Source organism: Apium graveolens, chromosome 6 (genome assembly GCF_009905375.1).
Source record: "Apium graveolens cultivar Ventura chromosome 6, ASM990537v1, whole genome shotgun sequence".
Lineage (NCBI taxonomy): Eukaryota > Viridiplantae > Streptophyta > Magnoliopsida > Apiales > Apiaceae > Apium > Apium graveolens.
In genome coordinates this window covers 5,623,320-5,695,408 of record NC_133652.1, presented here as the reverse complement: position 1 = coordinate 5,695,408, position 72,089 = coordinate 5,623,320, and the positions used below count along the sequence as shown (strand labels likewise).

At 34.7% G+C, this 72,089-nt stretch overlaps 6 protein-coding genes across 6 annotated transcripts in view; 4 read left to right on the top strand and 2 right to left on the bottom strand.

Moving 5' to 3' along the window:
- Positions 1 to 4,264, bottom strand: part of LOC141664479 (uncharacterized) — a 20,571-nt gene extending 16,307 nt beyond the window's left edge. Inside the window, exons 1-5 of the mRNA XM_074470431.1 lie at positions 4,072 to 4,264; positions 3,808 to 3,981; positions 3,411 to 3,504; positions 3,200 to 3,288; positions 2,992 to 3,114 (exon numbers count right to left, since the gene is read on the bottom strand). Coding sequence (XP_074326532.1) covers positions 2,992 to 3,114; positions 3,200 to 3,288; positions 3,411 to 3,504; positions 3,808 to 3,981; positions 4,072 to 4,167 — 576 coding nt within the window. The 5' untranslated portion in view covers positions 4,168 to 4,264. The remainder of the gene's footprint in view (positions 1 to 2,991; positions 3,115 to 3,199; positions 3,289 to 3,410; positions 3,505 to 3,807; positions 3,982 to 4,071) is intronic.
- Positions 4,265 to 19,347: 15,083 nt separating this feature from the next.
- Positions 19,348 to 20,985, top strand: LOC141664001 (SKP1-like protein 20). Its single transcript, XM_074469859.1, has 2 exons — positions 19,348 to 19,729; positions 20,689 to 20,985. Exons 1-2 carry the CDS (start codon positions 19,427 to 19,429, stop codon positions 20,815 to 20,817), a joined length of 432 nt encoding a protein of 143 aa, XP_074325960.1. The 5' UTR covers positions 19,348 to 19,426; the 3' UTR covers positions 20,818 to 20,985.
- A 16,700-nt stretch (positions 20,986 to 37,685) lies between these two features.
- On the top strand, positions 37,686 to 38,501 carry LOC141664478 (putative mitochondrial protein AtMg00310). The gene has a single exon (XM_074470430.1). It carries the CDS (start codon positions 37,686 to 37,688, stop codon positions 38,499 to 38,501), a length of 816 nt encoding a protein of 271 aa, XP_074326531.1.
- A 1,422-nt stretch (positions 38,502 to 39,923) lies between these two features.
- On the top strand, positions 39,924 to 42,872 carry LOC141667631 (uncharacterized). The gene is made up of 10 exons (XM_074474189.1): positions 39,924 to 40,060; positions 40,151 to 40,327; positions 40,612 to 40,705; positions 40,831 to 40,919; positions 41,012 to 41,134; positions 41,220 to 41,408; positions 41,498 to 41,655; positions 41,742 to 41,817; positions 42,235 to 42,366; positions 42,520 to 42,872. The coding sequence occupies exons 1-10, from the start codon at positions 40,022 to 40,024 to the stop codon at positions 42,673 to 42,675; spliced, it is 1,233 nt and encodes a 410-aa protein (XP_074330290.1). The 5' UTR covers positions 39,924 to 40,021; the 3' UTR covers positions 42,676 to 42,872.
- Positions 42,873 to 52,811: 9,939 nt separating this feature from the next.
- On the bottom strand, positions 52,812 to 54,471 carry LOC141664477 (uncharacterized). Its single transcript, XM_074470429.1, has 7 exons — positions 54,391 to 54,471; positions 54,016 to 54,296; positions 53,756 to 53,929; positions 53,363 to 53,470; positions 53,178 to 53,250; positions 53,005 to 53,103; positions 52,812 to 52,907 (listed from the first exon to the last, which is right to left on the bottom strand). Exons 1-7 carry the CDS (start codon positions 54,469 to 54,471, stop codon positions 52,812 to 52,814), a joined length of 912 nt encoding a protein of 303 aa, XP_074326530.1.
- An 8,179-nt stretch (positions 54,472 to 62,650) lies between these two features.
- LOC141664476 (uncharacterized) lies at positions 62,651 to 66,166 on the top strand. Its single transcript, XM_074470428.1, has 8 exons — positions 62,651 to 63,164; positions 63,468 to 63,956; positions 64,044 to 64,154; positions 64,303 to 64,505; positions 64,650 to 65,110; positions 65,197 to 65,302; positions 65,547 to 65,745; positions 65,841 to 66,166. The coding sequence occupies exons 1-8, from the start codon at positions 62,651 to 62,653 to the stop codon at positions 66,164 to 66,166; spliced, it is 2,409 nt and encodes an 802-aa protein (XP_074326529.1).
- The last annotated feature ends 5,923 nt before the right edge of the window (positions 66,167 to 72,089 follow it).

Genomic DNA, 72,089 nt, shown 5'->3' with positions numbered 1-72,089 from the left:
GTGCTTGTGAATTTTCAGGAGATTGTTTAGTTGCATGGCATAGTAAAAAGCAAACTTCAGTAGCTCTTTCTACCGCTGAAGGAGAGTACATTGCAGCTGGAAGTTGCTGTGCTCAAATTTTGTGGATGCAACAAACATTGCAGGATTTTGGTATTTCTTACTCAAATATTCCTATTTATTGTGATAATACTTCTGCAATTAATATCTCTAAAAATCCTGTTATGCATTCTCGTACTAAGCATATTGATGTTCGTCACCATTTTCTACGAGATAATGTTTCTAAAGGTAATATTGAGCTTATTTATATTTCTACTGAGAAACAGCGTGCGGATATCTTCACTAAGCCTTTAGCTGAAGATAGATTTTGTAAAATGCGTCGTGAATTATGTATGTGTTCTCTGTAATTTATTACATGATTTATGTGATTAAATGTGAATTATGTCATAATACTTAAATATTTGTTGAGCATTTATTGTTTGTTTTTTAAATTAGGTTTCGTGTTAATTATATCTTGTACTCATGTTTATGAATTTCTGTTTCATTTATTTTTATTTTTATTTTTATTTTATTTATCCGTGTGTTTATGCGTGTATATAGCATTAGATTTTGTAAATCTTTTGATTAGACTTTTCATATACTTGAAACTCGTGCATGTATTACTCTTTCAGTACATAACTTCTGTCATGCATCTCTTCGACTTCTTTTCAATCTCTATCTCTTCAATTCTCATTTTTTATTTAACCTAATCTTCTTAACCCTTTCAGTTTCCTATTCACTTTCTCTCTCTTTATCACAATCAAAAACCTTTTCTCCATTTCTTTTCTACTTTCTCACCTCTATCCATGGCACGCAAATCTACCCCTTTCACCCGTTCTCGATCTACCGCTCAACATACCCCAACTGATGCAGCTTCAGGTTCCAAGCGTCAACGGGTCGGTAATTTTGAACCGGAAGTATCAAGCGGAACGACTGATAGCTCTTTTGAGCGACATGCAAAGGAGACTACTTCGACGAAAGTGATGTCAAAGTTGATTCTGAAGGAACGCCTGTGTGATCTGGATCTTCTGAAGAAAATCGGTATTGTGGGTTTGTTTGATTCAGTTGGTTGTTCGTCATTGTTGTCGCCCCCGGAGATTATTTATCCCGAGTTAGTGAAAGAATTCTACGCCAAGCTACGTATTTTGGATGGAAATATTGTGTTTTCGGAAGTCCAAGGGAATCCTGTTTGTTTTAAGGCCGATCTTCTGGCACGGCTTACTGGTGTTTCTGACAAGGGAGTTTGTCCGTCGACAACTCATCAAGCATTTCAAAACATTCCTGGTCTCCAGTACGAGGAACAGCTCAAGGTCATTCTTGGAGACAATTTTGTTTCGGTGTCAGTCAAACCTTCGGTAAATGATTTAACCCCAGTTTCTCTTCTTTTGTTTCGTTTATTTCATACGAATGTTATGCCTCGTAAATCTGGTCGTGATAGAGTCACTTTCCAAGATTGTTTTCTTATGTCTGTTTTTGTTAAAAAGATTCAGTGCAATGTTGCTTCCTTGATAATATCCAATATGGGTCACTGTGCCAAGAATGGTTCTATGCATTTACCATACCCTGGCCTTTTATCTCAAGTATTTGAATATTTTTGTGCCTTGAATCCTGCTTCTGTGTCTGATAAGATTTCTGTAGTTTTTGACTTGTCAGTATTAACCTTAAATGGTTTAATTGTCTCTGAGTCCAATGAGTTAGTTTTTGATGATGTTTCTAAGAATGTTGGTGGTATTCCTAAGTCTCCTAATTATGCCTCAGACCCCTTTGATCAGCCTACCAATACTCTTCTTAATTCTCTGTTGATCAAATTAAATGAAAATTCTGCTGCTTTGGCTAATCTTAATCAGCATTTTGCTTCAGTAAAATCCCTTGGGTCACTAACTTCTGAAGTTAGTATTTTAAATGCTTCTTTTGAGTTGTTTAGGAAGTATGTCTGTTCATCTTTGGATGATATCAATACCAAACTCTCTGTATTGCATACTTCTGATGTCAAGTTGTCTAAGACCATAGATTTTGAGTTTGGGACTCTGCAGGAAGGGATGGTTTCCTCTGCTAAGGCATGGGAAAAGGAGTTTGTAAAGTTGTTTTTTAAGCTTGGGTCAGAGACTAAGTTTTTATCTCAGCAGTTGTCAGCCATGCAAGACAAGAGCAAGATGTATTGGCACAAGAAACGAGACTGGATTGGAGATTGTACTTTAGAAGAAATCACTGCTCCTCTGCCACTCCCTGCCATTCCTCCACCTTCAGTTTTTGGTATGACCAGAGAAGAATACAAGGCTAAGATATTTGACTGGCTTCGTGAAAGGGACGGAAAGGCACCAGCTAAAGATGCTTTTGACAAGCTCTTTTCAGAGTATGGCTCAGCTCCGGTGTTTCCTTCATCCCAGAACAGAGCTTCTGGTTCAGGCAAGGGCAAAGCTCCAGTTAACGTTGATGACGATTCCGATTAAGGACCATTTAATGATGAAGGGGGAGAAATTATGATGTTTTTAAGACGTTTGTTTCTTTTTTGGTTTTTAAGACTATGTGTTGGTTGTGTTGGTTTTTGAATTTTGATTGTTGGTTGTGTTGGTTTTTGAATTTTGATTGTTGGTTGTGTTGGTTTTTGAATTTTGATTGATTGGTTGTGTTGGTTTTGAACTTTGATTCTGGATGTGCTTTATGTGTTTAATCGTTATTCTGGATTCTGTTTAGATAACAACTGGACATCCTGGTTTAGGGATGGGTTGTTATGTTTTAAGTATTTAATGATTGAGACTGTCTCTTTTATGCATATTGATCTAGTGTCTCATTCAGTCTTTAGTTGTCTCATTCTCATATTGATTGCATGTATCATAAACTGCAATATATTCTGTTGATTCTAACTTTGTTTTACAGGCCTTTAGTGTTTTTGATAGGGGGAGCATTCATGCTTTCTTTGTCATCATCATAAAAGGGGGAGAGAGTGAAGATTACAGGAATGGATATTATGTCATGGTCATCAGACATTAGCTTCACAAGAACTTTAATTGCCTTTTCTTTTAATCCAACATCGCATTCATCAAATTTTACAAATCCCAAAATGCAAGCAGCCGATCCCTGAAATAAAAGTCCAAAACAGTTACAGACTTAAAAATTAAAAAGACTCTTATACACAATGCATTCATCAAGACATCATACGTACCTTGGTTAATTCATTGACTTTATCGTCGACCAGGATTTCAACAAGGCGCTCAAAAACCAAAGGTGTTAGAGCAGCAACTAATTTTGAGTCTGTTTGTCAGATATTAATCAACATATAATTATCATTCACACAAATTATCAAAGTAAATAGTAGGAACAAGTAACTGTAAAAAAAAACTAAATAGTAGGAAAGAAAACTAGTAGTCTTTTACCTCCAATAATCATTTCTTTAATCTTTTCTGTAGCATCATCTGATAAGTTGGGGGACTCCACCAATTTTTTAACATATGAATCGAGAATTTTTGTCTGGAATTAATACAGGAACAAACATATAAGAAATCATACCAAACAATATAAATATTCTTTCACTAAATAAAATTACATATAACGTGAGAAAATAAGGAAAAGACTACCTTTTATATAAATAAAAAGTGAAAAGAGAAGGTTTAATGCAAACAAAATCCAAAGATAAAGAACAATCATGAATCCAAATGCAATCAAAATTGAAAACTGCAACGGATCGACTAGTACAACAACAAGCATGAATGTTATTGATATGTACCAGTTTAAAAACATAGACCTTGATAATTTGGTCATGAACTTACATACCTTTCTTTCAAGATTGACACGGATAATTTGGGCATCCCACAAAGTTAGCTTATTTTCTTTATATTTTATTACCAGCTTCAGTTCTTCTTCGTCTTGTTCGCAATCAAAAAGGCTTTCGCTTTGATGATGATGATGGCGAAGTGACATAGCTTCCCACTCCCCAACACCAACACACTAAACAACAATACCAACAACAAAGTATAATTAAAATAGCGATTTCAATATCAATCAATATGTAAACAGAAAAAGAATTACTCTACTCACATTAGTAATATTAAGCTCGACAGTATTTTCATCAGACATGAAGCTACGGCGGGGGATTGTTTTGACCGAAACAATCCCCCGAAAATTCTGTACCATGTTTAGGCAGATTATATCGCCCGAAAATTATTGATGATGGATCGGAGGAACAGATACAGGGAGATGTGAGATACAATTGAAACTGGAGGCTGCGTTATATATTTATATGTTTATATATTGTCATTGTCTACATAGGGTGTAATGTATGATCATGGATGGTAAGCTTTTTCGATTTGTGATGAATGATGTGTTGCATTTCATTAAAAGAACTTGGTTTGGTATGGTTGGTTTTCAAATTATTTGGTTGAGGTTTATGATTTTAATGGTTGATGCTTTTAAATTTTAGTTAATGGTTTGATTTGGTATAGCGGCATGTGATGGTAGTTTGGTATGTCAGCAGGTTGTCGTAGTAATGCATACCATACTATTATTTTCGTAAAGTGTGCCGAGAAAACTGACCATTTGCTAGTCATGATCGGCCTGGTTGAAAATCAACTCAAAAATTCGATCATGTTCATTGAGCACTGGTCAATTATAAGTGGTCATATCAATGGTGGTCGGTTATAAGTTCGTCCATTAGCGATTATTATTTACCGACAAATGGGGGTCTATTATAAAGTGATGTGGCAATAAACGCGTGGTTGTCAAATCATATATGGGGTTAACTAATAGACAAGTGAAATGTAATAACCGATCATTATTGTGGGTCGGATAACAGTTAGTAATGACTGTTATAACCGACAATGAGTTGGATTAAGACATTTTTCAATATAGCAACGGATTTTCTTTTTTATAATCTAAAGAAGCTGCTTTCTCTTTCTTTATATAGTGGAGCAACAATTGTTGTAATTGAAATTTTGAGAGAAAAATATAGGATTTAAAATCACATGAGGATGCTGGGATGAGTGGAGTTTACAGGCTTTGAGAGATTTGTTTTGTAGTTAGTTTCATACTTTATACTATATGTATATATTCATTAGAATTAAATAAGTAAAAATATCTGGAGTAAAAATATATGTTAGTTAGAAATATGCAGCAAGTCATCAACTATTCGTCTATTTCCTGTTTCCTCATCAACCTCAATATTTTATTTTCTTTTTGTCGGAGACATATGCAATCTCGAAGTATAGATTGTACCGAGACACAAAATAATAAAAAAGGAGTTTCCTTCATATAATAAAGTTTATCATCTAACCGAAGATCATGCATGATGGACCCGGAAACTTAGACAATAACGTCTTAAGGTATGAAGAGAGAAACACCAAAATAACTAAATAAAAGCAAGATTACTTATTTGGAATAAATGCTCGAGCAAACTACTTATTGAAGATCCAAATCTTTGATTTTCGTGACCAGTTCATCTACCATTCAGTACAAAAGCCAAACTTGAAAATATAACCAACGGATTCAGTCATTTAACTATTATCGACACGTAAATTCAATTTATTCAGGTTTTAAAATTAATAACATAATTAAAATAGTTAGTGAAATTAAAATAATATAAAATCTAACCAAAGGAAAATCTTTGGTTAGATGATAAACTATGTTGTCAATAGATTGATTTTTAATTAATCTCAATTATTTAAAACTTAAAAAGTTGGTTGTGATTTATTGTTAAATGCCAGTAACTTCTGCATAACTTTGGAACGATTACAAAACTTCCAAATAGACAACACATTCAATAAAATTGTCCTATTATTATATCCAGTACAATAAAACTCGATTTATAAATATCCATAAATTTTTAAGTTCAATGAGTTGGTATTTTTTGTAAAAATAGGGCACAGTGTAGTAGTACTAAATTAGTTATCATGAAATTTTCCGATGCTTAGCTGAAAGTGGCTAGCACTTCCAACGAAACAAATACATATGATCCTGCCAAAATTCTAACTAAATTTAAAATTAGCCTGATTTTGAATTTCCTATGTTGTCCATTTTGATTTTGAATTTCCTATGTTGTCCATTTGTCTAATGATACAAATGAAATACAAACTTAAGGAGGATTCTGAAGTGGAATAAAAGATATTGATTATTATCAATAATATGCATCTGAGAACCTTACACTTAGAGCAGTACCATTTCTAATTGTCTGGAAACACCTGACTTGGGTACATTACATGATACAAAAGTGGCATTAACATTGTCATCATTGAACATGTTGCTAACTTTGTCGTCACCGTGTTGAGTGACATGAATGGAACCATACTTATCACCGTGGATATCTTTGTAACCATTCCTCCAGTAATTGTAGCTCTCCTTGTACTCATTTGTCATGTCCTTGAGGTAGTTTTAGGTAGTTGTAAAGTACAATGGCGGATTTGTAGGCCAATACTCAGCCCTCTTCCCTGCTCTCCTCACTGCTTTCAGCACCTTGTTCCGATACACGTATCTGAGTACTGTGACCTTTTCCATCTCTAGTTCAACTTGCACTGAATCCACTCCTGTTTTGTGCCACATTGATATAAGTTCACTAATTATAAAAAGAAATACTTGAAACTATTCGATTCCTTAAGGTTGATAAAATCATTTCTATCCAGCAATTTTGAGTATATTTTGAGCTGTCCGAATTTTTGCCAGTCCAACCCTTTCAAGTAATTGGACAGTGTAGAACCTGACCATATAAGTAAAAAAATGGCATCAAATATTATATAAAAGAGGAAGTATATAGGCCAAGATTGACTTAAGTAGATAAAAGTTATTCCATGCAATACATAATATAACAGATGCAAAAGCTCGCACCTTACAACAACATATGTTAAGCTAAAACGCCAATGCCGCAACTATTAGTAAACACCTTTAAAGGGAAATGTAGCAAACCAAGAGAGGAACTTAAAGGGAAATGTAGCAAACCAAGAGAGGAAACTAAGTCCAATAATATATATATGTGGCAATTAGCTTCTAAATTATGTAAATGGTAATTTCTAGCGCAAATAATAGGCATGTACCTATACCCAAGTTATAATTAGTCTCCTCCTTCAACTCATTTTACCTAATTTCCTTAGATGAAGTAGGTGAAAACCTAAGCACTTGCAATTGACATATATACTAGTAGAGAATATACAATTTGCAGTTATAAAACCTCAACCAGTTACAGCCTCGTGTACAACTTAAAGACAGTAAAATTAGTAAGACATAAATTAGAAACCAAACCTCTAGCCCTGATGAAAATTTTCCAGTACGCTCCACACTTTTGTCGCTTCCTCTAGTGTTAACCTGTATTCTAGTCAATCTCATAATCTCCAAGTTTAAAATTCGCCTTGAAATAATATTAACTTTTATTTTACAACTATTACTCATTCATCATCTACTAAAATATTGAATAAGTCATTGGACTATTTTATGACTTAATGTCATAAAAATCATTCATTCTTATTATATTTGTCTACTAGGAATTACCTTTAAAAGAAACTAATTCTGATTTTCAGTATGTTAAGCCAAATCATCCACCCATGAGACTTCAGCATATAGCTTCAGTGCTTGTTTAGCGAGATTATGGGCTACCACAATACAACTGTGATTGACATGGGAGACCGATGCCTCCGGGAATTCAGTCAATAGTATTTTAATGTCTGAAAGTAAGATACCCAGTTCGTTATGATAAACGTTTGTATTATTCAGCGCTTGAACCAGAGATAAATAATCTAAAAAGAAGAACTTAACAGGAAGTCCTATCATTTGTACCCAACGTAGCCCGACCATTCCAGTGGTTTTGACAGAGATGCCTGGATCTTTTTATTTGCTTTAAAGATAACAGCTCCCAATCCAACCATTCCCGAAGACGTGGATATCGAAATGTCCACAAAAAGTGTTAGGTCTTGGAGATCTGCTTCTACTTCCTCTTCTTGTGTCAAATCCTCTTTCAACAACATATTTCTTTCTGGGACATTTATATTTCTAATCTCCTTATAATACATGGTTAACCATATTTTAATTTGTTGTGCTGATCTTTGTTGCTGACCATGAGTTTTCTTATTTCGTTCGGTCCATATCCCCATGCAATGATTAACATCCTCTCAAACATTTCTTTTTCTAAAAGATCAGAAGCATAGAATAACACTTCCTTAAAACAGATGTCGTCTTTACCGGATATTCAAAGGATTCCCAAACTTCTTGTGCAAAAGGACAACAAAAATTGCATGTGCATTTGAATCCTCCCCAAATTCACAAACCGGGCAGTTGCTATGATTAGTTATATGCCGGCGTAATGGTCATTTGGTTGTCGGCAAAATTTCTTGAAATCTTCTCCACCCAAAAATTAGGATTTTTCTCGGAATTCTGATTTCCCAAAACATTCTCCATCATGATGAAAGTGCATCAGAAGAAGAAGGACTAGTTGTATCATCATTTAATGCTAAATTGTATCCAATTCTTACTGAATAATTCTCGTTGTTGCTGTAATACCACATCCACGAATCTGTATGATTGAGTGGGCTTAGGGGAATTGTTGAAATAAGTCGAGCATCTGGACTCAAATAAATTTGTTGAATTAGGCCATTGTTCCACATACCAGGCTGTTGGATCAGTTGAGAGACTTTCAAATTATCATTGACACATTTAGTTATCGGTAAGAATGATGGTGGTCTTGACAACCAAGGATCATTAAACGCGTTCGTATCTTGTCCGTTACCTATGCACTTTCTTAAACCCTTTTTAAGTAACTCTTTCCCCCAACAAATACCTCTCCATGTCAAAAAAGGACAACTTCCCTCTTTAGAATACAAAAAACCCGAATTTGTAAAGTACTTTGCTTGTAAAACCTGTGAGATGAGAGAGTTTGGATTCCGTAATATTCTCCATGCTTTTTTAGCTAGTAGCGCTTGATTATATTGAGAGCATTTTCTGAAGCCTAATCCACCTTCACTCTATGGAACACTGATATCTTTCCACGCTTTCTAGTGGATCTTTTGTTTGGATTCTACTGACCCCCACCAATAGCGAGCCATTAACTTTTCAAAATCTTGACATTGCCCTTCTGGAGTTCTAAAACAACCCATAAAATATGTTGGCATTGCTTGAATAACACCTTTTAAAAGTATTTCCTTGCCTTGTGATAAAAGATTAGGTCTCCAAGAGTGCAAACGTCCCCATATTCTATCCTTTATGGATCTAAAAAGCACTTTTTTGTTTTTACCCCCCATCATAGGGAGCCCAAGATGTGTTTCAATCACTTCAGTTATTTGCATATTTAAATCCTCTACAAAGATAGAGCGAATATCTTATGTGATGTTCAGGGAGAAGAACAATATTGATTTGTTAAAGTTTATCATCTGTAGACAATAGGAACAGTCAGATATTTGTCTTTCTGAAAGTGAACCTTATAACTTAAATCAAAGACATTTATAAAGATACTAACACTTCTCTAGTTATCATTTTAGTTTTACCCGCACCAAACTAAATTCAAGGTACTCTAAATATACCAAGACTGGCTCAACGTGTTAGATTAAATTATACTTGTCCTGAACAATGGGAGTAAAGAGAAAAGATTAGTTGGATAGACTATAGAGATTTTTTTTGAAGCCTTAAGAAAAAACAAGCTATCATCTGCGAAGAATAAGTGACTTATGAAAGGTGCACTTCTTGCTACTTTTAGTCCCAGAATATCACGTCTACTTTCTGCTTATTGTAATAAGGTTGAGAATCCTTCGGCACAAATTAGAAATAAGTATGGTGAGAGGGGATCTCCTTGACGCAATCCTCTAGATGGAAAAACTTCACCCTGTTCTTATCCAATTATTTGGAACGAATACCTCACTGATGTCACACAACTCATAATCTTCTTCACCCATTGCCTTGACAAACCAATCTTTAGCATCATCTTTCCTATAAAAACCCATTCCACCCTATCATATGCTTTACTCATGTCCATCTTCATCGCTGCATAACATCTTTTCCTATCTTTCATTAATCTCAAGTGATGCAGGCATTCGTAAGTTGTTAATGCATTATCCGTTATTTGTCGCCCGGGAACAAAAGCATTTGTGTTCCACTAACCTCCAAACTGTGGAACAGATGGGCAGAAGTGCGCGAAAAAATGAGAGTAAGCTTAATTTTAAGTTCTTAAGTGTGTGTGTTTAATTGTGTATGTTTATGCATCTTAATTTTAACTTTAACTGTTTAAGTGTGTGTGACTTGTCAAATGTATTTCCTAATTTATACTGTATATTTAAAAAAATGATTTTTATGCAGATGATGGAGTGGATTTTGGATTATAGGCACTATGCAAATATTGGAAAATGCAGATGATGGAGTCGTTTGTGCTTACTTTCTCTATTTTTAGGATTTTACTTTTGAAATCTTGTAAAAAAAAGTCTTGGAGATATTATGTTGTTTATTAGGATTCAAACTTTTTAATTATTTTAATTCATTTTGTATTTCGTTGTATTATATTTTGTTGGTGTTTATTCGTATTTGTTGGTTGTATCATTTTTTTTCTATTTGAGGATCATTTATAGTTTAAGTATTATTAGAAATTTAATTTGAACAAAATAGGGTATTATAGAACTGTTAAAAAGGAACAGTTCAATGCAACTGAAGCAAAACGGCAGATGAACAGACATTTTGCAAAAATGCTTCTTCATATTCCTTTTACTTGTTTTATAAAAAAAAATCCAAAACGATATTTCATCATCCGTATTTAGGGTTTTAAAAAAATAAAACATAACGCAATCGTGTCCCGTTTTACATATTTAAAAAAATATAAGCATAACGCTCCTTCATCTCTCGTTTTTGTTTTAAATTAAAAGAATATAAAAACTTATACCCTAACGGGCTTTCGTGTGCCGTTTTACATTTTTTTAAAACAATAAGCCATTTAACGTTCCTTCATGCCACGTTTTGGTTTTATAATAAAAAAAAATATAAAATGGCAAAAACGGAGGACGAAGTAACGTTTTACCTTCTTATTTGTAACTCCCAGCAGACTCACAAAACTCAGTCTCCTGCTTCCCACTTTACAAACCTAAAAATCCAAATATCAAGATAAAATTTTTTACATAAATATTTATTAAAATTCTTACAGATTTATTAATGGCTTCGGGTTCGGGATCTGGAGCACAATCGGTTACGGTGATTGCATGGATTTATACTGATGGAAATATACGACAAACTCAATTAAAGGGTTACGTATATGATAAACAGGTTTCTAAGCAAGTACGACTCGATTCTAGTATGAATTTTAATAATTTGCGTGATGTATTATTTTTGAAATTGAAAATTGATAGGAGTTTAGCTAAATTCGATCGCACCCCTTATTTTCGACTAGCCTTTGTTCGACCAACAACTGGTTGGTCGAAAATATCTATTTTTCGACCAAAATCGGTCTAATTTAGCTAAATTCGCCCAAAAAAATTCGGTCGAATTTAGCCGAATTTCTTGTCATGACCGTTGTTGTAAAGATCAAATCTAATGATTCACAAAACACAGTATTTTAAAAGGGTTATGTGATTGAACTTGAAAGACAATAATTTTAAGATCGTTGTAGTGACTTTTGTGAGATAACATGTTAATTTGGGATGTAAAATAATTGTTGTGTGAAAGAATTAGACAACACTTTTTTCTTCTAGCGTCGTTTAGTGGGTGTCATCTGAAGCCCTATTTCTTGTAGTGGCACGAGTAAGCCCTCCCCTATTTAAGCTCATAATAAATAGGTAGGTTACAATTGAATTTGGACATGATATTTGAAAAAATATCAATGTTATTTTTAGAGGAAAAAATTAATTTTCAGAGTAAAAAGTTACCGAAAAGACCAAAATACCTTCATTAATTTTTATTTACTTTTTATTATCGTGCTAACATGTGGGGAAGTTTTTTCTTCTCAATAAATTTTGCTCTGAAACTAAAAATATTGCTCTGGATATAAAATCTTCCAAAAATTAATCCCCCAAATCAGATTTATCATTAACACATCAACAAAAATATCTCCAAGTTTTATTATTATTAATTTTCAAATATTCACAATAATTAATATGCAACACAACCGGTCATGATGATGTTGTGATTTGTACTTCGAAATCGAATTCATGGAGAAGAAATATGAATTTTTCGTAAAAAAATTATTATAATGCTTATATATAGTCCAAGTTCCTAATGGTAGGTAGGGGCAGTTGTAAAGATCTTGGACACCATACTCGAATTGGTAAGGTTTATCCATGCTGTATAGTGAGGGCATGTCACACTCTTTCTTATATTGCAGTTGAGCTATGGACAAATGAAGGAAATATCATAAACAATATAATGTGATTGACTTTAGCTCTGTTTGGGATTGCTGTTAAAAATTATTGTCCTATTAGAAAAGTGCTGCTGAAAAAAGTGTTGTTGTAAAAATCAGATGACTGTTTGGTAATTTTTTTGATACGTATATATTTTGATGCAAAAAATTAAAAATAATAATGATTTTGGTAAGGTTTGATGGTGAAATCAGCATCTGCTTTCCGCAATAGCTGAAAAATAGCTTTTTCTAAAAGCATGGGGATGGGGGACTTACTTTCTCTGACCGCAATTTTTAGGCCAAAAACACTTTTCCAAAAATCAGTTTTTAAATTTTACCAAACAGGTTTTTAACTGCGAAAAGCTGCTGTTGCTGTCTGTAAAAGCAATACCAAACACACCATTTATCCTGTAAGTGGATTTGGTCTTTTCTTTTGCGAAAGTCTCTTTCTTGCAATATTTAGTTGATACATGATATTTGTGATTTTCAGGAATTATAATAGTATGTGAAGATTGATTGACATAAAGCAAGTAAATGCAAATACAAATCTATTTTTAGGCAAAGATAGCAGAGCTTTTGTATTTCATTCTTATCCCAAAAACATAGAGCCCTTACAGCTATATAGCAGGACATGAGTCTGCTTCCAACGGAAGAATCCAAAATAAGATAAACTAACAATAATGAAAAAAAACAATAACAAATATGCAGGTGGTCCATGCAGCAGGTGGCAGATAGAGGGAAGGTGGTCCAAGTAGAATGGCACAAAGGCAGGATGATGTGGACAAAAGAGATGGCATGAATCAGTTGGACAAGCTAGCGTTATTACTCCCCTGCAAGCTGAGCAGAGGATGGAGTCACTGCTCCAAGCTTGTGTAACAGGTAGTGATGTTGTTTGACCGAGAGAGGCTTTGTGAGTAGATCAGCAATTTGTTCAGTTGACGGAACATGAGATGTAGTCATGACACCAGTCTTGAGCTTTTCTCGGATGAAATGGCAATCGACCTCCACATGTTTGGTCCTTTCATGTAGGACGGGATTCGCTGCAATTGATATGGCAGCTAAGTTATCACAGTTGAGAATTGTAGGAGGCAAATTGTTCAATCCCATGTCCTTGAGCAAAGCATGGAGCCAAGATACTTCACACACAGTCAAGGCCATTGCACGGTATTCAGCTTCAGCCGTGGATCGAGCAACAACACTCTATTTTTTAGCTTTCCAGCTTATTGGAGAATTACCAAGCAAGATGCAGAATCCAGATGTCGATCTCCTTGTAACTGGGCAGTTGGCCCAGTCACTATCACTATATGCTTGAAGAGATGCAGCAGAAGTAGTGGCAAGAAGTATACCTTGACGTGGGTTGGCAACTAGATACCTCAACAGGCGTTTGGCTGCCTGCATATGGATAGAGGTGGGTTGATGCATGAACTGGCTCAACACGTGAACAGGAAAAGCGATATCCGGACGAGTCACCGTGAGGTAGATGAGTTTACCAATCAATCTCTGATAAGGATGTGGGTTTATTAGGACAGTGCCTTGAGTGGGTGTGAGCTTCACATGAGAGTCCATTGGCACCTTCAAAGGTTTTGCATCAGTAAGACCATATTCTGCAATAAGATCTACTACATATTTTTGTTGAGACACAAAGAAGCCATTCGAGGACCTTGAAATTTCGAGTCCCAAGAAGTAATTGACTTGCCCCAAGTCCTTCATGTGAAACGTTGTGGAAAGCATTGTCTTCAGATTCTGAATTTCTAAAGCAGAGTTGCCACATATGAGAATGTCGTCAACATAGACAAGAATCAGAGTTATTGTTGTTGCCGTATTCTTGACAAATAGACTGTGATCCGTCTGGGACTGAGTGAATTGCAACTGAAGAAGTGTAGAGGGGAGTTTGTTAAACCACTGTCGTGGTGCTTGTTTAAGCCCATATAGTGATTTCAGAAGCTTGCAAACGAACTCTGTTACGTGTTGAATAGACGTCTCAGTAGAAATCCTGGAACCATAACCAGTATATCCAGGGGGAAATTTCATGTACACATCTTCTTCCAGATCCCCATTCAAGAATGCGTTACTTACATCCATCTGCACTGTCAGCCATCCTTGAATTGCAGTCACTGCTAAGAGAGCCCGAAGAGTTGTTAATTTGGCAACTGGTGCAAACGTTTCCATGTAGTCAACACCATATTTTTGCCTGCATCCAAGAATGACCAAGCGAGACTTGAATCTTTCAATCTTGCCATCTGGACCATATTTCGTTTTATACAGCCATTTACAACCTATAGATTTCTTGCCAGGAGGTAAGGAAGTAATAGTCCAAGTTTTGTTATCTTCGAGAGCTTGTAATTCCTGGTTCATGGCATTGATCCAGTGGGTATGTTGCACAGCTTGATTAAAGGTTAAAGGGTCTGCAGTTTTATTAAGAGTAGCAAGGAAACAGTGAAAAACTGGAGACACATTATGCTCGATCACTTGGGTGATGTTGGCAGCAGGAGTTTGTGGTTGTGTAGTGATATAATCAGAAAGCCAATCAGGTTGTTTATGTTGTCTGGTAGATTTTCGAGCAGGTGGTGGAGGAGATGGTGAGGGTGATGGCGTTTCTCTATGGGTAGTAGGTGCAGAAAAAAGAGGAGTGTGTAATGGGGACTGTTGTTCTTCAGGTAAGGCCACAGGCAGATCATCATAATCAAGAACATTGTGTGGTTGGTGTGGTAGTTGAATTGGTGTAGGATGCATATATTTGGTAGGGCTGGAGGGGTTGAAAGGGAATACATTTTCAGTAAAAGTGACATCACGGGAGACAAATAGTGTTTGAGTTGTCAAATCCAGTAGCTTATATCCCTTTTGAAAAGCTGGATAACCAAGGAACAAGCAAGGTACACCTCGAGCTTTAAATTTGTCAATAGTATTTTTAGGGTTTGCAGCAAAGGCAAGACAACCAAATGTTTTTACCAAGTCGTAATCAGGGAGTTTATGATAAAGAGTTTCAAAAGGGGACTTGTTACCTAGTATAGGAGTAGGCAATCTGTTTAACAGATAGACAGATGTCATGATGCAGTCACCCCAGAAGCTCAAAGGCAATGAAGCTTGAAATCTTAGACACCTGGCCATCTCCAGAATTGTTCGATGTCGTCTTTCAGCACGAGCATTCTGCTGTGGGCGTCCCACACATGATGTTTGATGCAGCGTGCCCTCAGTAGCATAGAATAGTCTACAGGCTTGATCAGAAAATTCCGGAGCATTATCCGTTCTCAAGTTCAAGACAGACTTGTGAAAGTGTGTTTTGACATACTGAAAAAATTGCTTTATCGTTGCCAGATAATCTGATTTTTGCTGCATAAGAAATGTCCAAGTGAACCTGGTGTAGTCATCCACCACAGTTAGAAAATACCTATATTTTCCTCGAGTTTGAACTTTATACGACCCCCACGTGTCAAGATGCACTAACTCAAAAGGCATATCAGATTGACTGGAGCTCAGATCATAAGGAAGTTTTGTAAACTTTCCCATAGGACAGGTGATACAGATCTGTGAAGTAGGTTGTAACTGTGATTTTAAACATGGTATGTGTTTGAGTCTGGACAAAGGAGCATGCCCCAGTCTATTATGTCATAAGGTGTATAGGTCTGTTATGGCCCTGCTTGTATTGGCAAACATAAGAGTCAGAGGTTTATCTTCCAAGTAATAGAGGCCATTTTGCAATTGTCCAATTGCTTTAACACCTCTTGTGACAGGATCTACAATTTCACACACATTGGGTTTAAAGTTGACAATACAGTTATCATCTTTTGAGAGTTTGTGAATGGAGAGCAAGTTGTGCCTGAATTGGGGGACATATAACACCTTTTGCAAGATCAGTCCGTTCTTGAGATGCACATCACCAATGTGGGTAATTGCAGCAGTGTCACCAGTAGGAAGCTTGATGAGAAGATTTGATTTGACTGGTTGCACATTTATCAAGTGATCGAAATGTGAAGTCATGTGATCACTTGCACCGGAGTCTATGATCCATATATTTTTGTCAGCAGGTGAAAAATTGCAAGTGACCATGCCAGAAAAGCAATTATCAAGCTCATCTTCAGTATCATACCCTTTTGGCTTTGCAATATTACAATTTGGAATCAACTTTAGCAATTGTTGTAGTTGTTACTGGGACAGTACCACCTCAGCATTGTCACTACTACCACTAGCTTGAACATTGTTAGCTCTGTGATATTCAGTTTTGGAGTTTGACCATCTTGGATTTGGTGATCCTTTTTGGCATTGACTTCTTATTCTTATGGTGCCACTTAGGGTATCCTACCTTGGTCCAACACTTTTCAGTAGCATGGCCTTTTACCCCACACGCAGTGCAAGAGCTAATTTTATATTCCACCTGAGTTTTACTGAACATAGCAGCTAACTCTAACTCAGCCTGACTTAAGATATCACTTTGTGATTCTTCTTGCTGTATAGAAGCATAGGCAACCTCAACCGTGGGAAGAGGCTGCATCATTAACAGCTGGCTTCTTAAAGCAGAATAACAGTCATCTAAGCCATTCAAGAACTGAAAAAGTCTGGACTCAGCTTTTTGAGACTCAAGAGATTTTATAAAAGCCTTAACATCATCTGCGACAGTTGTAACAGGTGGGTGTGTGTTCATAGAATCTATTTCTTCCCAGAGACTACTAAGTGTAGTATAATAGTCATTAATTTTCGATCTGTTTTGCTTGAGTGCAAACAGATCTCTATTGAGTTTATATTTATGAGACCCATTACTTAGCATAAACCGCTTCTGTAGATGAGTCCACACATCATTAGCATAGTTTATAAACAAAATAGACTGTTTGATATTATCAGATACATTGTTGTGAAGCCAGGATATTATCAGGTCATTGCAGGTGTCCCATTGCGTGGCTTGTGTCTCATCATCGGTGCTACGCTTGACAGTTCCTTGTACAAAACCCAATTTCCTTTTCGATGAAAGCTGTATTTCAAGAGAACGCTTCCATGACATGTAGTCACCAGCTCCCTGTAGCTTTGACACACTAATAGATAGTGGTCCATCAGAAGGATGAATAAAGATGGGATTTTGCATATTAGTAAAGGTAAAACGACCTGGAGTTGTCATAGTCAAGAACAGTTTTCAAGAAATAGAACTCTAGACTCTCAGATCTGAAATCAATAAAGGAAGCTGTTTGCTGAATGAAAAAGATGCGCCAATCTTTGGTTGATACGAGGAAGACTATATTTGCATTACTAGCTCTGATACCATGAAGATTGATTGACATAAAGCAAGTAAATGCAAATACAGATCTATTTTTAGGCAAAGATAGCAGAGCTTTTGTATTTCATTCTTATCCCAAAAACATAGAGCCCTTACAGCTATATAGCAGGACATGAGTCTGCTTCCAACGGAAGAATCCAAAATAAGATAAACTAACAATAATGAAAAAAACAATAACAAATATGCAGGTGGTCCATGCAGCAGGTGGCAGATAGAGGGAAGGTGGTCCAAGTAGAATGGCACAAAGGCAGGATGATGTGGACAAAAGAGATGGCATGAATCAGTTGGACAAACTAGCGTTATTAGTATGGACTCTTCTTCTGCACTTAAAGTAGCTGCAAATATTGTGAAATCGAAAAATTCTCGCGAGGTATGCTGAGTTGACATTATATGTAAGAATGGTGTCTTAAAGTGCATAGTCGTAAATATGTTAACCTTAGCTGTATTTCAGTAGCCGCTCCTAACCTACCATTGTAACTTAAATTAAGAGGATTTGCACAAATATGGCCTAATGAATGCTCTCTTTGAACTCCTCGGAATGGATGCATGACTTTGATATTAGGATGGAGGCAACATGTACTATTGATAATATCTTCAGGTGTTATAGGTATAATTTAATTGGAAAAAGATGTTACAGTAACTTAGACTAAAGCCTCTGTTTGGGATTACTGTTAAAAATTGCTGTTGAAGAAAGTGCTGTTGTAAAAATCAAATGACTGTTTATAAATTTTTTTGATACGTATATGTTTTGATGCAAAAAAATAAAAATAATGATGCTTTTGGTAAGGTTTGATGGTGAAATCAGCATCTGCTTCCCGCAACAGCTGAAAAACAGATTTTTCTAAAAGTATGGGGGACTTACTTTCTCTAACAGCAACTTTTAGGCCAAAAACACTTTTCGGAAAAACAACTTTTAAATTTTACCAAACAGTTTTTAACTGTTTGCAAACTCTAGCTAAGAAAGAATTGGCTTGGGAAAAGATGTAATGTATAAAATCTCCGGTTTTATATAATTTCATTGACACAGGAAGGCAACTGTAAAATCTCCCAAATGCATTTGTGCAAATACTTAGAAAGTTTGTTTCATATTTATTAATTTATTTTTTGAACGATTTAACTGTTACGTTTTGTTAATCACTTGATTTTGTACTTTTATAATTTATATAAAATCAGGTATGCAATAGCGGTGATAACAATTCAATTTAACTTAAATAATAGTTAAATTTATGTCCAATTAAAATAATAATAAAATTAATTCTGATGAGACAAATCGTAAAAACAGAAAAATATGCCGTACAACCAAAACTCTCGTGCACATAAATTTTTGTTGAGCAACATTCGAATTACTAATTTAATTTGATTCTTTTTTTTTTGAAACAACTTCAATTTGATTCTTGTAATTCAGATACAAAGTCAATAATTTGATTTTGAACTACAATAAAATTAAGATTAGTTCAATATATCAATTGCGTAAATATACTAATTCTAAATTAATAAAAGACCTGAGGTTGACCTCAGATATCCTAAAATTATAACACTTTTCTATACGATAATATTTTTGTAATAATTGAATCTCACTCATATATTTACAAAAATAACCCCATTTATATTGTATTTGTTTTAATTTAAGGGTTGTTAGTCCAACAATTTGATTGCGAAACTTGTTTTAAGAACTCATGAACGGTCTTAAAAAGACGATCTCGTAAACTGAATTTTAAAAGTCGATTCTAATTAGAAACCGCGAACATATTTTAATAAGAAAAAACAATAATACTGTTTTGAAGGTCCAGTATATAAGTATGCTTATAAAACCCTAGGTTAGGGCTAAATTTGGTTAGGCAAAGGAAGCCATGGAGAGTACACGCATACGCCTCGTGAGTGGTGACGGACAGGTTTTTGAGGTAAAGAGAATTGCAGTTTCCAGATCTTCGACCATTATGGAAGCGCTTCGATTAAGGGTTAAAAGTAATGACGATTCCCCTCTTGTTCTCAATGGGATTGACGGCGAGACCTTGGAAAAGGTTATTGAATACTGCGATCGTCATTATGTACCCTTTTCTGATCTTGCCGACGAGGCTGTTTTCAATTCTCTCAAGGCTTTTGATGCTGACTTCGTGAATGTTGATGAGACTACTTTCTTTAATCTCATTGATGTTTGTCTCTCTCCCTCTCTCCCTCTCTCCCTCTCTCTCTCTCTAATTTCTCTCTCTCTCTCTCTCTCTCTCTCTCTCTCTCTCTCTCTATATATATATATATATATAATTTTTGTCTCATATATATAGCTGTTGGGTTGTTGGTTTTAAGATTTTAGTTTTAGTGAATATTGAAGAAAAGATGTAGTTAGAAGAGATAATGATGATTTTGAGGTTTTAGTGACTAGGTCTTTTCTAGAATAAATTGGCTCCTTGTTATTTTTAATTGTTGCATTCTATATTAGTTGTATCAATGGTGCAGCTGAACTGATTAGATATATACCAGTATAGCTGTTTACTGTATTCACCAGCACTAGGTAATGTTCCAAGTTCTCAGTAAGGTTCTGATAGTGTTTAATGTTATTGTTTGTCTCGGTCAAGTAAATCAGAAACTGTTGTAAAAGAGCACAATTGTTTTTTTAAAGATCCGTAATGACAGAGTAAGGTGAATCATACAAACAGGGATGAGGTTTTAAATATACATAATGCTATATATACATTGTCTTATCTCAAACTTGCTGCTAAACCAAAGAATCCGTAATATTTAGTTCGGATTTTCTAGTGTGTGCCCAAGTGCATACATTAATAAGTTAGGTGACAAAATTTGATTGACTCATTCTCATTAATAATGATGGACTCCCCTGTATATACAAAATCCCCACAAATCACAATGAGTCACATCATCAAAAGTACATGAAATTTAGTGTATAGAGTGTGCCTATGGGCACATACTAGACAAACCCTATTTAGTTATGTATTTTCCTTAGACATAATCAAAGGTTTTTGATTGACAATGGCTAGTGCAATATACTATGAACATATCCAGTTCAGATATACTATGAATGTTTTTTAGATTCTCCATGTGTGTAACCATGTGTTAGTAACAGATTATTATTGAAGTTTATCTTTTGTGATTTCAGGCAGCAGCCTACCTCAAAATTAAGTCATTAATGGATCTGACATGTGCAACATTGTCAAAGAAATTCAAGGGGAAGAACTATAAGGAGATCGGGGAGGTTATAGAAAACTGGAAACAATATGCTGACTAAAATATTTCATATTGGGAACCTCGTTGTATTTTGGACATCATCTATTTTTCGATAGCCTTGTATCTGTGATAACCCCAAGACTTTATTTGACAAGAAAATGTAAATTAGACTCGACTTGTTATTGAGATGCTACTCTGTGCTAACATTTAAACAAAAGTTTGTCTGAATATTCCCAAAACTTTACATTCTATGCTTCGTTTATATATTTTGCATTGCTGTAATTAAATGTCTGCATTTTATGGCGATTATATTTCACGAGGCCTAAAGTCATGATGCTGCATTTGAAGTGCTATAATAACTTTACTTTATCTGCTATGTAAATCAGCACCAATAAAAAACCTCTAACAGAGGAAGGATCTGCAATTTTAAGACAGTGAATTACACACGGCCACCCCCACTAGGATGGCGACTGCCACTCCTAAAGCCACAACTGACGGCAACTCCAAGGAGAAGCCTATATTTCCCTTTCATATTGTTGTGATGCTTCCATCCATAGTTGCACTATTATAAGTTGCGGCAGGATGAAAGTTTCCCTACATGAAGGCATGATTGTTGTCAACTTCCTTCATGCAAGCCCGGCCTGTATACAGAAGCTCACACATCTAAAGAACACGAAACAAACAAAATATGTCAGTTATCATGGGAACGAGGACTTGTAATTGGAAATGAATGTTTAAAGCCGTATAGCAATAAAAATCATGATTTTTTTTTAATTTTAATTTTTAGGAGAACGGATGATGGAAGTTTAAAAAAAAGATTGGATTGGGCAATGGTTAACGAAGAGTGGGCACTACGCCATAGATGGGCAAATAAGACACTTTTCTAATGTAATGCCTGTTTTGCGTTACATTAGACAGACTTTTTTGACCTATTGTAACACTAACGAAATAGCGTTACTTTACATGTAAAGTTACTGTTACGTTAGAGGGCTTGTGTTGCAGAAGAAAGCTAGTGTTACAATAGTGCTGCCATGACGTAACGCTTTGCTTTATCATTATAATAATATTTAATTTATTTAATATTTTTTTGGGCCCCACTAGTGTACACGTCAGCAAAAGTGGGTCCCACCTGTGGGCCCCACTAAAACTTGTTCAAGAAAGTGGGTCCCACACTAATAGGTGGACCCCACATGTGGGCCCACACTGCCACGTGGCACTGCCACGTCAGCAAAGCGTTACGTTAACTTTTCTGTTACAACGCTACTGTTACATTTGCTCAACCCTGCCACGTGTGCACCGCCACGTCATTAAATAATTAAATATTTAATTATTTAATAAATAATTAATTAAAATATTAAATAAATAATAATTAAATAAATAAATAATAGAGTAGTGGGCCACACATGTGGGCTCCCCTTGTGGGCCCCACATGTGGGCTCCCCTTGTGGGCCCCACATGTGGGCCCCATATTAAACAATTATTTAATTATTTAATAAATAATTATTTAAATAATTAAATTAATCATAATTAAATAAATAAATAATAAAGATGTGGGCTCCACTTGTGGGCCCCACATGTAGGCCCCACATTATCCAATTATTTGATTATTTAATAAATAATTATTTAAATAAATAAATAATAATTAAATAAATAAATAATGGAGAAGTGGGCCCCCACATGTGGGCTCCCCTTGTGGGCCCCACATGTGGGCTCCCCTTGTGGGCCCCACATGTGGGCTCCCCTTGTGGGCCCCACATGTGGGCCCCATATTAAACAATTATTTAATTATTTAATAAATAATTATTTAAATAATTAAATTAATCATAATTAAATAAATAAATAATAAAGATGTGGGCTCCACTTGTGGGCCCCACATGTAGGCCCCACATTATCCAATTATTTGATTATTTAATAAATAATTATTTAAATAAATAAATAATAATTAAATAAATAAATAATGGAGAAGTGTGCCCCACATGTGGGCTCCCCTTGTGGGCCCCACATGTGGGCTCCACTTGTGGGCCCTACATGTGGGCCCCATATTAAACAATTATTTAATTATTTAATAAATAATTATTTAAACAATTAAATAAATAATAATTAAATAAAGAAATAATAAAGAAGTGGGCTCCACTTGTGGGCCCCACATGTAGGCCCCACATTATCCAATTATTTAATTATTTAATAAATAATTATTTAAATAATTAAATAAATAATAATTAAATAAATAAATAATGGAGAAGTGGGCCCCACTTGTGGGCTCCACATGTGGGCCCCATATGTGGGCCCCACATTATCCAATTATTTAATTATTTAATAAATAATTATTTAAATAATTAAATAAATAAATAATGGAGAAGTGGGCCCAACATGTGGGCTCAACTTGTGGGCCTTACATGTGGGCCCCACGTTATCCAATTATTTAATTATTTAATAAATAATTATTTAAATAATTAAATAAATAAATAAATGAGAAGTGGGCCCCACATGTGGGCCCCACATTATCCAATTATTTAATTATTTTATAAATAATTATTTAAATAATTAAATAAATAAATAATGGAGAAGTGGGCCCACATGGGGGCTCCACATGTGGGCCCCACATGTGGGCTCCACTTGTGGGCCCCACATGTGGGCCCCACATTATCCAATTATTTAATTATTTAATAAATAATTATTTAAATAAATAAATAAATAATAATTAAATAAATAAATAATGGAGAAGTGGGCCCCACTTGTGGGCTCCACATGTGGGCCCCATATGTGGGCCCCACATTATCCAATTATTTTATTATTTAATAAATAATTATTTAAATAATTAAATAAATAAATAATGGAGAAGTGGGCCCAACATGTGGGCTCAACTTGTGGGCCTTACATGTGGGCCCCACGTTATCCAATTATTTAATTATTTAATAAATAATTATTTAAATAATTAAATAAATAAATAAATGAGAAGTGGGCCCCACATGTGGGCCCCACATTATCCAATTATTTAATTATTTTATAAATAATTATTTAAATAATTAAATAAATAAATAATGGAGAAGTGGGCCCACATGGGGGCTCCACATGTGGGCCCCACTTGTGGGCTCCCCTTGTGGGCCCCACATGTGGGCCCCACATTATCCAATTATTTAATAAATAATTATTTAAATAATTCAATAAATAATGGAGAAGTGGGCCGACATGTGGGCTCCACTTGTGGGCCCCACATTTGGGGCTCCACTTGTGGGCCCCACATTATCCAATTATTTAATTATTTAACAAATAATGGAAAAGTGGGCCCCACATGTGGGCTGTACTTCTGGGCCCCACATGTGTGCCCCACATTATCAAATTATTTAAATATTTAATAAATAATGAATTAAATAATTAATTAAATAAATAATTAATTAATAAATCAAAAAAAATAATGTCTGGATCATGGTCGGATCGTAATAGGGTTCATATGTAAGGATAGGATTCATTTAACGGTTCGACCCACATATCCGTCGTTCAATTTTTTTAATCGGTTTTCTCGACGATCCAACCGTACGGATGTTATTAAACTATCTTCCTAACATTGGGAAAAAATAATCAAAAAATATAATGCCCGGATCATGGTCGGATCGTAATAGGGTTCATATGTCAGGATAGGATTCATTTAACGGTTCGACCCACATATTCGTCGTTCGATTTTTTTAATCGGTTTTCTCGACGATCCAACCGTACGGATGTTATTAAACCGCCTTCCTAACATTGGGAAAAAATAATCAAAAAATATAACGCCCGGATCATGGTTGGAACGTAATAGGGTTCATATGTCAGGATATGATTCATTTAACGGTTCGACCCACATATCCGTCGTTCGATTTTTTTAATCGGTTTTCTCGACGATCCAACCGTACAGATGTTATTAAACTGCCTTCCTAACATTGGGAAAAAATAATCAAAAAATATAATGCCCGGATCATGGTCGGATCGTAATAGGGTTCAGATTAGGATTCATTTAACGGTTCGATCCACATATCCATCGTTCGATTTTTTTAATCGGTTTTCTCGACGATCCAACCGTACGGATGTTATTAAACCGCCTTCCTAACATTGGGAAAAAATAATCAAAAAATATAATGCCCGGATAATGGTCGGATCGTAATAGGGTTAATATGTCAGGATATGATTCATTTAACGGTTAGACCCACATATCCGTCGTTCGATTTTTTTAATCGGTTTTCTCGACGATCCAACCGTACAGATGTTATTAAACTGCCTTCCTAACATTGGAAAAAAATAATCAAAAAATATAATGCCCAGATCATGGTTGGATCGGGACATTAAAATATCGATTTTTCTAAAATTTAAGAGAAAATGAAAAAAATTAAAAAATGAAATAAAATGAAAACGTACAAAAGGTGCAGTGAAAATATGGGCGGCTAAATTTCCCCCCAAAAACATCACTCTCTTTCAGAAACATCACTCTCTCTCAGAAACATCACTCTCTCTCGACCTCGCTCACTCACCTCAGCCTCCCACCTCGCTCACTCACTCACCTCTCACCAACACTCCCTAACTCTCACCCATCTCACTCTCCCTAACTCTCACCCATCTCACTCTCCCTAACTCTTACCTCAGCCGCACCTCACCTCAGCCGCACGCTCACCTCAGCCTCACCTCAGTCGCTCTCATTTCGGTGGATTCAACAGCAATTAGGTGGTTCTCAGCAACATTTCGGTGGTTCGGGTTCTCTGCAACGGAGTTAGGGCATGCAATTAGGGTTTCGGAATTTTAGGGTTTCGGTTGGAGCTAGCAATTAGGGTTCAGAGCTGGTTTGTGGTTTCGATTTTGGACCAAGGTAACCTCTAATTGAACTTTATTTTTGATTTTATGTATTTATCCCTGCTTATTTAATATGTTTAATATGTGTTTGTGTTTAATATGTGTAATATGTGTAATACGTTTAGAGTTTGTGTTTAATATGAATGTAATATGTGTTTGTGGTCATCTCCCCCCTCTCTCTGTCTCTCTCTCTGTCTCTCTCTCTCTCTCTCCGTCTCTCTCTCTCTCTCTTTGAGTTTTATTGTTTTAGATTCTTGTAATTATGGTTATTGCATTTCTTGATGTGATTACGTGCCGAGATGAATTGATGAAATTATGTTGCTTATTCGCTGTTTTTTGTTTTTTAATGTCCAAATGCAAGGCTTAACTCTGTTTGCCATTTGGTTACTGTGTCTTGTTTTTATCGTCTCTTAGCAGTACTAGGCCTTCCTTAGTTCCTTGTACAATTAAATAAATATATATTATTCGAATATTTAAGACATTAATCTAATCTCAAACTGATTTTATGTGCTATACAAGTCTTTGACTATTGATCTTTTACATTCTAACATTTATTCCCTGTGTGCTATTCAAAAGTTACAGTTGTAAATTGAAGTAAAATTTTTAATAAAAATCAAAGCATGGATAAAAATGGGGAATGAGATGTAGGAAATTATTAGTTTATCTAGTATCACTGTAGTATAGTGCACATAGAGGATTACACGGGCTTTTTTAGGTACACTTATAATCTTTTAACTTCGTAGGCTATATTATACAGTGTACTTATGGAAGATGATTATAGTAGCTGGATAGGATTTCCAAAATCTAGTAAAGAATATGTACGAGGGATAAAGGCATTTATGGAAAATTCATTTCCAATTCATGCTAAAGGAGAAGAAATGAAGTGCCCCTGCAAAGTATGTGTCAACCGTTATTGGCACACTCAAACAGTTATCTATGATCATCTCATATGTAGTGGCCCTTCTCCATTACATATGAAATGGATTTGCGAGGTATCACATACCAAAATAGACGGTAGTACTGACTTGATGGATTCGGGGACGGGGATTGATTTCGAAGATAATTTAGGTGAAATGTTCAATTGTACGGGTAAAAAGTTTCGAGATTTAGAAAATGACTATGAAAGTCTAACAAATGCAGAGGCTAGAAAGTTTTATGGCCATGTTAGGGAGGGTAAACAACCACTATACCCCGGATCAACTAAATTCTCTCGGTTAAGTTTCCTGATCAAACTTTATCATTTAAAGTGTGCTCATGGAATTTCCGAGTCTGCCTTTGGGGAATTGCTGGAGTTAATAAGAGACACCTTTCCTGATGCCCAAATACCTTTGTCTTTGAATGCTGCAAAAAATATGATCAAGGATTTAGGCTTACATTATGAAAAAATACATGCATGCCGAAATAATTGCATGTTGTACTGGGGCGAAAATAAAGACAAAGAAAAATGCGACAATTGTGGTGTTTCTAGGTGGGTGTTACCGGAAAAAAAAGGCAATGATGCTAGTGATCCGGGGCAGGTTGTACACAAAGTGCCAGCTAATGTGATGAGGTACTTCCCTCTAAAGCCGAGATTGCAGAGGCTATATATGTGCAAGGAATATTCGAAACTAATGAAATGGCACGATATGGGACGTCAACAGGATGGAAAAGTAAGACATCCGGCTGATACAGAGGCTTGGAAGACGATAGATGCTGACTATCCTGATTTTTCATTAGAAAATCGGAATGTTAGTTTAGGAGTAGCCTCAGATGGATTCAACCCCTATCGTTCAATGAACCTAAGTCACAGTACCTGGCCAATTGTATTGGTCAATTACAACCTCCCACCTTGGCTATGCATGAAACAAGAAAATCTAATTCTTTCGACACTAATATCTGGTCCAGATTCACCAAAGAATAGTATTGATGTGTTCATGCAACCTTTAATTGCCGAGTTAAAAGAATTATGGGAGGTCGGCGTTAATACTTATGATGCCTTGGCTGATGAAGATTTTAATTTACGTGCTAGAGTGCTATGGACTATTAGCGATTTCCCGGGATATGCTATGTTGTCCGGCTGGAGCACAAAAGGCAAACTAGGGTGTCCTGTCTGCCATTATGAAACTTCATCACTTTATTTGAAGCATAGCAAGAAAATGTGCTATATGAACCACCGAAAGTTTCTTCCTTCTGCACACAAGTGGAGAATGGATACTAAAAGGTTTAATGGCGTAATTGAGATGGGGCAGTGTCCTTCAGTTTTAACGGGAACTGACATTGAGGAGTTGTTGTCTGGGTATATAAACCAATTCGGCCTGCAGAATAAAAAGGCAAAGAGTAAAACTGAGGGCCCTTTTAAAAAGAAGTCAATTTTTTTTGATTTACCTTATTGGAAGCATAATCCACTTCGACATAACCTTGACGCCATGCACATAGAAAAAAATGTTTGCGATAACATATTGGGCACTTTACTCAATATAAGTGGCAAGACAAAAGATCATGTTGCCGCTCGTAAAGATTTACAAGAAATGGGAATTAGAAAACCCCTCCATCCTGTTCTATCAGAAGATGGAGCACACCATGAAATACGAGCAGCAATCTTTGACTTGTCGAACAAAGAGAAGGAGATCTTTTGTTCAGTGTTGGAAAACACTAAACTGCCGTACGGTTGTGCCTCCAATATAGGGCGATATGTGCACACAAAGGAGAGGAAAGTAGTGGGGTATAAGAGCCATGATGCTCATTTCATACTGCACTACTTGTTGCAGTTTGCCATCAAAAAAACTACAAAGGCTGAGGTTGCTGTACCTTTGATGAAATTGAGTGCCTGCCTTAGAGCTCTATGGAGCAAGGTTATCGATTTGGAGGAGCTTGAGAAGTTGGAAACTGAAATCGTCGAGGTACTTTGCCAATTTGAGATGATTTTTCCATCAGCTTTCTTCGACATAATGGTGCACTTGCTTGTTCATCTAACTAGAGAAGTTAGACTTGGGGGACCTCAGCACCTTCGAAACATGTTCCCAATAGAGCGTTATCTTGCAAAATTGAAATCATACGTTCGTAATAGAAGTAAGCCGGAAGGTTCTATTGCAGAAGGTTACATAGCTGAAGAATGTGTAACATTTTGTTCAAGATTTTTGGCTGCTGATGAAACAACAAAAAACAACATGTGCTCAACAGTTTTCGAAAGAGGGCCAACACAAGCTGAATATCATATCGGAACGAGAAGGAATAAAGATGGAACTATTATTCATTTGGAAGATGTTGATTGGAAGGCAAGTCATCGCTATGTTTTGTTCAATACTGGTAACAAAGAAGTAGAGAGGCTCCTCGAGTAAGTTTAATAAGCTCTAACGTAAATAATTTTAATTCATAATTCAAGAACTTTTTCTTTTCTGCACTGTTTTAACTTAGTATAATTTTAGGGAACATCAAGCCTTGGTGGACAGCCATGAAAATACGAACAGATACAAGAGGGCACGAAGACACACGGCAGAATTCTGGGACTGGTTACGAGAAGAGGTTGGGAAAATGGTGGAGGTTTCATCTGACTTGGGGGTGTTTGCGTTGGGGCCTAATCGAACAGCTAGAAGGTTTACTGGTTATGTTGTTAATGGCTATCGATTCCACACAAGTGATAGAGATTCTCGATGCACAACACAAAACAGTGGTGTATATTTGACTGCACAAACAACTAGTTTCTCTAGTTCTAGAGACGAGAACCCTATAGTTGGGGATGTCAGCTACTACGGATCGATAGAAGATATCATAGAACTTGATTACTGGGGATTATTTACAGTTGTCCTATTTAAGTGTCGTTGGTACCAACAACAAAAAGATCCACACGGTCACATTCGAGTAAATTTCAATAGGTTATGCCATAAATCTGATCCTCATGTCCTGGCCAAACAAGTGCAACAAGTTTTTTATGTGGAAGACCCAATCGAAAAGAATGTACATTACGTAATTAAGAAACTACCGAGGGAGTGGTGTGATAATGGAAACGTGGATGCACATGAAGATGTCAACGATACTGATCTCCGTGAGACTGAATTTGTTTGTGGACTTCAAACTCATGTTGATGAAATGAGTTGGTGCAGAGATGATATCCCTACAACAAGAGTTCCCATTCCCGATAAATGAAGCAACCAAACTGCTAAACATTTATAAGTTTAAAATTAATCACAGCAGTGAACTTTATTTTGTATTTTCTCTGTGTTTGGACTATTTAGATGTAATTGAATATCTTAATTTATTTCTTCCATGAATTCTTCAATGAAATCCATCTTTGTAGTTTAAATTTTTTGTCGTCATTGTCTGCTTTGTAGTTTATATTTATTGTCTTGGTAAGTTCAGCATGCCCTTGTTATATTTCGTAGTGTTGGGATTAAATCTCCTTACTGTAATTTAGTTGATTCAGTAGATGCATATGATAACTATTTTTCTTATTTTTATAATTTTGTATGTTAGCTGCAAATATCCTACACGTGTAATAAAAACAAATATAGGATATGAAGTAGATGCTTAATAACTTTTTGTGATCGAAATTGTGTTTGTTGCATTTGTGTCGAGTGCCAATTCATGAATATTTTGTTGTTTATTATTTGATCTAATATGTGTTTACCAATTAGTTCGAGATATGTGTTTATGGCATACTAGGATTTGGAAAAGATACATTTGAAATATTTTTGTTTAATGGTCAGCCATTGACATCTCTTTGAACTCTGTGCAGGATGGCAGAAAAACACGTTAATATTGGATTGTACCACGGTGGGGAGTTTCAGAGGACAAGTTACTCTGGTGGAGATTGCTTGACTATTTATAATGTAGATGCTGATATGTGGGCTTATAATGATCTGATGGAGGAGGTGAAGGATCTCCTCAAACTCAATGAAATCGGAGGAGTCTATGCAAAAGAAGGAAAACATGGTGGTTGGAAGCTGCTGAGGACTGACCTGGACATCATTCAAGAGATAGAAAAGTGCAACGATGGCGAAGAGGTCAAGCTTTATGTAGACACAGTTTTTGACCCTGTAATTGAGCCGTTGTGTCAGATGCAGCCACACGTGATTGTCAGGCCGAGGAAAAGCCTGTTTGAAGGTATGCCTATTGCTGATAAATAATTAGGTCCCCATTAAGTACACATCTCTATCTATTTCTGTATCTCTTTATATATACATAATGGGACTTGGATGTCCATATTAGTTGAAGATAATTCTTTGACTTGGATTTTTTTCTTGCATAAATACAGTTTCACCGAAGAAAATACAAAAGCGGAAATATATTACCACACATGAACTCCAGCAGAAGCAGAACCCAAGGAAGATTATTAAGAAGACACCTGAGCCCAGTCGGAGGTATGCGTTACGATCATCGCCAGCTCTGTTGCCTACTCAGCAAGATGCAACTGCTGGGCAAGGAAACGATAAAGGGTCTGCTAGAAGGAAACTGCAGTTACAAGATGATATTATTCTGGATAAAGAGGTATTTTTTTAATTTTCCTTCTTAAAAACATAAGTTATAATGATTATTGTTGTGTTATGTCAATTTAATCACTGACCTTGTCTTCATAAATTATTGTAGTTGCCCCCACCACCATTGACCGAAATCAAAAGAAAAAGACCCCGTACTTTGCAAAATAATGAGAAAATGAAAGATCAGCTACAAGGTGATGCACGCCAAGTAAGATGTCCCCTTGAACTTGCTATACCTGACATCGAGGTATCCTTGTCAGTGTTCCTCTTTTTTTTCTTCTAACCAGGACTGTAACACTTGTAATATTCACTTAAACACTCCTTCCAAATTTTTAGAAAGAAAGTACAATGCATAGTTGAGCTACACTAATAACAGTGCTGATTTATAATTATTGCAGGTGCCCCCCCCACCGCTACCAGCATGTGAGCAAGAAAGACTTAATCGAATGAAGGAAAATGATAGAAGGTTGGAAGAACTTGGGATCAAAAAATTAGTGATTGATTTGAGAGCTCGATCAGCAACAGTTATTGAGAAATCCAAAGAAAAAGACAAAGCCTCTCCGGATGATGATGATTATAATCCGGAAAGTGAGGACGAACATGATAGTGATGATTCATCTGAGGTATGGATTTCTTTTACATTCTTCATTACTTTGGCCTTCCTTCCTTGTTTCTTAAGAGTGTAAATTGTGTTTTTTATTAGTTTAAGACCTGATATTTTGTTTATCACTATATCAAGTTTCCTATATATTTTGTTTTTATTTTATACTCTTTATTGCTTTGGCCTCACATTATATTTGCAATCCTAATAATTGTAGAGAACGAAGAATGGGAAGAAAAAGAACCATGTCCCCCTTGGACCAAGAACTCGTTCGCGAGCTAATGTCACCGCTGCAACAGAGAATGAACCATCGCAAGCTGGTAAAACATCTGACAAGGAAATGACCAGTAAATCTAAGCTCCTGAAACCAACATGTAGTAAAATCTTAAAATCCGCGAGCAATTCAGAATCACGTGGGTCTGTATCTGCTTATTTAGCAATGCGGGAACGTCAAAAGCAGGGCATTCTTCCGCCAACAACCGAGAATGTGCACGCTTCTAATTCGGAAAATGTTGTTGAGGAAGAAACTGAAGCAGGTACTTTTACTTTCTAAATATAACTACGCATGAATTATGCACACTAATTATTTATTGATGGAGAGGCAGTAAGAATTTAATTAATTATTAAATTCGCAGTCACCTTTTTTTGTGTGTGCATGTACTATGAAGTACCAAAGCCCAAAAAATGGAGAGGAAGGACAAAACTGCTAACTGTTCACGCAAGGACACGTGATGAAAGACCGGTGATTTTTTTGAACAAACAAAATGTACCTGTTTCAAGAGACGGAAAAGTTACGAGAGAGCTGAGTAATTTTCTCGGAACAGTTGCAAAGGACAATGTCTCTCTTACTTATGTCAACTGGCGCCTGGTTCCTGAACAATTGAAGAAGAAAATGTGGGACTATACTCGGGTAAATTCTATTACCTAAACCTCAGTTTCATTTATTTTTCAATTAACCCCTTCATTTTATTGATCTTGAGTTTATTATATATTAGGACCATTATATTATTCCGAATGAAGCTCAGTCATGGGTTTATGAGACAATTAATAGATGCTGGAGGACTTACAAGTCTCGGATGAAGGCAAAGCATTACACACATCATGCCACTGATGATGAAAGGCTTGAACATAGGCCCAAGGAGATTCCGCTCGAGGATTTTAAATTGCTGATAAAGTATTGGGGAGATGAGTCGGTGAAGGTGCCTTCGTGCTTCTTTTTAATATGATTTTAATGATTTTAAAGATTCTCAAACTGGATTGTGCAATTTTTTTTAATAGGAATTAGCACATGATAACAAAGTAATCCGCGCTTCGGTAACTGACCCACACAATCAGGGTGCCAACAGTAGTGCAGAAGTTGGAGAGAAGTTGGTATGATTCCTAAATTAACTAGTACATTTATGAATATTTCCCCTTTTATTTTGATATTATAATTACGGCCCCATGGTTAAGTTAAATTGGATTAAATTTTGATTATAGGATAAATTTATAATTTAATTAGATGTGGACATGTTCTTAAATCCAATTTTAAAATGGGACATGTTAGAACCCCCCCTTTTTTAAATAATGTATATGTCCTTGTCGATATCATCATTATAACTAGCAATTATTTAGTTGTCTGATTAGTTATGATATTCAGATTATTACAAACCAATCCGCATTTATATAACTTTAAATAATTCACTGTGAACAACCCGAAAAAACTAATAAAATAGAGCTCGCAGACACAATAATTTAGTTGTTCATGTCAAGTGCCATCAAACATTTTTGTGCTTTAATTCTTCAGAAATCAGATGCATGTCTATTTTTTGCTGGTATTTGCTTGAATTTAGAACCGCATTAATATTGCCTTCATTGACTTCCCGTACACACTTGGATTGTGTCTACTAAATAGTAATGACTACCTAGTTGTTTGTTCATAAATCCTTTGATTGAATGTTAGTGCTTAGGCATTTTTTAAATAGTTGATGTACAATTTTTCTTAAGTAAATCAATAGTTATGTGGTAACTTTGAGCTAGATAACCTTGTCTTTTTCTTTTGTGCTCTATAATAGAAAAAGACTGATCCTAATCTCGCCTCGCCATCACAAGCTGAAATTTATTTGGAATCTCATGAACAAGATGGCCGAACATACAAGACTACGGCTGCTCCGCAAAAAAGAAACGTAAGGACTTTACTTTTTTTATGGAGGTTAAATGTTGCACGGTAGTTCAATTTGTCTATTTCTTTAAAATTAAGAGATAAAAAATGCTTTGCCAAGTATGTTTTGTTGGTTTAATTTATTTGGTAAAATAAATAACATAAGAGACTTAGCGGAAATAAAAGGCTGTTAAGTATTAGTATAGGCCACCTTAATGCAAACCTTGTTAGTAGTTGTGTAGTTGTGTAGCACAATTCTATGGTAAAATTGATTAATATTTAACAACATTTTTCTTGTAGAGAAAGAACAAGAAAGCGATGGAATCAGATTCGGCTCCTGCAGACACTTATTTGGAAGATTTGACTGCAAAGATCAGGGGAGAACTTGAGGCTGAACTGGAAGAAAAGGTTTCCAAGAAAGTGCAGGATAACTTGTCAGTTATTCTCAAAAAGATCGCAGCAGCTAATCCAGGCTTGAATCTGGACATTGGAGAAGTTGATGCTAATATTTCAAGCGAGGATGATGAAAATGGTACACCAATGACTATCGGGACTGCTGGGACTTCCAAGGCTGCCCGAACTTCTTCTTAGATATTTCTCTTTACAAGCATTAGCTTGAGTTAATAGTATGGACAGTTATGTTATTTAGACTTTTGAATTATTGGTTTATAACTTTTGGTACTCACTGTAATTGGTGGTGGATGGTGTTTATTTGGTTTGGTTAGAGTTGGAATTTGGGGATTGTTTGGTGTTCTTGTTAGTATGATTTTGGTGGAGTGATGTAGTGAATCGTACTATAATTTTGGCGAAGTGGTTATTATGTTGGCGGAGTTGGTGTTCTGAATGCTGTAAGACTAGTTTGTTGGGGAAATATGTTTTGGTATAGTTGAATTGTTATTTTGTTAATGGCAGTAATGTGTTTATCAAAACTACATTTCAAAATGTTATCTATTAGTGTTACAATAGCTATATTTATCACTGTTACAAAATCTAAATTTGTGTTTCTTTTGCCAAAATACAGTGTTACATTAGATTTGTTTACTGTTACGTCAGTAATAAAAGTGGGCCCACATGTGGGTCTCACATGGCAGTGGGTACCACTGATTAGCCAATCTATGTGGCAGTCCACGTGGCAGTCCATGTGGCATTGCTCGCCACGTGTCAGTGGGTCCCTCTATATGACGTGGCTGCCTACGTGGCAATCCAGTCAGGTGGGTCCCACATGATTTTTTCAAATGCTAAGGTAACACTGAATTACCGTTACGTTTGATTTATCTAGTGTTATCCTATCTCCCTAAGGTAATGTTTTTATTTGTGTTACGGTTGATAATCAAAACATTACATTAGATAGCAATGGCAACATTTGCGGATGAAATGGTTATTTGGCGTTACAATAGGCCTATTGCAACATAAAACGGGCCTAAGGTGACGTAAAATGAGTGTCTTATTAGTCCATCTATGGCGTAGTGGTGGAGTGGTTTCCAAGCAACCATCTAGTGCCTCTTGATTTTTTTCAATCTGACCATAGAGCTCTTAATGTAGGCTTCCAAGACTGGTCGAACCTTTCAAAGCTCAGTAGAAAACGAGCTAGGTTCAGATTCGAAAATATGTGGATAAGTGAACCTGACTGTCAAGAGATCATTAAATCCAATCGGAAGATGGCAGATCAATCAGCTTTATATTATCGACCATCAACAATATTAAGCAGTACTCTTTTAATCTGGCCTCCTGGAGTCGAGCAAAGTTTGGATCTTTGACAACTGAAATCAAAACAACCCGTCAACGAATAGTAGATATTCATAATGCTCAAGATCAATCAAATGATAGCGAAGAGCTAAAGGCTATGGAGCGGAAACTGAATGATTTGCTATATAAAGAGGAGGTTTTTTGGAAGCAAAGATCCAAAGAATTATGGTTACAAGCTGGAGATCAAAACACAAATTTTTTTCGTCAAAGAGCTAAGAAAAGAAATAAAATAAACTCTATAAAAGGTATTTTGATTACTTAAATGTTAATTAGTATCCTATTTATATCAGTATCGTAGTTAATTAATATCCTATTTATATTAAATATCCAAATTGATGGATTATGCAAGAGAAGATAAAAGCTTTGTATGATAATAAAGTGGTAAAAATGAATAGACCATTTAGTTCAGCAAGATGCTAATAACTATAGTGTGTGGAGCATATTTCCTGGTTCAATTTGGGCATCCTTGTAGTATAGGTAAATTTGTAGAAAAATTTAAAAACTAAAGAGAATCCAAGGATGAAATTTAATTAATTGGTCCAACATAAGAGAGTCACGTATTCAAGTTAGGTAACTGAGTAGTACTCTACTTTAAATGGTTAAGCTAAATAATTATAGAGTTGATGAAAATGAGTCTTGTGGTCATCATGGAATACTTGAGAGATAAGTAGTAGTTGGATTATTTATATAAATACAATGGTAGTAGGAACTTAAAATCGAAAGTGACTTTGTTCAGGGAATATTGGATATAAAAGTCTAGTAAAGGAGCAAAGATTAAGGCAGTATGGTTTGTTGAAGGACACATTTTCATAAATATACGGCTTATCACGTATACTTACTTTAATAGTTTAAATGAAAGTTCTAATTCAGAGTAATATAAGGACTTAAAAAACTATATTAAAATTTGGCTACGAAAATAGAATAAAAAAATAACATTAAAGAAGGGGAAATTTAATAAAAATTCATTATAGTTAGATTAACTTGACCGATGGAACATAGTATTTCTCCATAATATATATATATATATATATATATATATATAAATCCTGGTTATTAAAATCATTGTAATAACTGGTTATATATATATGTTTTATCATTCCTGGGATATAGTAGGCCCGCTTGTTTCAAAAGAAGTTCTGGACTGTTTAAACGGGAAAGTAGATTTGGTATCAATAAATGGTACTCTTGTCACCCTTATTCCTAAAGTTAAGGAACCAAGGTCAGTGGGGGATTTTCGACCGATTAGTTTGTGCAATGTGCTGTATAAAGTTATATTGAAGGCCTTAATCAACAGGTTCAAACCGATTTTACCGTTTATTATTAGTGGAACACAAAGTGCTTTTGTTCCCGGGCGACAAATAATGAATAATGCATTAACAACTTATGAATGCCTGCATCACTTGAGATTAATGAAAGATGGGAAAAATGTTATACAGCGATGAAGATGGACATGAGTAAAGCATATGATAGGGTGGAATGAGTTTTATAGAAAAAATGATGCTAAAGATTGGTTTGTCAAGGCAATGGGTGAAGAAGATTATGAGTTGTGTGACATCATTAAGGTATTCGTTCCAAATAAATGGACGGAAACAGGGTGAAGTTTTTTCCATCTAGAGGATTGCGTCAAGGAGATCCCCTCTCACCATACTTATTTCTAATTTGTGCCGAAGGATTCTCAGCCTTATTACAACAAGCAGAAAGTAGACGTGATATTCTGGGACTAAAAGTAGCAAGAAGTGCACCTTCCATAAGTCACTTATTCTTCGCATATGATAGCTTGCTTTTTCTTGAGGCTTCAAAAAGATCTCTATAGTCTATCCAAAACATCTTCTCTCTTTACTCCCATTGCTCAGGACATGTATAATTTAATCTAACATGTTGAGCCAGTCTTGGTATATTTAGAGTACCTTGAATTTAGTTTGGCGCGGGTAAAACTAAAATGATAACTAGAGAAGTATTAGAATCTTTATAAATGCCTTTGATTTAAGTTATATGGTTCACTTTCGGAAAAACAAATATTTGACTGTTCCTATTGTCTACAGATGATAAACTTTAACAAATCAATATTGTTCTTCTCCCCGAACACCACAGAAGATATTCGCTCTATCTTTGTATAGGATTTAAATATGCAAACAACTGAAGTGATTGAAACATATCTTGGGCTACCTATGATGGGGGTAAAAACAAAAAAAATGCTTTTTAGATCCATAAAGGATAGAATATGGGGACGTTTGCACTCTTGGATACCTAATCTTTTCTCACAAGGAGGCAAAGAAATACTTTTAAAAGGTGTTATTCAAGCAATGCCAACATATTTTATGTGTTATTTTAGAACTCCAGAAGGGCAATGTCAAGAATTTGAAAAGTTAATGGCTCGCTATTGGTGGGGGTCAGTAGAATCCAAACAAAAGATCCACTGGAAAGCGTGGAAGGATATTAGTGTTTCAAAGAGTGAAGGTGGATTAGGCTTCAGAAAATTCTCTCAATATAATCAAGCGCTACTAGCTAAACAAGCATGGAGGATATTACGGAATCCAAATTCTCTCATCTCACAGGTTTTACAAGCAAAGTACTTTACAAATTCAGGTTTTTTGGATTCTAAAGAGGGAAGTTATCCTTCTTTGACATGGAGAGGTATTTGTTGGGGGAAGGAGTTACTTAAAAAGGGTTTAAGAAAGCGCATAGGTAACGGACAAGATACGAACGCGTTTAATGATCCTTGGTTGCCAAGACCACCATCATTCTTACCGATAACTAAATGTGTCAATGATAATTTGAAAGTCTCTGAACTGATCCAACAGCCTGGTATGTGGAACAATGGCCTAATTCAACAAATTTATTTGAGTCCAGATGCTCAACTTATTTCAACAATTCCCCTAAGCCCACTCGATCATACAGATTCGTGGATGTGGCATTACAACAAGAATGTGAATTATTCAGTAAGAAGTGGATACAATTTAGCATTAAATGCTGACATTAAGTCATAAAATAGTCCAATGACTTATTCAATATTTTAATAGATTATTAATGAGTAATAGTTGTAAAATAAAAGTTAATATTTTAGTAGATTAAGTCACGACATTTTGCTCACTGAATCCAAAAAAATACCGAAATTAGAAAATTTCAATTTGATGTTTACATCCATAAATAAAAACCAATGCGTCAATTATTTAATAAATTAAAAGCCTTCGGAATACAAAAGGCTGAAACATTGATTGTACACTCAGGCACAAGTCAAACTAACCACATATATATACAAGTTTGCACCTGTATAACTGCCTCTGATCCAGGTTCCTCTTATAAACCATCCTCCCTGGAGGTCCTGGTCAGCCCAAGCTCCCCATGTAGCCAACTCGGCTGGAGCTGAGCCTCCTGTTGACCGGGAGGTGAACGTCATGATTTTTTTTTGCAGGAGCTTCCACACGGCCTTAAACTCTTCATGTGGCCTATTAGGCTTTTTCTGCTCTTGGTTGGCCATTGAACCACCTCCATTGTGGTCCTGGAGCCTTTTGTAGCTTCTCTATTCTTGTATTCGTGAGTGTTCTGTACTCATTTTGGTGAACGTTCTGCTCTTGTTCTGGTGAACGTTCTGTTCTTATTTTACTAAACGTTCAGTTCTCATGAAACTTATTTCCATAGACGTTCTAGTGTTCACGAAACTTGTTCTCATGGATGTCTTAGCCTTCGTGAAACTTGTTCTTATTGGGCGCATAATTTTTTAAGAATTTGGAAAAAAAAATTGGACGTCATAACTCTACTTTTTTAACCGTATTGGGCTAGTTCATGACCAGCTCAACCTTGACGACTTCTGCTAGTGGGTCTTGATCGCTTGGTTCGTCTTTAATCTTCACGAGCCTAGACCAACCTGGTCTGTATCGAGTCTTGGACAAGAATTACAAGGTTAATTAATGTGACATTTAATATGTTTTTAAGATGTACTCACTTTATTTTTTTTATTTGTCGCTTTAACTTTTGCACACAATTCAATGTGATTTAACTGGCTAGTTAAAATTATCATTTGTAATTTTTTTTGTAAATAAAAGTAGACAACTTATATTTTAATTCACAAAAAAAATATCTAAAATCGTATTTCTAACTAGACGATCAAAATACATTAAAATACGTGTAAAAGTCAAAGCGATAAATAAAAAAACAAATAAAATATTTTTTATTCATATCAAATATGTATTCAAAATTATCTATTTTTTAACAAATCAAAGTATCAAACTATAATATTAAAATAAATAATAAAAATAACCCGTATATCACACAAATTATAAATTAGTTTCTTTTATAAAATATGAAAGCTAATATATCTTATAACAAATTTTCAAACTACATTGACACTAAAAACATAAAAAGATTGCGTAAAAAACCGGTGAGCCTAGATTGGATTGAATTGTGGAATTTCGAATATCTTCAAATATCTCAAATTAGGGAAGGGAAAAATCATAAACACGTAGTACTGCCTAAACATGGTACAGAAACAATCCCCCGCCGTAGCTTCATGTCTGATGAAAATACTGTCGAGCTTAATATTACTAATGTGAGTAGAGTAATTCTTTTTCTGTTTACATATTGATTGATATTGAAATCGCTATTTTAATTATACTTTGTTGTTGGTATTGTTGTTTAGTGTGTTGGTGTTGGGGAGTGGGAAGCTATGTCACTTATAAGCCATCATCATCATCAAAGCGAAAGCCTTTTTGATTGCGAACAAGACGAAGAAGAACTGAAGCTGGTAATAAAATATAAAGAAAATAAGCTAACTTTGTGGGATGCCCAAATTATCCGTGTCAATCTTGAAAGAAAGGTATGTAAGTTCATGACCAAATTATCAATAACATATCAATAACATTCATGCTTGCTGTTGTACTAGTCGATCCGTTGCAGTTTTCAATTTTGATTGCATTTGGATTCATGATTGTTCTTTATCTTTGGATTTTGTTTGCATTAAACCTTCTCTTTTCACTTTTTATTTATATAAAAGGTAGTCTTTTCCTTATTATCTCACGTTTTATGTAATATTATTTAGTGAAAGAATATTAATATTGTTTGATATGATTTCTAATATGTTTGTTCTTGTATTAATTACAGAGAAAAATTCTCGATTCTTATGTTCAAAAATTGGTGGAGTCCCCCAACTTATCAGATGATGCTACAGAAAAGATTAAAGAAATGATTATTGGAGGTAAAAGACTACTAGTTTTCTTTCCTACTATTTAGTTTTTTTTTTTTACAGTTACTTGTTCCTACTATTTACTTTGATAATTTGTGTGAATGATAGTTATATGTTGATTAATGTCTGACAAACAGACTCAAAATTAGTTGCTGCTCTAACACCTTTGGTTTTTGAGCGCCTTGTTGAAATCCTGGTTGACGATAAAGTCAATGAATTAACCAAGGTATGTATGATGTCTTGATGAATGCATTGTGTATAAGAGTCTTTTTAATTTTTAAGGTTCGTCTCTGTAACTGTTTTGGACATTTATTTCAGGGATCGGCTGCTTGCATTTTGGGATTTGCAAAATTTGATGAATGCGATGTTGGATTAAAAGAAAAGGCAATTAAAGTTCTTGTGAAGCTAATGTCTGATGACCATGACATAATATCCATTCCTGTAATCTTCACTCAGCTAGTCAGTTTACTAATTTTGGTTGAAGTGAATGAATGCCTAATCCTATGTATATATGTACTATGTTTAGGTTTTGAGAACATTGACACGCTTTGCCTATCTTTCTGCTGATTATGCACGTTTTATCATTGAAAATGGCGCTTTAGAAGGTGCGGTTGCAGTTGTTAATAAACCTATTTTTCCTTCTCCCAAGTGGATCCAAAACTTGGCGAAGTTTCTGGTGGTAGTTGTTCATCGAGTGCAAGTTCCAAATGACAAGGTTATAAACTTATCCACTTCTCTAACTCCCTCTTCTCATAGAGCAAGCTACAACTACTTACATATTTTTAACAATACAATTGTTGGCAGGTAGGGGCAGTTGTAACTAATTTGAACAAGATACTTAACATTGAAGGGTTGGCTAATCTTCGCTGTATAGTGAGAGCATGCTACATACTTTCGTATATTTCAGTTGACCGGTGGGTAAATGAAGGAAATATCCTAAACAATATAATTCACCTTATCTGGTAAGTGGATTCGGTCTCTATTTTTTGTGGTTGTATCTTTCCTGAAACCTGATAATTAACTGTGATATTATGCTGTGATGTTTCAGTAACAAAAGTGATATGGTCGCCTCTTCTGCACTTAGAGTAGCTGCATATATTGTGAAATCGGAAAATTCTCGCAAGGTATGCTCAGATGTTATGCATTATATCTAAACCTGTGAACTTTTTAAAAAGAAACGATTATGGAATGCTTTGGAGTTTTAATTTGAAGTTTAATACATAAGGATGTTTCTACCAGCAAACCCAGAAACTATATATATAGGGCTGTCTATGTGAACAAATACATTTGAGTCTTGCGTTGTAATGTCCACATAATATGCAGATCTGGTTTGTGATATTCTAATAGTTTCACAAACTGTTGGCTATGTATTTTGAACTTAAGTTACTAGATAATAAACCTCTATATTCAACCAACTTTTAGAAGATGTATAAAATTATTTTTTTTACAAATACACTGTTTCTAAAGATTTGAACTTACTAATGACAACTAACTTCACGAGTGCTCTTTCTTTGTGTCTAATGAACTATTCATTCTCGCAGACCTTGACCAAAAACTACAATTTTTTGCAACACCTTGGATGGAGCGAGATATGGAGCAAGCCTAAGAGCTTTCAGAAGGATGCTTGTTACATAATTTCAAATATAGCTACTGAAGGCAGAACATTCATTAAAGTTGGTTTTAATATTAAGAAATTTATACGTTATTGTTTGATTTCACTTTGCCTTTATTCATGATTGACTTCTTTTATGTATAATTGTAGATGTGAATCTTAACTGTATTTCATTAGCTCTGCTCCTGACTACCATTATAACTCGAATTAACAGGATTTGGACATGTACGGCCTGATGGATGCTCTCTTTAAACTCCTTGAAGCGGCTGACTATGATGTAAGGAAGGAGGCAGCATGCACAATTCATAATGTCATTAGTTGTCATAGGTATGAATTGACAAGGAAGCTGATAGATGTTACAGTAACTTAGATTCGGATAGAATTGACTTGCAGTCATTCCGCAAGTGCTCGGTTTCATCTTGACATCACTTAAATCTATGTTTTTAATCAACCAATACACTATTTACATTTTCTTTTGTCAGTTTATAAATATTTATTCCCAACACAGTTAAAACATCATTTTAATATTTGAATGATTTTTAAAAGCTGGTGCCTTGTGTATTTTCATTTTTTTTGTAACTTGTGATGCTTAGCAATTGTTGTTTGTAATAAAAAATAAACACTCATGTTCAAATATAATTTCACTAATTGAAAGGAAGGAAGCTGTATAATCTCCTAAATGCACGCGTAATTACTTGAAACTAGGGATGGCAAAATAATCCGATCTGACAGATACCCGATCCGAAATCCGAAATTTTGGATTTACCGAACCCGGTTTTTTTGGATTTGGATTTGGATATGGATTTAATTTTTAAACCATAAAATTTTTGAATTTGGATATTAGGTATACCGATTCGAAACCCGATCCGAAATCCAAAACTCTATCTGAATTCGATCCGGACCCGAAATCCGAAAAAACCCAAATTATTATATATATATATATAATTAATATTATATATATATATCATATTAGAATTTTATATATATTACATATTGTAATATTATATATATATATATTAATAATATATATTATACATATTATTATATAATTTTTAGAACATATATTTTTATATTTATGTTAAAAATTACTTATTTATAAAGTTTAATTAAGGGGTCGTTTGTTTCATAAGTTGGTATGAGTTTGGAATCAGGAATCGGGTTAAGCAGGTATGGGGATGAGAAATGATTCCTGATATTATATGTTTGGTTCAGTGCTGGAATGAGTCTATTTAATTTTAAATATAACCGACATCTCAATTTTGAGTTTATAATTATATATGTAAGTACACATTGTACATTGAAATTAAGTTTCAACATAATTTACAAAAAAAAAATTAATAAAAAGTATATGATTAGTAAAATTTAATTTAACCAACTAAATAATAATTTAATATTTTTAATAAATTAAATTTTACTAATTGGCATTAAATAAAAAATATTATCATTTTATTGAAAATTAAATTATATATCAAATTTAAAATATGTTCATTAAAATTGTATTTAATTATAAAAATAAAGATGAATAATAATAATGAATCTGATATCTCATACCCCTTTCCCATACCCACCTCCCCCTGAGGTATCAAATCTGATTCCTAGTGGGTTTCAGGTATGGGTTTCAACTAATAACAATTATGAACCAAACACCAGGTACGGGTTTGAAATGGACAAAACTCATACCTGATACTCAAATTTACTGAACCAAACGACCCCTAAATATAATTATTCTAATCATTTAAACGGGTGATAAGATTTATAAGGTTAACAAAACATCTTTTAGTAATAAATCCAAAAAAACTGGGTATCAATTGAGTTAATTTTTAAATATTAGTCATACATATAATAACACAGTTAATGACGTGGTGTAGTGGTTGAAAATGACATGTTAAAACTCTTTCTCTACAAGTTGCGTGTTCGATCCGAAACACTTGTAATATCAATAATTATACAATTTTTCAAATTTCGGGTACGCGTTTCGGGTTCGGGTATGAATACCCAATTTGTAACAATCCAATACTAAGGTCCTCGAACTCCAATGATTTCCAACTCGAATCTTATACGAAACCTGAAATATAAAAGGGGTGAGCTACAAAGCACAGCAAGTACAAATTGACTAACTATTTAACCGGAAAACAATGGGTGTTTTTAATAAAACAAATTTTCTCAAAACGATAGTAATTTTGTAAAAACAATTTCTAAAATAAATCCAACCCAAAGTTTTATATTTTAAAATTCAGAATTTAAAACAGAAGAGATCAGATTTTTATAACAGATCAGAACAGAGTAAAACATAACGAAACGATAATTCCTATAAATACCACAGTCTTGATCTACGGCCACACTTTGCCAGTAGTCGGCATCTAATTCTTATTCTTATTCTCATATACCACACTTTGCCAGTGATCGGCATCTAAAGTTCAATAATTACGCGCCCTTAATAGGTATCTAAAGTTGCACACTCGTGCGCCTACTAAGGATATCTAAGGCTAGTTCCGGAACTATAGCATAAATTAGGAACGGGTTCGAAAACGTAGAGACTGGGTTTCAAAAGATTCTCGTATCTTATTTATTATACAGTTCGAAACAGAATTCTTTTATCTTATACGAAATTCGAAAATCAGAGTATCAAAACTTTTCCGAATATAAAAGCAAGTCAAAAAGTACTTACCCCAAAGCCTGACCAGATCTGAATATAGCTTTTTTGACCTTCTAAACGATGTTATCTTGAAAAACACAAAACACGAAAGTTGAAGATAACGAAAAAACCTCTCCGAAAAGTCCAGAATCACTGAATTCCGACTCACGATGAATTTACTACGAATTTTACAAGATTGCTGATTTATGTGAATAAAACCCTACGAATTTTATTAATTAAGGCGAGGAAGACGAATAGGGTGTATTTATAATGAGACAAAACCCTATATCTTAACCTACAAGTTATCCATATTAGAATCTGATCCAAATTTTAGGCTCATTATTCTAATTCAATTTTAAATCCTAGTCCTTATCAAATTTTAATCCTTTTATTCTATTATTCTATTATTAATCTAATTCTAAAAAATTACGGGATATTACACAATTCAAAAAAAAATCTGGTTTTGGGCATACCCGAATCCGATCCAAAATTCGATGGATCTGGTTCGGATATTCATTTTCGGGTATTTTTCGGGTTCGGGTGGGGTTCAGATATGGATAAATTTTTTGGGTTTGGATATAGATTCTGCAATACCCGACCCGATTGTCATCCCTATTTGGAACACATTTACCATGGGATGAAAAATATACTTATAATGTGTTTTGTTATTGGCGTATAAGTTGAGAAAAATTACGTCGTTGCTAACATTCAAATTATCAGCTTATAAGTTGTAAATTCAACTTATAAGTTGTGTCGACAAACAGTCGTGATAAGCTGTTATGGGCTTATAAGTCATAAGTTGACTTATAAGCTATAGACAAACGGGCCCATATGGGCATTATAACTTACACTACTAGCAACCTTGCCATGCACTGTTATTTACAATAGTTGTTATTATATTATTTTTACTTTAATATTTATTAATTATATATGTTAAAAGTGTAAGTATGTTTGAAAAATATAATCGAATATTTATTTCATTAGATGATAATAATTATTTATAATAAGTAGGTCTTCAAATAAATAAGTTAATAAACTGACCTAGTAGCCGATTTAAATAGGTCGGGTAATTCAGTTATAGTATTTTAATTTTAAATTAATTAAGTTCCGTATAATATTCAAATTTTAGACTAATTTATATACTGTAATTATTTTATCTAGAATATCAATTTGATTTAAAAATTTCAATGATTAGAATTCAAGCAACCAAACTGCAATGGAGAGTTTACCGGAGATTGAAGTGAATTGAAGCGAATTTTTGTCACTAGTTTAACTTGAGAGGTATAAGCGTGTAATGTTGATATGGTATATTTTCTCATAAACTTCGGATCAAAATAGACAATGTGAGCTTATCTATATCAACCGAGGCTACTAGTGTCTTACTTCAAAATGGGGTGTGAGTACATGTCTAATAATATTATAAGAATGTCTAGCATATTAGAACATGTGCGATATAAATATTATTTTTAATATTATATAATTTTAAAAATATATTTTTTTTTGTTATACTTGGTCTAACTATTTTTTATTTTAATATCAGTTTTATCTTGAATTAATTATATACTTTTTTTTAATCCGGATGAATAGTTTATATTTAGTATCGTTTAAGTATGACGCTATCATACAAACTAACATTTTATCTATAGTTTCGTTTTAATAAAAGAGTATATGGATATAATAGACATAACATAAGCCAGTTACAATAACCTAATCAAAATAATTATATTCAGTTTATTTTTAATTTTATTTTAACTCGAGTTGAATAATATTTTGTTTTACCCCGGTCGAGTAGTTTATATTATTTTGTTTTAACCCGATATCATTATATCGACTCACAAATTATCTTTCAATTTTAATTTTGTTGTAGTCTAGTTCAATAGTGTAATTTTCGGTTATCGTGTCAAGATAGTTGTTATTTTATTTTAGTAAGATGCAACAAATCCAACTAAATTTTATTTTAACCAGACGCAATAATGTATTCTTTTATTCGCGTCAGTAGTATTTGTATTTTTTTTTTAGCACGATGCACCAAATCCAACTAAAAACTTCTATTTTTTATTTTTTTTTAACACGAATCAATTGTATAATTTTGTTTAAACCTCGACCATTATAGTACAATCTTGTTTAAGTCGTGATAATGGATGTATATGATTTTCTTTTATCCCAGAGTACCCGATTATTTGATTTTAATTTTGTTATAGACCGGTTAAATAAGATATTTTTTGGCACATGTGAATAGTTGATGTATTATTTTTTTTAAGCCGATGTTGTTATACAAATTTATATTTATCTATATTTGCTTAACTATATTATGAATATTAATCTATTAATGGGAGTGTTTTTTATATTAAACATAATATAGATATAAATAGATAGGTAGGTAGGTAGATATACATGCCGTATATATTAGCACATTTTGGATATCAAAAGTTAGAAAGTTTGTAAGCTAGTTGAATTGGCAGACAATTGAGTCGACCATGTGTAGTACAATTCTTGCGAGTGAATCTTAGTACGTTGTTGTTGATTTTCAGGTGTAGATTGTATTTTTTATATTTGTGTTATTAAGATAATCAGATATTTATATCAATCAAAATATTTCAATGTCAATTGAAAGGAGGATAATTAAGTAATTTCAGCAAGTATCGACCAATCGACTACCAAACTTTTAATGTTTCGTCTATTATAATATAGTATAGATGACTCAAAGTTAAAAAATGTATATAAACATCTTAATTATAAGTTATTTAGGCATTTAAATAATTTTAAGTATAGGTCACATAATATATTTGGTAAATCATTACTTTAAAGTTATATTTTTTTAGAAAAATAAATTGATAAAGTTCCAAATATTATTATTTAAACTCCACTTACTATAACCTCCTCCATCATCTCCTTTCTACTTACCACCGACCACTACCCCCAACCACCATTTTCGGCCACCACCGCCGGCAGCCTTCAGAAAATCACCATCGTCAAATATAAAATCACCTCTGAAAAATCAAAAATCATCTCCGGAAAATTAAAAACCACCACCTGAAAAACAAAAATCATGGCCAAAATACAAAAAATCACCGTCGTCAACCTAAAATCACCACATCCAACGATTATTTATGTCCCCTAGACCCGGCTACCAGCTCCTTTCATAAACTTCGACCATCAATATTAGAATAAAAATCATCATATTTAAATCTAACTCACAAACAAATAAACTACAAACACCAAAATCAAATCACACCATCGAAAGATCTTCCGACGACCTCAACCAATCCCAACAATCATCATATTCTCTAATTAACCTAATTAAAGCTACAGAGATGCTACTGTTGTGTATATGTTGTGAACTTGATGATTTAATTAACAAAACACCTTAGTAGATTTAACTTAGCGAAAAATATAGCACTCGACGGATAAGGAATATAGTCCCGACGGATAACTCAATATAGTCCCGACGGATGATGATTTATTATCCATCGAGTGAGTAGCTTATGTAATAATAAGTCATGTAGCACATTTCTGCAAACACCTTTGTTTAGATTCTGTAGTAGCATATAAGTCATGTTGACTTTAATTAGATATGCAGAATAGGTTGATTAATTGTACATAGATGATGTCTAGGGATGGCAAGTCGGGTTTGGTTTTAAGGCATACCGTTTCGAACCCGACCCGAAAACCCGAAACCCGTTCCGTTCCGACCCGAACCCGAACCCGATCCGAAACCGGTGTTAATATATAATTAACATTTTATAATTTTTAAGTAATAATATAATATATTACTAATATTAGTACTAAAAAATTATACTTTTTACAAATATTGTATTAAAGTTGTTTAAATATGTTTTTAGCAGCATTTTCAATATAAGTATACTAAAGGTCAAGATTGTTGCATTATTTCAGCAACAATTTTATTCATAGAGGTATATTATCCATTGTCTTCTCAAAACCCTCTAATTCAATCCCAAAAATTTCAATATCGTAATATTTATGAGCACTTTGCTCAAACCAGATCCTAGTAATTTTTCACTAGAGTTTGTGCAAATTAAGGTGCAATTTGATAGTGATCTACAAACCCGAATCCGAACCGAACCCGATGGGTTCGGGGTCGGGTTTAGTGGTTCGGGTTTTTCCGGGTTCGGGTTCGGGTTCGGGTTCGGGTTTGGCAAAAATAATCGGGTTCGGGTTTGGTTTTTGTTAAACCCGTTTCGACCGACCCGATTGTCATCCCTATGATGTCTTGTAATTCTGCATAAATGAAATGAAGTCAAGTGCCAAATAGCTACCCGACGGATGATCAACAAAGGCACCAACGGATGATCAACAAGGCAACCCGACGGATGATCATGTACCCGACGGATGATCAATTCAAACATCCGTTGACAGTGACAACACAGTCACATGCGTCGAGTGTATGCAAAAGGATTGTGGCAGCCTATTCAACTGGGTTTTTGAAAACAAAGAAGCATTGCCATTTTCATGCTATTATGAAGATATTCAAAGATGTTGGAATAGAGTAGTGAAACAGCATAGTATTAGACTTGATAGGTTTTGTTTTATTATCTTGTCTTATTACTGTGTAATCTTGGTGATATATAAACCAAGAGTAGCAAATAGAACAACAACAAGACTAAGCAAATATTTTCTCAGAGAAACAATTGTAAGCTGAATCCTTAAGCATTTCTCTGTAAGTTTAGTTGTTCTTATTTGTAAGCAGCTGTGAGCTATTCAAGCTTCACAGAGTTCTCTTGATATATATATATATATATATATATATATATATATCTGGTGGATACATTCAAATCCACCAGAAAGTTTTAAGAACTTGTATTTTTATTACTTTGTGTTTTGATTCATTTTAACTTATCATTCCGCACTTTGCAAATCAAAACACTCACATATATATTTTGAGTTAGAACATTTTATAATTCAGAAAAAGTTTCAAGAATTCCATTCAACCCCCCTTCTATAATTCTTGTTGCATTGTTAGGGACTAACAATTGGTATCAGAGCAAGCTCTTAAAGAACAAAGAGTTTAAAGATCACAACAAATAGCAAGATGAACAAGAAGGATGTTGGAGCCAAGATTCCTTTTCTGGACAAAGACAATTACCATCACTGGAAGGTAAAGATGCATCTTCATTTACTTTCTCAAGATGAGACCTATGTAGATTGCATAGAGAGAGGCCTTCATGTACCAATGAGAGCTGCAACTGGAAATAAACCATCATTTCCCAAGCCAAGGCATGAATGGTCAGATCCTGATATTGAACAAGCCAGGAAGAAAAAGAAGGCCATGAATATTCTGTTTAATGGAGTTGATGGTGACATGTTTGACAACATCATCAATTACAAAACTGCCAAGGAAGTTTGAGATACAATTCAGATTATCTGTGATGGCACTGAACAAGTTAGAGAAAACAAGATGCAACTACTAATTCAGCAATATGAGCATTTCCACTTTGAAGAAGGTGAAACTCTCACTGATATCTTTAGTAGATTTCAAAAGCTACTAAATGCTCTAAAGCTGCATGGAAGAGTCTACCAAACCAAAGATTCTAACCTCAAATTTCTGAGATCCCTACCAAAAGAATGGAAACCAATGACAGTCTCCTTGAGAAATTCACAAGAATACAAGGAGTTTACACTAGAAAGACTGTATGGCATTCTAAAAACTTATGAGCTTGAAATAGAGCAAGATGAAAGAATGGAGAAAGGGAGAAAGAAAGGAGGGTCCATTGCACTGGTTGCTGAGTTAGAGAAAGAGAAGGAGATGAAGATAGAAGCTGTTGAATCTACTTCAAAGGTCTGTGAAAACAAGGGCAATGGGCTGGTAGCAGAAAATGAAGATTTTTTGAGCCAAGATGATATGGATGACATTGATGAACATCTAACATTTCTTTCCAGAAGATTTGACAAGCTCAAGTTCAAGAAGAACTTTGGAAAAGCTAAGCCAAATAGAAACATGGTGGATAAATCAAAATTCAAATATTTCAAATGTGGCTTGGCATGGCACTTTGCCAGTGAGTGTAGAAAGTCAGATTCCAGCAAGAAGAAGTTTGAGCCTGTGGATTATAAACAGAAATATTTTGAGTTGATCAAACAAAAGGAAAGGGCTTTCATTACACAAGAAAATGACTGGGCAGCAGATGGTCTGGATGAGGATGAGGATGTCAGTTATGTCAATCTAGCCCTAATGGCCAAGTCTGATGAAACAGAGACAAGTTCTTCAAGTAATCAGGTAATCACCACTAACCTTGCACATTTATCTAAAGCTGAGTGTAATGATACAATAAATGACATGTCTACAGAATTATATCATTTGCGTGTTATACTTAAGTCTCTTACTAAGGAAAATGCTAAAATCAAAGAAAACAATTTGTTTTTAAGTGAGAGGAATAATGTGCTAGAATCTCAGTTTATTGAATTTGAAAAATTGAGAATTGAGTGTAAAATTGCTAAGGATGAATTAACTGAGTCCTTGAAGAAAGAAGAGATCTTGCAGAAGCAGCTTGAACGAGAACAGGAGGTGATTAAGGCATGGAAAACATCTAGAGATGTTCATGCTCAAATCACCAAAGTTCAAGGTATTGAGTCCTTTTGTGAAGCAGCCTGGAAGAAGAACAAGGAGAAGCTGGAATCCAATTTGGTTGAAGGCACTACAAGAAATTTGCTTTGACACAACAGTTTTGCACCGTTGTCTAACTTCAAAATTTTCCGTTGAATACCCAGCACTTGTCTGATATGAAGTAAGACAACGGTTTTTCAACCTTTGTTAGAACAAGATAGCACAATAGTTATACAAGACTTGTTACGGTTCAAGACAAACAACGGAATTAAAAATAAGAACTGTTGTTGAAAACAGAGTAAAACAACAGTTTTAATTTTACACAACGGTAAATTTTTGTCAACTAAGAGTATTCAAATTATAGTTCAAGACAAACAACGGAATTGGAAATAAGAACCGTTGTTGAAACAGAGTAAAACAACTGTTTTAGTTCTACACAACGGTAAATTTGTGTCAACTAAGAGTATCTAATTTTATTCTTAAAATTTTATGTCTATTGAGACAATGGTAATTTCAATTTCACTATTGTCTCAAAACATAACAACAACAGTTTTCAAGAAAATCCCTTATTCTAGTTTCTTTGTGACAATGGCTTTTGTTCAGCACCGTTGTGTGGATGGTATTAAAACAAGAGTTTTGTTCAAATCAAGCGTTGTGTACATGCTTAAAAAATTTGTTTTGAATATGGAGTAGGTGTTCACTATTATCTCAAAAACTATTCAGACAATTCTATGTATAGTAGTCACATTGTTCTTTATATTTTAAGGCAACACTGTCTAATTTTTACCAGTTACTTGAATATTATTGACACAATGGCTTATAATTTTTACATATTAGATTATCTAGCATAAGGCAACTGTGTTGATAATGCATTACTTAAGGTGGCTTTTGTTTGAATATGTACTGTACAATGGTTGTTTTTGCTTTGAATCACCATTATCTGTTGAAGTGTAAAATTTTTCTATACCAAATTCACAGTTCATACACACCACCGCCTGCGGAAACTTAAAACTAAAATTTTACCAATCACAAATCCATATAAAATTAAATCCATATCATTCAATCCATCAATCCACAACTTATCAATCTAGGAACACAATCCAAGCCAACTAAATAGAACTACATCCATAGACTTCAACATTCACAATACGTAAAAACAAATTCAACAAAAACCAAATCATACAATCTGATCAGCGTATAAGAACTTCTACCAAACATCCAAAGTTTACTTAACGTCTCACATCAATAACTACATATTTGAAAACTTGCACTTGACCAAATATTTCTAAAGAAAATGATCAGATCTAGAACCTTAACTTGCATTGTTTTTCATAAAATATTTTGCAAATTCAACGCGAATCTCATTTATGTCATCATCAGCATACACCTGGTTCGACCTACGCAACCACTGAAAAACCATCCAAAATTTTTATAAGTCACATGTGCTACTAACGTACGCGTAAATACAAAATGGTGAGAAAATCCAAAGAAAGTGAATTTCTTACCTTAGTGACAAAGTCAAGCTCTTTGTCGTGAATAATTTCCTTCATGTACCCCATAACGAACAAGCCACAATCCTTGTTCCCCATCTGCACTGGAACTCCCTGAAAAAAGCAAACACAAATTAAATTACAATTTCATACAAGACAGAAATTAAAATTATGAGAAATATTATTACCGCCATATTCTCCCATAATACTTTCTTCTTTGAAATCTTATTCAGATCCTCCTCCTTATACAGCTTAATAGCACTATAAACAAAAAAAATATATGAACAGATTAAAAAAATAGTGCAAAATATGGTTTGACAAGGTAATTTACAAGTAAAGACTCGTATACACAAACTTTATAAGTTGTACTTACTTGTCGACAACATCAACCCATTCCCCGTTTGCAATTCGACGTTTAAGAGGGTCCATATAATAGACCATCTCTGCTTCGGGTTTCACAACTGTCAATGTCCAGTGGTTCCTACAAAAATATGAATAAAGATGCATAACAGTTCTAGCAAAATTGACATAATCTAATTCACCTTCTAATAAAATTGAACCCTAAATTACCGTAAATTCAACTTACAATTTGCAAGAAATATTATCAAGTTTAAACTCAAAATTATATTCATGTATATAAAATTTGTAACTTAAATTGTCTTAAGAAATCAACTTAAAAATGGTTATACATATGATCATTTTTATCTAAGAAAATTATTTGAGAGAATGGCTTATTAGCTAGCAATAGTATAAATTAAATACTCACACATCATTGTAAGGCATCAGAAAATATTTTCCTTTGTTAGCACCCTTGAAACGTGTAGCTAGTGCACGTGACCTCTGCGCTGCAGTACCACATCCAATGGCACCAATTGTGCTAGGATCTACGAAGCTTATCATGCTCAACATCTTATTCTTTTTCACATATTCATTTAAGAAGCTACATATATTATTAGGCAGTAGTGAGTAAAGATTCTGACTTTAATTTCGGAAAAATAAATAAAGAATTTTAACATAAAAACTTACTGAATATAAAGGCAAATGACAGAGCCTGCCATTTCACCTCGAGAGCACACGGCATGTACATCTGATAAGAACATGGTTTGCTTCTTTGACAATCCAAAGGCTTGTTTGCTCAACTCAAAAGAAAAAGTTTGGCCATCACTCAGGGAATTCTTGGCCCATGTCCACAAGCGCTTCAATGCAGACGGATAATTTCCACTCATCTCAACAACCAGCTCCGGTTCAACATCTTCAGTTAATTTATATGACTTCTTTGATTTCTTGGAAAGACCTTTCTTGGTTCTCTAAAAAAAATTTATATATGTTAAAATAGTAAAAATAACATGCTCAATAAATACATACTAAATATACTAAACATTCTAAAAAAACAATTCTGACCTTTGGAGCAGACAAGACATGAATAGTGCTATTGTTTCCTCGTGCAATGAGGTCTCTTGGCCATGCAATAAAAGTTCCCATGGCATCTTGCACAGACACAATTTCATCCCCAATAGGGAAGGGAATCTTAACATTACCTTGAATGACTTGAGTAATTGACACTCTTGCATTCTCTTCTCCAAGTCTTACTCCATGGATAGTCTGCTAATGCCCTTCAACAACTAGGACTTCATCAATTTTTACAAAGGCAACAATGTTGTTCAATGATCCAACTGCCAGTTTGCATACAAAACTATCTGAAACATCTTTCACGTCCTCACCAGCCATATTTTGATCATCCTCACCAGCCACCTTCTGATCATCCTCACCATCCACCTTCTGAACATCTTCACCAGCCTCCTTCTGATCATCCTCACCACACAGCTTGTTATCATACGGAAGCTCTTCCCCCAAATCAACAAAAAAAAATTCAATCATATCCACTTTATGAACAACTCGCTCCTCTTCACTGGAAAATATCTTCCTTTCCGTTTCAGGTGTTCTAAGATCATTTAAACCTGCATCCCCTTCATCCCCTTCAACCCTGTCCTTAGAATGAGAACTTGCTTGCTGGGAAGCAGGTTTCGGACTATCTTGATGTCCAGCCTTTGTCAATGAAATCTTTGCTCTGATCTTTTCAATTTCAGCCATCCAAAATGCATCCCTCTCTTTAATTATTTTTGGAGTCTCCACAGCCATGAAGTTTCTAACTCCCTCGCATATCTTTTCATCCACTATGCTCGCTTTTTTTTGCCTTGGAAGATGAAAATAAACTAATTGTTTCACATGGGATCCTTGACCACGTACCCTTCCTCCGTGCTCAGGCTTGCCAAGCGCTATCGTTAAAACATCGTTAACACCTTCCACTGCAATTTTTCCTTCCTTAACCTCCTCCTTCAGCTTTTCCTATAAAATTAAGATTATCATTTTTTTAATCTTAGCTATTCGTATATAAAATATCTAATATGTCTAGGCATGTAAAAATGTAGTACTTACAATTTAGCAAAGTTTGTTAACAGTTTAGCAAAAAAAAGGTTCAAAGTGTTGGTACAAACTTAAATAGCATACAGTATGAATCAATGTATGTATGTAACTAGAGAGTAAAATGTAGTCTGGCCAAGTTGCCTTACTCATATTATTGCTGATTGGAATACTACTACCACTAATAGAAATGAAATGTCCTATAAAATAGGAACTGATCAACTGAACTCCTACAAACAATCAAACACTAAGTTATTCTTTAATGCTCCTACTAAATTGCTGTATATGTAATGACCACGTCTAAATCGTGATTACAAACTAACACATCAACGGGCAGATAGAATTATGTAAACAAAATAAACAAATAAATATCTTGAGTTTAGATTAAAAAGCCAACATAAAACACCAGCAAATAAATATATTACAACAACTGCATCATTTAAAAAATAAGTAACTTACAATTTCCTTGGCTTTTTCCGCAACTACATCATTTAAAAAATTTCCATCTTTGTCCTTCCTTGCCTCAATCCAGCTATCTGATCGATCTACCTCCTCTATATCTGGATGAGATTCTAACTGCATTGACATATAGATAATCACCTTAGTAATAACATAAACATATTTGGAAAGTCAGCAAGAAAACAAAAATGAATATGTTGTTTCAATAGCACTAACCCATTCATTCTCAAGGTTTGCATAACCTTTTCGAGCCATGCGATGTAGATATAAACTCATTGACCTTCTTTGAACTTGTTCATCATGAATTTTCTTCATAAAAAGCATCAATGAGGTTAAATAAGATCACGACTAAGTAAATATTGTATATAAATTTAGCCAAAAAAATATTACGTAAAGGTAAATAGAACCATACCATAAATTCCTTCGACGTGCGATCAGAAACAAATATGTCCCAATAACATTTTTCAATGAAAGAATAATCTGCAGGAGGATGTGCCAAAATTTCAGGTTGATCTAGATAAGGAAGAATATAATCTTTGGTGAGCCGATATTTGAACTCCCTCCATTTTGAAGATGCAGATATTAAAACCATCTTCTTGGCTGATTGAGGTACAATGAAAGACATCTACATACATAAGAAACATTAGTATCATTAAAAAAATGCAAGCAAGTGAAAGAACATAAGCAACTAGATTATTTCATTTTTTTTTACCTGCACACTGTCCCAAATCTTTTCCTGTGTGTCTTTTGGAACAGACTTCCAGGAATCATGCCAGATTGGGGCTTTTGTTCTTGCCAAAACTACAATATATGATTGCATCTCTGCCCCTGCTTTACCATATGGCTCTCCTTTTGAATTAAAAGACACCGCAAGTTTGATCCCCATCATCTTACGTCTTAGAATCCGGTGCATCGTCACACAACCTCGCTTCAATAGCTTGAGTCCTTGAGGATGGTCGGTGGTGATAATAGGCATTTCTCATTTCTTTTTCTTGGTAATTTCTTTTTGTAAGTTCTCAGATATGGGCTTCCGCTTCACTGATTTTGGGGAAGAATAAGACGGAGTGGGGGTCTCGTTGTTTAAGGACCTGGTTTTCTATAAATCCTTAATCACATTCATGGTAGTGGTAGTTGGATTGGGTGAAGATCGAGTGGTCTTAAACTCTATCCATTTGGACTCTGTCCTTTTCGAGTCTATCCTCTTGGACACTGTCCTCTTCGATTCTAACTTGTGGAACTCATTATTTCTCGACTTTGACTTCTTCTTTGGACTAAGCATAATCTATACAACACACAAATAAGAATCAATATTAACAGCGACATACATTCTCACACATATAAGTATCAAACATAGATGATTGAACACTAAAAATAGAGTTTAATATACATTAAACAGAGTTTATTCACACACATTAATTTAAAAAAGTGTTTAATATACATTAAACAGAGTTTATTCACACAAAACACCTAGCACTAAAACATCCAACAAATATATACTCAAAACAAATTCATTCATCATAAATATAACCCCAAAATACCCATACAAACATAAATAACTCAATAAATATTTATAAACATTTATATTTGTAACTCAATGCATGCAAAATCCAAGATAACTCAATGCATGCAAAATCCAAGATAAATGAAAACTCAAAACTGAATCAACAACAAACATTTTAAAAACAGAGATGTAATTAAAAGAAAAAAGAAGCATGTTTTAGAAACCCCAAATAATAAAACCCTAAAAATGGTTATATAAACCCCAAATCAATCATTCAAATGCCTCAAATATAAACCCCAAATCCCAAATACAAACCCCAAATCCCCAAATATGGATATGGGTTTTAGGGTTTCATAATCCCCAAATATAGATGACATATATGTGTGGGTTGTGTTAAATACCTCTTTTGAGTTGTTGAGTCGAACGGGAGATGAAAATCGCCGGTGTTGAGTTGAAATCGCCGGTGTTGGTATTGAGGTGTTTAGAGACAAAGTAATGGAGTAAACAAAGTAACGGGTTAAAGTAAATGGGTAAGAATGAAATTGGGGGGAGATGAAAATGAAATTGGGGGGAGATGAAAATGAAAGAAGAGGGAACTCAAAAAAAAATTCATTTTAAATCAACGGTTTATAATTCAGTTCTACTTTAATCTGACGATCAGTATTTTTTCCTATTATTTTTTTTTCAAAATAAAAGAATAAATTGTAAAAACTGTGTTCAAATCTTGTATTTTCAAATTATAGTTTAAACAGACTTACAACGGTTAATTCTGCGAAATCGTTGCCTGAATCAACGTAGGACAAGCGTTTAAACAGAAAACCGTTATGTAAGAAAGTGTTAGTTAAGATATAATTGGACAACGGTGTATCAAAGATACCGTTGTTTGAAGTAATTTCACACAACAATTTTTGCCCGAAACCCGTTGTCCTACATGTTCAAAAAATTAATTTTGAACAAATTCGACATTCTAGTGTAAATAAATTTTATCAACACTCCACGTTTCCTATAAAATTCAAATATTTCATATATGACTTTGATTTGATCATTTGGATGTGAAAAAATATTTAAAAATTATCGAACATTCCGTGCATGACTTTATAAGTAAAATCTAGTAAAAGACGTACTCCCTGAAACGAGAATGTTACCCGAACGTCCGAATAATTTTTTTAAATGAGCTGTCCGACGACCCAACCCTACGGATGTCAAGATATGTTGATTTTGGGCTTGTGAAAAAATATTTAAAAATTCCCGAACATTCCGTGCATGACTTTATAAGGAAAATCTAGTAAAAGGCGTACTCCCTGAAACGAGAATGTTACCCGAACGTCCGAATAATTTTTTTAAATGAGCTGTCCGATGATCCAACCGTACGGATGTCAAGATAAGTTGATTTTGAGCTTGTGAAAAAATATTTAAAACTTCCCGAACATTCCGTGCATGACTTTATAAGGAAAATCCAGTAAAAGGCGTACTCCCTGGAACGAGAATGTTACCCGAACGTCCGAATAGTTTTTTTAAATGAGCTGTCCGACGATCCAACCATATAGATGTCAATATAAGTTGATTTTGGGCTTGTAAAAAATATTTAAAAATTCCCGAACATTCCGGGCATGACTTTATAAGGAAAATCTAGTAAAAGGCGTACTCCCTGAAACGAGAATGTTACCCGAACGTCCGAATAATTTTTTTAAATGAGCTATCCGACGATCCAACCGTACGGATGTCAAGATAAGTTGATTTTGGGCTTATGAAAAAATATTTAAAACTTCCCGAACATTTTGTGCATGACTTTATAAGGAAAATCCAGTAAAAGGCGTACTCCCTGAAACGAGAATGTTACCCGAACGTCCGAAGAATTCTTTTAAATGAGTTGTCCGACGATCTAACCCTACGGATGTCAAGATATGTTGATTTTGGGCTTGTGAAAAAATATTTAAAAATTCCCGAACATTCCATGCATGACTTTGTAAGGAAAATCTAGTAAAAGGCGTACTCCCTGAAACGAGAATGTTACCCGAACGTCCGAATAATTTTTTTAAATGAGCTGTCCGATGATCCAACCGTACGGATGTCAAGATAAGTTGATTTTGGGCATGTGAAAAAATATTTAAAACTTCCCGAACATTCCGTGCATGACTTTATAAGGAAAATCCAGTAAAAGGCGTACTCCTTGAAACGAGAATGTTACCCGAACGTCCGAATAGTTTTTTCAAATGAGCTGTCCGACGATCCAACCATACGGATGTCAAGATAAGTTGATTTTGGGCTTGTGAAAAAATATTTAAAAATTCCCGAACATTCCGTGCATGACTTTATAAGGAAAATCTAGTAAAAGGCGTACTCCTTGAAACGAGAATGTTACCCGAACGTCCGAATAATTTTTTTAAATGAGCTGTCCGACGATCCAACCGTACGGATGTCAAGATAAGTTGATTTTGGGCTTGTGAAAAAATATTTAAAACTTCCCGAACATTCCGTGCATGACTTTATAAGGAAAATCCAGTAAAAGGCGTACTCCTTGAAACGAGAATGTTACCCGAACGTCCGAATAATTTTTTTAAATGAGCTATCCGACAATCCAACCATACGGATGTCAAGATATGTTGATTTTTGGCTTGTGAAAAAATATTTAAAAATTCCCGAACATTCGGTGCATGACTTTATAAGGAAAATCTATTAAAAGGCATACTCCTTGAAACGAGAATGTTACCCGAATGTCCGAATAATTTTTTTAAATGAGCTATCCGACGATCCAACCATACGGATGTCAAGATAATTTGATTTTGGGCTTGTGAAAAAATATTTAAAAATTCCCGAACATTCCGTGCATGACTTTATAAGGAAAATCTAGTAAAAGGCGTACTCCCTGAAACGAGAATGTTATCCGAACGTCCGAATAATTTTTTTAAATGAGTTGTCCGACGATCCAACCGTACGGATGTCAAGATAAGTTGAGTTTGGGCTTGTGAAAAAATATTTAAAACTTCCCGAACATTCCGTGCATGACTTTATAAGGAAAATCCAGTAAAAGGCGTACTCCCTGAAACGAGAATGTTACCCGAACGTCCGAATAATTTTTTTAAATGAGTTGTCCGATGATCCAACCGTACGGATGTCAAGATATGTTAATTTTGGGCTTGTGAAAAAATATTTAAAAATTCCCGAACATTCCGTGCATGACTTTATAAGGAAAATCTAGTAAAAGGCGTACTCCCTGAAACGAGAATGTTACCCGAACGTCCGAATAATTTTTTTAAATGAGTTGTCCGATGATCCAACCGTACGGATGTCAAGATAAGTTGATTTTGAGCTTGTGAAAAAATATTTAAAACTTCCCGAACATTCCGTGCATGACTTTATAAGGAAAATCCAGTAAAAGGCGTACTCCCTGGAACGAGAATGTTACCCGAACGTCCGAATAGTTTTTTAAAATGAGCTGTCCGACGATCCAACCATATAGATGTCAAGATAAGTTGATTTTGGGCTTGTAAAAAATATTTAAAAATTCCCGAACATTCCGGGCATGACTTTATAAGGAAAATCTAGTAAAAGGCGTACTCCCTGAAACGAGAATGTTACCCGAACGTCCGAATAATTTTTTTAAATGAGCTATCCGACGATCCAACCGTACGGATGTCAAGATAAGTTGATTTTGGGCTTATGAAAAAATATTTAAAACTTCCCGAACATTCCGTGCATGACTTTATAAGGAAAATCCAGTAAAAGGCGTACTCCTTGAAACGAGAATGTTACCCGAACGTCCGAATAATTTTTTTAAATGAGCTATCCGACAATCCAACCATACGGATGTCAAGATATGTTGATTTTTGGCTTGTGAAAAAATATTTAAAAATTCCCGAACATTCGGTGCATGACTTTATAAGGAAAATCTATTAAAAGGCATACTCCTTGAAACGAGAATGTTACCCGAACGTCCGAATAATTTTTTTAAATGAGCTATCCGACGATCCAACCATACGGATGTCAAGATAATTTGATTTTGGGCTTGTGAAAAAATATTTAAAAATTCCCGAACATTCCGTGCATGACTTTATAAGGAAAATCTAGTAAAAGGCGTACTCCCTGAAACGAGAATGTTATCCGAACGTCCGAATAATTTTTTTAAATGAGTTGTCCGACGATCCAACCGTACGGATGTCAAGATAAGTTGAGTTTGGGCTTGTGAAAAAATATTTAAAACTTCCCGAACATTCCGTGCATGACTTTATAAGGAAAATCCAGTAAAAGGCGTACTCCCTGAAACGAGAATGTTACCCGAACGTCCGAATAATTTTTTTAAATGAGTTGTCCGATGATCCAACCGTACGGATGTCAAGATATGTTAATTTTGGGCTTGTGAAAAAATATTTAAAAATTCCCGAACATTCGGTGCATGAATTTATAAGGAAAATCTAGTAAAAGGCGTACTCCCTGAAATGAGAATGTTACCCGAAAACTGTTGTCCTATATTTAAGAAAATTAATTATATACTTTATACATTTTTATTTATCACATTGAAGTTTGCATTTAATATAATTGTGTCCGAATAAGGACATAATTATTGAGCTATACAGTTAGGTCGTTATTCTCTTCTTCTCATCTCTACTTCTTTCTACTCTTCTTTCTTTCATCTCTTCATTCAATTATCTTCTTAACATCACGATTCAGGACATAATCTCGATTCAGAGCATCACTGGGACTTCTTTCCTTTCTTTCAGGTAATTGATGTGAAAACATCTTCTCTTCTTAACTTTGGATTAGGGTTCATGTTGGTTTGGGGGAAATTTTTTCAAAGCAATTCATGTGAAACTTAAATTTTGTTTTAAAATTTTAAGTTGTCTTTCTACGTTTCTCTCTTCTCTGTGTACAAGTTATTAAAGTGGTTTATGAGTGAAGTTATCAAAAATTATTATACATGTGCCTAATCTTTGAGCTTTGCTAATCTTAATGGAGTACATAAAGAAATATTTAATGGAAGATTTGATTGTACAGATTTCAATATAAGTGCCAGTTACAACTATTATGCAGATTAGATGCGTATGCAAATCCTTAAACACTTAACAATATTGTCTTTTGTTACAGAGTATTGAAATAAATAAATCGTATTACAGTATTGAAATAAATAAATCCTACTATTGTTATAGAGTATTGTCTTTCTATGCTCCTAGTTTTGTTAAACTGGTCTTGTATTGTAGGGAAAACAAAGTTGTCCTGCTACTTGTTGATTTTTGTTAAACTGATTTTAGATGTATTCACTTTTCTTTTCAGATTATTGTAAAGATGGTTAGATCATGGTTAAGAACTAATAGAAGGACAAAAGAGTTTAAAATAGGCGTTGAAGATTTGTTGAAATTTGCATTTGAAAAGGGGTATACTGAAGAGAAAATTAGTTGTCCCTGCTTAAGGTGTGCATATACTAAATCATGGAAAGCTCAGAAGGTCAAAAACCATCTCTTTCAATATGGTATCGATGAAACTTATATACGTTGGATATGGCACGGGGAGTCAAATTTAGCATCTAGTCCTGTACCGGATGACACCGACACTTCAGAATCCTTTAACAAATTTCCTACAAGAATGGATCAAGCTAATGATGAGGATGATGATATTTCTTCAGATTCTTTAGATTTCCTTAACCATATTAAAGGTGAACATCAACCCCTTTATCCTGGATGTGAGAGTTACACTAAATTAAAAGCTTTAGTTAAGTTGTACAACATTAAAGTAAAGCATGGTATGTCTGATTCATGCTTCTCTGATGTTTTACTATTGCTCGGGTCTATGCTTCCGGAAGGTAACAATATGCCTTCTTCCTTTAATGAAGCAAAAAAAACCTTATGTTCATTAGGGATGGGATATGAAAAGATACACGCCTGTCCGAATGATTGTCTCTTATACCGTGGTCAGAGAGATGAAGATGAAACTACTTGTCGCATATGTAAGGCCTCTAGATGGAAATTAAACAGGAAAGGAGAGGAACTGGTGGGGGTCCCTGCTAAAGTTTTATGGTATTTCCCATTGATACCGAGATTGAGAAATTTGTTCAATACACCTGACAGTGCAAAGTACATGACTTGGCATGACACCGAGTGACCAGAGGATGGTAAACTGAGGCATCTCGCTGACTCCGAAACATGGAAGGATGTTGACAAGAAGTGGCCTGATTTTGCATCAGAGAGTAGGAAACTTCAGTTAGCTTTATCTGCCGATGGTTTCAATCCTTTTCGTGGAAACCGTACTGACCACTCAAGCTGGCCGGTTTTGCTATCAATCTATAACCTTCCACCCTGGCTTTGTATGAAGAGAAGGTATATTATGCTTTGCTTATTGATATCAGGACCGACTGAGCCAGGAAACGATATCGACGTGTACCTTCAACCACTTATTGAAGAATTGCAAGAATTGTGGCGTGGAAAAAATGTGTATGACGCATATCAGCAAGAGTCTTTCATACTTAGGGGCACTTTACAATGGACAATAAGCGACTATCCAGCCTTAGGGAACTTGTCAGGAAATGTCATTAAAGGGTATAATGCTTGTACAGTATGTGTTGATAAAACAAATGCTACTAGGATGGTTAATTACCGTAAGACAGTAATTATGAGGCATTGAAGGTGGTTGCCCAGACATCACCCGTATAGAAGGCAAAAATCATTTTTTGATAACACTGTAGAGAAGGAGGTTGCTCCTATTCCGTTAACCGGAGAACAGGTTCTTGAAAGAGTACAGCATCTAAGGGGCCATGTATTTGGTAAGACACAACGCCCACTTCGATGGAAGAAAGGTGAAGCTCGACCCGTTTGGAAATAAGATTTCTATATTCTTTCAACTCGAGTATTGGAAGTTTTTACCGGTTAGGCATGTTCTCGATGTGATGCACATCGAGAAAAATATATGTGAAGCTATGCTTGGTACTTTATTAAATATTCCAGGAAAGATAAAAGATAGGGAGTCTGTCCGTCTCGATATGGCTGAAATGGGAATAAGAACGGAGTTAAGGCCAAAAACTCCCGGAAAGAAAGAGAAGGTGTTGTTGGCATCTTGGAACTTATCGCATGCAGAAAAGAAAACCGTTTGCTCAGCCTTTCTTCAAATGAAGTTGCCGGATGGATTTTATTCAAATATCAAAAATCTGGTAAATATGGAAAATCTTTGACTTGTTGGTATGAAATCTCATGATTGTCACACCATATTGCATCATTTGCTTCCTATTTCAATTCGGTCAGTCCTACAAAAGCAAGTCAGATGCACAATTATTCGATTTTGTCTCTTCTTCAAGGCGGTTTGCAGTAAAGTCATTGATGTAGAAAAATTGGAAAAAATGCAATCTCGGTTGGTGGAAACACTTTGTCAGCTAGAAAAACACTTCCCCCTCTCGTTCTTTGATGTGATGATTCATCTCTCAATTCATCTTGTTAGAGAGGCTAAGCTTTGCGGGCTAATATTCCCACGTTGGATGTACCCTTTCGAAAGGTATATGAAGGGGTTTAAGGGATATGTACAGAACCCCGCTCATCCTGAAGGATGTATTGCCGAGGCATATGTTGCTGAGGAGGCGGTTGAGTGTTTGGTGAATTTTGAAGAACCTACCGTAGGACTGCCCCAAAATTCTAGGCATGAGCAGGATGCAATGTGCAGGCCCTTATCTGGTACAACAATGATAAAGCCAAGTAAGAAGGACTTGCACCTAGCACATTTGTGTTCTCTGCAAAATAATAATGCAATAAGGCCATATTTTGAGTGAGTATTACTCAATTTTCTGTGTGTTATTTCTAATTATGTATGCATTTCGATTCTTATATTAAATTAATTCATTTCACTGGCAGTGAACACATGGTATCTCTAATGACGAGATTCAAGCAACATGAAAATGACCAAGTCTGGCTAAAAACCAAGCAAAATGATGAATTCCCCACATGGTTCCGGAAAAAGGTAAGATTTTTATTGTTAATAGCATCATATGTAGGCTTAATTAACGTGTTCACAATAATTGCATTACTCTGTTTATTTTGCACTTGAACACTAATTTAGGAGTTTTTTAGCAAATGTTTTTAATTCTAGAAAATTATTTAAGACATTATCAGCTTCTTTCTTATTACTTCAGGTCTAAATTAGTATAATAATTTAACTGGATAGCACTATCAAATATACTTTTAATCAATTTATTGTTGGACAGATTCAATCACAATTATCGGATGACAACCATAACATACCTGAGGAGATAAGGTGGATTGCAGAAGGTCCCAACAAGATTGTCCCTACATTCAGCGGATATAAAATTAATGCTATTACTTATAGCACCAAGGAGCGGGATGATAATCGACAGGTTCAGTGCAGTGGTGTTTACGTTGTTGCAGATACAATGCTTGTGCAGGGTAAGGATAAAAATATAGAACATATTTTATATCAAGTATATGGGAGTTAGACTATAATAAGTTTAGAATCCCTCTATTTCGTTGTAATTGGGTAGATATGAACAAAGGAGTTAAGGTAGATGATTTAGGATATACATTGGTTAATTTGAACAAATTAGGTTATGTAAATGATCCTTTTGTTCAAGGGAAGCATGTTAAACAAGTTTGTTACATTGATGATCCTCTCGAAAAACATTGGTCCGTAGTGTTGAAATTACCAGAAAAAAGTTATTATGACCAGTGTGATGATGAAAATGATGGATCCGTAGAAATAGAACTTGAGAATGAGCTGCATGTGCCACTGTTCCCGAGTGTGGAGGAACGCGATGAGGAAGAAGCTAGTTATATGCGGGAGGAAGAAGAATGGATTCAAATTCCATGATGGTAATAATTACATTTCTTTTAAGATACATATCTTCAAAATTAACCCAACAAGAGTATAAGTCTGCCTTTCATTATTTTTTTGTTGGAAATATTTCTTTTTCATTTCTTAAATGTTTAATTTGTCGAATCATGTTTTTTTATTGATTTCTGTCACTTACTAGTACTAAAGTTATAATTTTTGCAAATTTTATTATATCATAATTATTTGAATTATGCCTTGTATTTGGTTTAATGTAATTATACTGGGCATACATTGATAGTATCATAAACCTTTTTTCTTTAATATTTGCTAATATTCAAATTTTTTATTTTGCTTTCAGTTATCGATTTGATTTTTGAGCGTGATTTTAAACTACTCAAGTGAAAAATAATTTACGTCATCACTGATTGACTCGTTAACCTGGAATAAATAATTAAGTTGATCAAGCTGAGGTTACAAGAACTTTTTGACAGTTTGGCCAATTTGGATGGACACTACTATTTGATTGTATTCTTCACTGGACTTATAGTATCATGGCATTGTGATTAATTTGTGTATTTTTCAATTCATAGATGAACTTGTAAATTTGTAAAAATATTTAGTTTGTTGATGAATGTATACGTGTCCAGGTTTACTCTCTTTATAGTAATGCAAGAGTTGCAAAATGCGGTCTCCATGAAATGGAGATTGCATTTTGCAGCTTTGTATTACTATAAAGAGAGTACACTTTGATTTGTATGTATTTATCGCCAAACTTTTAGTTTAATAGTTGAACTCGTCCATTTGAGGTAGTATTCTTGGTTTTTGATTTGGCTCATGATTTTTTGATTGTTAGTTTGTTGGTCGAATGATTCATGGTTTGGAAATTTCTTAGTTAAATGGTTTATGGATTTGTTTTGTGGGGACTTGCATATATGCAAGTCATTTTTTTTACCATTACTCAGCAGACAACGGTTACTGTCACAATGTGTAAAACAATCATCTAAATAAGGTGTTCAGACAACAAGACACAAGACCGGTTGTTTGAACCTCATTTACCCAATACTACTAATAACCATTGTCTGTGAGCTTTCCTTTTAACAATGGTATGTAAAAATCATTGTCTGATGTTCAATAAGACAAGGGTTATAATAAACACTTGTCTAAATTACACAACATTAAGTCGAAAACCATTGTCTGATCTACAATAACTTAGCTTATTTACAACGGTTTTGGACTATTATGTTAAAGATGTATGACAACAGTGCAGTATAAGAATTGTTGTCTAGCTCGATAAGTGGATGCCACATAGACAAGTCTTTCAAAATACATCTATAACCATTGTTCTATATGTAGTCCAACAACAGTTTTTCGAGGAAAGAAAATTCACAGTTGTCTACTAATTAGGGGCAACGGTTTTTTTATCGACCGTTATTTCATAGGTGTTGTGTGATTGCAAATTTCTTGTAGTGGGGATTGCTAACAGATGTGGACTCGATGGATGACGAGAGTCATCCGTCGGATAACCAAAAGGATTATTTGTCGAGTGACATAAATCCTCATCCGTCGGCTGAAAGCAAACCTGTGAGTAAAGCCAAACTTGCCAAGTTAAATGAAAAGTATGGATCAGTTTCCAAAAACTTCATTTCAGGAGAATCTAGTCAAGTGAAGAAGGAGAAGAAAGTGAATGTTGTTCATCTGTCTATCAAGCAATTGAATGACAGACTAGAAAAGATTGAGTTTAAAACAGAGGCTAAAAGGAAAAACAATAGATATGGTAAAGTAGGGATTAGCAAGCATAACAACTACACACCTGATAAGTATGCTCCAAGAAAAATATGTGTTAAGTGTGGTAGTGTAAATCATCTTTCTATTAATTGCAAAAATGCCATGCCTACTTCCATATCTGTGCCACCTCCTTTTCCCAACATAAATGACATGCCTTCTATGCCTATGAATGCTATGTCTACACAGAATACGAATGCACAATTTTCTAATATGTCATTTGCACCTAATCCTTATTATGCTGCATTTAGTGAAAGAGATATATCCTAAGTCCAATCATGTATGAGGATTTAGGAATAACTTTTATGTAATCTGTTTTGAATTCATTGATATTAATAAAAGACTTATTTTGTTTTTATTGCGGGCTCTATCTATTTAAATGTTTAAATAAGATATACCACAGTTTAGAGTAAAGCTTTTTATGGATTGTGATGAGATCATAATAATGAGATCTAAAAGATGATAACTCTATACTTAAATAGTTCCTGGTCGTAGGATTACTAACTGGTAATTAATAATTCGCAAAGATCGGTACATACTATGCTTGCTTCATTATGAAGGATGTCTGTTCTCATAGACATTTGTGTGGTGACACTATAGCTAGTATATAGGTGCTTATTATAGAATAAGTTCACTGATCATGACTCACACAGCTGAACAACTGATGGAGTTCACTCACGTGTCAGCAGTTGTTCACATAGTGATAGTTGTACAAGTATCCTTAGATTTGAGGTCATCATAGTCATCTTGTGTACACTGAACTATGCTTTGGTTAAGTTCTTAGTCTCAAGGGACAATTATAAGGGCTCTACTGGGTATAGGAATTTGTACACGAAGATAGTGTATGATCAATAAAGGATCTACCCCTTCCAGTGTAGGAAGAGAATGTTCAATGCTGATCCACTTATGTTAGTTCAGGAATCTCTGGGCAGAGTGAATGAAATTAGAAAGGAGTTTCTAATTTACATTAAATAGAACTAAGCATAGTGAATGGGAAAGCAAGTGATTAAACAAGATAGGCTTGACACAAGTTCCATGCCTTGTATTTAATCGTGACATTGCAGGGTAGAAGGAATTAATTGTACGGTAACTACTCACTGAATAGGTTCTTGGTATTCTGAGCAGTGAATTCGTATTATCCGGATAGTCGCGATATGCTGAGAAGTATCCCTCACGATGTAGAACAAATATGATTAATTAATTAATCATATTTAATGAATTAGAGAATTTATATAAATAATGATAAAATAGTTTTATTATTATTTATTTCTACTACCGGCTTAATATTGAACCTACAGGGTCACACCATAAAAGAGAATGATTTAATGGTGGAGAAATTAATTAATAATGGCTGATAATTATTTATTTATGAAATAAATAATTAATTGGCAAATGTAATAATTGATTAAATGAGATTTAATTGATTATAAATTAATTAAGAAAAAATTCTTAATATTATTAATTAAGAATTTAATTTTTGGAAATTAAATCAAGTGAGAGAATTATTTCTAAAGTGTTTAGAAAAAGGATTAATAATTAAAAGGTGTTTTAATTATTAGTGAGAGTAATAAAGGGTTAATAATAATAATATTTTATGGGAAAATTTTCAGCTGAAAATTTTGCCTATAAATATACTATTATAAACCCTAATTTTGCCTCAACCAAAAAGATTTACAAAACCCTAATTCTCTCCATCTCCTCCTCTTTCATTACATCATTTTCTTGGTGGATACCGGTGGAGTGCTTCACACTTGAGGAGGAGCTGCTAAGGATCTCCGTTCATCATTTTTGGATCGCCATTAAAGACCTCCATCTTTCCATTAACGTAAAGGTTCTTAAGGTAAACACACTGAACTACGAATTAAATATTATTTTTCGCATGGATCCTGCGGAGGGTTTCGTTTTTTTTTTAAGATTTAAATTTACGTTTTCGTTGCGTTTATGTGCTAAAAACCCTTCATTTAGTATGCCTCAAATGTCATTTAGCATGCCCTACTGGAATAACATGTTTACTAATAGCATGCCATTTCCTGTTAATCAAAATGTGCATGATAATTCTGTTGTAATGAATGGTTTCAAAGGTCCAACTCAAATGACTAAGGATGAATCTGATATCCCCAAGTCAAATGAGATCAAACCTAAGAAACAGAAAAAGAAAGCTAACAAGGCAGGACCCAAGGAAACTTGGGTACCAAAATCAACTTGATTTGATTTTAATGTGTGTAGGGAAACAGAAAGAATCTATGGTACTTGGATAGTGGTTGTTCAAGACACATGACTGGTGATTCTACCCTGCTCACAGAGTTCAAGGAAAGAGCTGGCCCAAGTATTACTTTTGGAGATGATAGCAAGGGTTATACTTTGGGATATGGCTTGATTTCAAAAGACAATGTCATCATTGAGGAGGTTGCCTTAGTGGATGGTCTCAAGCACAATTTGTTGAGCATCAGCCAGCTGTGTGACAAAGGCAATTCAGTAACCTTCAACTCAGAATCCTGTGTTGTGACAAACAAGAGGAGCAATAAGTGGTTCTCACTGGAGTGAGAAAAGGAAATATGTACTTAGCTGACTTTAACTCATCAAATGCAGAATCTGTTACTTATTTTCTCAGTAAAGCAAGTCAAGATGAAAGTTGGCTTTGGCACAAGAAGCTATCCCATCTAAACTTCAAGACCATGAATGAACTTGTAAAGAAAGAACTGGTTAGAGGCATTCCTCAAGTGGAGCTTTCTAAGGATGGACTGTGTGATGCTTGCCAAAAGGGAAAGCAAATTAAAGCATCATTCAAAAAGAAGCTTGATTCAATAATTGAAGAACCTTTACAACTGCTATACATGGATTTGTTTGGACCAGTCAATGTGTTGTTCATCTCCAGGAAAAGATTTTGCCTACTAATTGTAGATGATTTCTCAAAGTTCTCTTGGACATATTTCCTTAAGTTCAAAGATGAGGCTAGTGAAATCATCATCAATCACAGAAGGCAAGTCAACAATCATCCTGATTTCAAAGTTAGAAGAATCAGGAGTGACAATGGAACTGAGTTCAAAAATTTTGTGTTAGATATATTTGATAATGTCATGGCTAATATGTTTTATGTTTAGATTCCAGATCTTACTTGAACAGGATAAATCAGTACTTAACTAGAATCAGTACTTATACTGAAGGTCAGGACTTAAGGATATCAGTACTTATATTATCAGGAGATAATCATCAGAAGATAGATATCAGAACTTAAGTGTTGAAGGATGATTAAAGAAGGACAGTAGCTGATTAAAGGAAAGAAGATCGAGATAAACATAAGAAGAGATATGTATGAAGAAGGAATTCTATGAAGAATGGAATACTTGGAAGAAAAGATATCTGATTGATATATTTTAGGAAGCATAATTATATTCCATATCAATTAGCGATTATCTTGTAACTGTGTAGTATATAAACACAGACATAGGGTTTACACTATAAGTGTTATCATTATCGAGAAGATTATTCATTGTAACCCTAGCAGCTCTCGTGATATTTTGTTCATCACTGAGAGGTAACAGTTCCATACTGTAACAGAGTTTATTGTTTTAATAAAGCTTGTTTTCTGTTATTTAAGATTCTTAAATTTCGATTTGATAGTATAATACACTGTATTCACCCCCCTCTACAGTGTGTGTGACCTAACAAGTGGTATCAGAGCTTATCTGTTAACACACATACAGTTAAAGATCCAAACACAATCATGTCTGACACAGAAACCCCAACTAAGCCTACCAAAACTGAGGAACCACCAAAGACACAAATTCAGAGTCGGTATGAGACCATCAGAGTTCCCATACTGAGACCATCTGAATATCCCATATGGAAGGTAAGGATGACCATGTTCCTGGAAGCAACAGATCCAAAATACCTTGATAGAATCAAGGAAGGGCCTCACAAACCAACCAAGCTCGCTGTTGCAGTTGCAGGTGAAGCAGCAAAGACCGTACCAAAGGAGAAGAGTGATTATACTGCCGAAGATATAGCATCAATTGTTAAGGATGCTAAGGTACGACACTTACTGCATAGTGCCATTGATAATGTAATGTCAAACAGGGTAATCAACTGCAAGACTGCTAAGGAGATATGGGATGCTCTGGAAACAAGGTGTCAGGGAACTGACACAATTAAGAAGAACAGGAAGACAATACTCACT

Bases quoted from the DNA above. Each gene is read 5' to 3' on its own strand.
- LOC141664001 (XM_074469859.1), top strand. From the start codon at position 19,427: ATGGAGAGTACACGCATACGCCTCGTGAGTGGTGACGGACAGGTTTTT. The intron at 19,730-20,688 runs GTTTGTCTCTCT...TTGTGATTTCAG, and splicing joins CTTTCTTTAATCTCATTGAT to GCAGCAGCCTACCTCAAAAT.
- LOC141664478 (XM_074470430.1), top strand. From the start codon at position 37,686: ATGGGGGTAAAAACAAAAAAAATGCTTTTTAGATCCATAAAGGATAGA.
- LOC141667631 (XM_074474189.1), top strand. From the start codon at position 40,022: ATGTCTGATGAAAATACTGTCGAGCTTAATATTACTAAT. The intron at 40,706-40,830 runs GTAAAAGACTAC...TCTGACAAACAG, and splicing joins TAAAGAAATGATTATTGGAG to ACTCAAAATTAGTTGCTGCT. The intron at 41,818-42,234 runs GTATGCTCAGAT...TCATTCTCGCAG, and splicing joins AATCGGAAAATTCTCGCAAG to ACCTTGACCAAAAACTACAA.
- LOC141664477 (XM_074470429.1), bottom strand. From the start codon at position 54,471: ATGGGAACTTTTATTGCATGGCCAAGAGACCTCATTGCACGAGGAAAC. The intron at 53,930-54,015 runs GTAAGTTTTTAT...TAATATATGTAG, and splicing joins GTCATTTGCCTTTATATTCA to CTTCTTAAATGAATATGTGA. The intron at 52,908-53,004 runs GTAAGAAATTCA...ATGGTTTTTCAG, and splicing joins AGCTTGACTTTGTCACTAAG to TGGTTGCGTAGGTCGAACCA.
- LOC141664476 (XM_074470428.1), top strand. From the start codon at position 62,651: ATGGTTAGATCATGGTTAAGAACTAATAGAAGGACAAAAGAGTTTAAA. The intron at 63,957-64,043 runs GTAAGACAGTAA...ATAACACTGTAG, and splicing joins TACTAGGATGGTTAATTACC to AGAAGGAGGTTGCTCCTATT. The intron at 65,746-65,840 runs GTAAGGATAAAA...GTAATTGGGTAG, and splicing joins AGATACAATGCTTGTGCAGG to ATATGAACAAAGGAGTTAAG.